The sequence below is a fragment of the Hyperoodon ampullatus genome (assembly GCF_949752795.1).
Source record: "Hyperoodon ampullatus genome assembly, chromosome: 9".
In the NCBI taxonomy this organism is placed as follows: Eukaryota; Metazoa; Chordata; class Mammalia; order Artiodactyla; family Ziphiidae; genus Hyperoodon; species Hyperoodon ampullatus.
This window is the reverse complement of record NC_136922.1, coordinates 86,835,556-86,907,644: the sequence shown is the minus strand read 5'-3', so window position 1 is coordinate 86,907,644 and position 72,089 is coordinate 86,835,556. Positions and strand designations below refer to the sequence as shown.

The following is a 72,089-nucleotide window of genomic DNA, read 5'->3' as shown; positions in this document are numbered from 1 at the left end:
CAGGAGGTGGACTTTGAGAGCAAGATGTATTATTTTTTCCCCTTTTCCTCTTTTTGTGAGTGTGTATGTGTATGCTTCTGTGTGAGATTTTGTCTGTATAACTTTGCTTTCACCATTTGTCCTAGGGTTCTGTCCATCCGGTTTTTTTTTGCTTGTTTTTTACTTAAAAATTTTTTTTTCTTAATAATTATTTTTTATTTAATAACTATATTTTATTTTATCTTACTTTATTTTATTTTATCCTCTTTCTTTCTTTCTACTTTTTCTCCCTTTTATTCTGAGCCATGTGGATGAAAGGCTCTTGGTGCTGCAGCCAGGAGTCAGTGCTGTGCCTCTGAGATGGGAGAGCCAACTTAAGGACACTGGTCCACAATAGACCTCACAGCTCCATGTAATATCAAACGGTGAAAATCTCCCAGAGATCTCCATCTCAACACCAACACCCAGCTTTACTCAACGACCAGCAAGCTACAGTGCTGGACACCCTATGCCAAACAACTAGCAAGACAGGAACACAACCACACCCATTAGCAGAGAGGCTGCCTAAAAACATAATAAGGCCACAGACACCCCAAAACACAACACCAGACGTGGACCTGCCCACCAGAAAGACAAGATCCAGCCGCATGCACCAGAACACAGGCACTAGTCCACTCCACCAGTAAGCCTACACAACCCACTGAACCAAATTTAGCCACTGGGGACAGACACCAAAAACAACGGGAACTACAAACCTGCAGCCTGCAAAAAGGAGACCCCAGACACAGTAAGATAAGCAAAATGAGAAGACAGAAAAGCACACAGAAGGAGAAGGAGCAAGATAAAAACCTACCAGACCTAACCAATGAACAGGAAATAGGCAGTCTACCTGAAAAAGAATTCAGAATAATGATAGTAAACATGACCCAAAATCTTGGAAATAGAATACAGAAAATGCAAGAAACATTTAACAAGGAACTAGATGAACGAAAGAGGAAACAAGCAACGATGAACAACACAATAAGTGAAATTAAAAATACTCTAGAAGGGATCAATAGCAGAATAACTGAGGCAGAAGAACGGATAAGTGACCTGGAGATAAAATAGTGGAAATAACTACTGCAGAGCAGAAGAAAGAAAACAGAATGAAAAGAACTGAGGACAGTCTCAGAGACCTCTAGGACAACATTAAGTGCACCAACATTCAAATTATAGGGGTCCCATAAGAAGAAGAGAAAAAGAAAGGGACTGAGAAAATATTTGAAGAGATTATAGTTGAAAACTTCCCTAATATGGGAAAGGAAATAGTTAATAAAGTCCAGGAAGCACAGAGAGTCCCATACAGGAGAAATCCAAGGAGAAACATGCCAAGACACATATTAAACAAACTGTCAAAAGTTAAATACAAAGAAAACATATTAAAAGCAGCAAAGGAAAAACAACAAATAACACACAAGGGAATCCCCATAAGGTTAACAGCTGATCTTTCAGCAGAAACTCTGCAAGCCAGAAGGGACTGGCAGGACATATTTAAAGTGATAAAGGAGAAAAAACTACAAGCAAGATTACTCTACTCAGCAAGGATCTCATTCAGATTTGATGGAGAAGTTAAAACATTTACAGACAAGCAAAAGCTGAGAGAGTTCAGCACCACCAAACCAGCTTTACAACAAATGCTAAAGGAACTTCTTTACGCAAGAAACACAAGAGAAGGAAAAGACCTACAATAACAAACCCAAAACAGTTAAGAAAATGGGAATAGGAACATACATATCGATAATTACCTTAAATGTAACTGGATTAAATGCTCCCACCAAAAGACACAGACTGTCTGAATGGATACAAAAACAAGACCCATATATATGCTGTCTACAAGAGACCCACTTCAGACCTAGGGGCACATACAGACTGAAAGTGAGGGGATGGAAAAAGATATTCCATGCAAATGGAAACCAAAAGAAAGCTGGAGTAGCAATTCCCATATCAGACAAAACAGACTTTAAAATAAAGACTATTACAAGAGACAAAGAAGGACATTACATAATGATCAAGGGATCGATCCAAGAAGAAGAAATAACAATTGTAAATATTTATGCACCCACCATAGGAGCACCTCAATACATAAGGCAAATACTAACAGCCATAAAAGGGGAAATCGACAGTAACACATACATAGTTGGGGACTTTAACACCTCACTTTCACCAATGGACAGATCATCCAAAATGAAAATAAATAAGGAAACACAAGCTTTAAATGATACACTAAACAATATGGACTTAATTGATATTTATAGGACATTCCATCCAAAAACAACAGAATACACATTTTTCTCAAGTGCTCATGGAACATTCTCCAGGATAGATCATATCTTGGGTCACAAATCAAGCCATGGTGAATTTAAGAAAATTGAAATTTTATCAAGTATCTTTTCCGACCACAACGCTATGAGACTAGATATCAATTACAGGAAAAGATCTGTAAAAAATACAAACACATGGAGGCTAAACAATACACTACTTAATAACGAAGTGATCACTGAAGAAATCAAAGAGGAAATCAAAAAATACCTAGAAACAAATGACAATGGAGACACAACGACCCCAAACCTATGGGATGCAGCAAAAGCAGTTCTAAGAGGGAAGTTTATAGCAATACAATCCCACCTTAAGAAACAGGAAACATCTCAAATAAACAACCTAACCTTGCACCTAAAGCAATTAGAGAAAGAAGAACAAAAAAATAAACCCCAAAGTTAGAAGAAGGAAAGAAATCATAAAAATCAGATCAGAAATAAATGAAAAAGAAATGAAGGAAACAATAGCAAAGATCAATAAAACTAAAAGTCGGTTCTTTGACATGATAAACAAAATTGATGAACCATTAGCCAGACTCATCAAGAAAAAAAGGGAGAAGACTCAAATCAATAGAATTAGAAATGAAAAAGGAAAAGTAACAACTGACACTGCAGAAATACAAAAGATCATGAGAGATTACTACAAGAAACTCTATGCCAATAAAATGGACAACCTGGAAGAAATGGACAAATTCTTAGAAATGCACAACCTGCCAAGACTGAATCAGGAAGAAATAGAAAATATGAACAGACCAATCACAAGCACTGAAATTGAAACCGTGATTAAAAATCTTCCAACAAACAAAAGCCCAGGACCAGATGGCTTCACAGGCGAATTCTATCAAACATTTAGAGAAGAGCTAACACCTATCCTTCTCAAACTCTTCAAAAATACAGCAGAGGGAGGAACACTCCCAAATTCATTCTATGAGGCCACCATCACCCTGATACCAAAACCAGACAAAGATGTCACAAAGAAAGAAAACTACAGGCCAATATCATTGATGAACATAGAGGCAAAAATCCTCAACAAAATACTAGCAAATAGAATCCAACAGCACATTGAAAGGATCATACAACATGATCAAGTGGGGTTTATTCCAGGAATGCAAGGATTCCTCAATATACACAAATCAATCAACGTGATACACCATATTAACAAATCGAAGAATAAAAACCATATAATCATCTCAATAGATGCAGAGACAGCTTTCGACAAAATTCAACACCCATTTATGATAAAAACCCTGGAGAGTGTAGGCATAGAGGGAACTTTCCTCAACATAATAAAGGCCATATATGACAAACCCACAGCTAACATCGTCCTCAATGGTGAAAAATTGAAACCATTTCCATTAAGATCAAGAACAAGAAAACGTGGCCCACCCTCACCACTATTATTCAACATAGTTTTCGAAGTTTTAGCCATGGCAGTCAGAGAAGAAAAGGAAATAAAAGGAATCCACATCGGGAAAGAAGAAGTAAACCTGTCACTGTTTGCAGATGACATGATACTATACATAGAGAATCCTAAAGATGCTACCAGAAAACTGCTAGAGCTAATCAATGAATTTGGTAAAGTACCAGGATACAAAATTAATGCACAGAAATCTCTGGCATTCCTGTACACTAATGATGAAAAATCTGAAAGTGAAATCAAGAAAACACTCCCATTTACCATTGCAACAAAAAGAATAAAATATCTAGGAATAAACCTACCTAAGGAGACAAAAGACCTGTATGCAGAAAATTATAACACACTGATGAAAGAAATTAAAGATGATACAAATAGATGGAGAGATATACCATGTTCTTGGATTGGAAGAAACAACATTGTGAAAATGACTCTACTACCCAAAGCAACCTACAGATTCAATGCAATCCCTATCAAACTACCACTGGCATTTTTCACAGAACTAGAACAAAAAGTTTCACCATTTGTATGGAAACACAAAAACCCCGAATAGCCAAACAATCTTGAGAACAAAAAACAGAGCTGGAGGAATCAGGCTCCCTGACTTCAGACTATATGACAAAGCTACAGTAAGCAAGATCAGTATGGTACTGGCAGAAAAACAGAAATATAGATCAATGGAACACGATAGAAAGCCCAGAGATAAACCCATGCACATATGGTCCCCTTATCTGTGATAAGGGAGGCAGGAATGTACAGTGGAGAAAGGACGGCCTCTTCAATAAGTGGTGCTGAGAAAACTGGACAGGTATATGTAAAAGTATGAGATTACAACACTCCCTAACACCATACACAAAAATAAGCTTAAAATGGATTAAAGACCTAAATGTAAGGCCAGAAGCTATCAAACTCTTAGAGGAAAACATAGGCAGAACACTCTATGACATAAGTCACAGCAAGATCCTTTTGGACCCACCTCCTAGAGAAATGGAAATTAAAACAAAAATAAACAAATGGGACCTAATGAAACTTCAAAGCTTTTGCACAGCAAAGGAAACCATAAACAAGACCAAAACAAACCCTCAGAGTGGGAGAAAATATTTGCAAATGAAGCAACTGACAAAGGATTAATGTCCAAAATTTACAAGCAGCTCATGAAGCTCAATAACAAAAAACAAACAACCCAATCCAAAAATGGGCAGAAGACCTAAATAGACATTTCTCCAAAGAAGATATACAGATTGCCAACAAACACATGAAAGAATGCTCAACATCATTAATCATTAGAGAAATGCAAATCAAAACTACAATGAGGGGGCTTCCCTGGTGGCGCAGTGGTTGAGAATCTGCCTGCCAATGCAGGGGACACGGGTTCGAGCCCTGGTCTGGGAACATCCCACATGCCATGGAGCAACTAGGCCCGTGAGCCACAATTACTGAGCCTGCACGTCTGGAGCCTGTGCTCCGCAACAAGAGAGGCCGCGATAGTGAGAGGCCCGCGCACCGCGATGAAGAGTGACCCCTGCTTGCCACAACTAGAGAAAGCCCTCGCACAGAAACGAAGACCCAACACAGCCAAAAACAAATAAATAAATAAATTAATTAATTTAAAAAAAAAAAAAAAACTACAATGAGATATCATCTCACACCAGTCAGAATGGCCATCATCAAAAAATCTAGAAACAATAAATGCTGGAGAGGGTGTGGAGAAAAGGGAACACTCTTGCACTGCTGGTGGGAATGTGAATTGGTACAGCCACTATGGAGAACAGTATGGAGGTTCCTTAAAAAACTACAAATAGAACTACCATATGACCCAGCAATCCCACTAGTAGGCATATACCCTGAGAAAACCATAATTCAAAAAGAGACATGTGGAACAACTCCTAGAGAACACGTACTGAACGCTGGCAGAAGACCTCAGACCTCCCAAAAGGCAAGAAACTCCCCATGTATCTGGGTAGGGCAAAGCGGAGAGATTCCCGCACAGAGAATCGGTGCCGACCGGCGCTCACCAGCCCGAGAGGCTTCTCTGCTCGCCCGCCGGGGCGGGCGGTGCCGGGAGCTGAGGCTCGGGCTTCAGTCGGAGCGCGGGGAGAGGACTGGGGCTAGCGGCGTGAACACAGCCTGAAGGGGCTAATGCGCCACAGCTAGCCGGGAGGGAATCCGGGGAAAAGTCTGGCCCTGTTGAAGAGGCAAGAGACTTTTTCTTCCCTCTTTGTTTCCTGGTGCGCGAGGAGAGGGGATTAACAGCGCTGCTTAAAGGAGCTCCAGAGACGGGCGCGAGCCGCGGCTGAAAGCGCGGACCCCAGAGACGGGCGTGGGACGCTAGGGCTGCTGCCGCGGCCAGGAGGCCTGTGTGCGAGCGCAGGTCACTGTCCACGCCCCCCTTCTGGGGAGCCAGTGCAGCCTGTCACTGCCGGGGTCCCGGGATCCAGGGACGGCTTCCCTGGGAGAACGCACGGCGCGCCTCGGGCTGGTGCAACGTCAAGCCAGCCTCTGCCGCTGCAGGCTTGCCCCGCACTCTGTGCCCCCCCTACCCCACGGCCTGAGTGAGCCAGAGTCCCCGAAGCGGCTGCTCCTTTAACCCTGTCCTGTCTGAGCGAAGAACAGACGCCCTCCAGCGACCTACATGGAGAGGCGGGGCCAAATCCAAAGCTGAGACCCGGGAGCTGTGAGAACAGAGAAGAGAAAGGGAAATCTCTCCCAGCAGCCTCAGAAGCAGCGGATTAAAGCTCCACAATCAACTTGATGTACCTTGCATCTGTGGAATACATGAATAGACAACGAATCATCCCAAATTGAGGAGCCAGGAGTCAGTGCTGTGCCTCTGAGGTGGGAGAGCCAACTTCAGGACACTGGTCCACAAGAGACCTCCCAGCTCCACATTAATATCAAACGGCGAAAATTTTCCAGAAATCTCCATCTCAACACCAGCACCCAGCTTCACTCAACGACCAGCAAGCTACAGTGCTGGACACCCTATGCCAAACAACTAGCAAGACAGGAACACAATGCCACCCATTAGCAGAGAGGCTGCCTAAAATCATAAAAAGTCCACAGACACCCCAAAACACAACACCAAACGTGGACCTGCCCACCAGAAAGACAAGATCCAGCTTCATCCACCAGAACACAGGCACTAGTCCCCTCCACCAGGAAGCCTACACAACACACTGAACCAACCTTAGCCACTGGGGACAGATGCCAAAAACAACGGGAACTACGAACCTGCAGCCTACAAAAAGGAGACCCCAAACACAGTAAGATAAGCAAAATGAGAAGACAGAAAAACACACAGCAGGAGCAGGAGCAAGATAAAAACCCACCAGACCTAACCAATGAAGAGGAAATAGGCAGTATACCTGAAAAAGAATTCAGAATAATGATAGTAAAGATGAGCCAAAATCTTGGAAATAGAAGAGACAAAATGCAAGAAACAGTTAACAAGGACCTAGAAGAAATAAAGATGAATCAAGCAACGATTAAAAACACAATAAATGAAATGAAAAACACTCTAGATGGAATCAATAGCAGAATAACTGAGGCAGAAGGACGGATAAGTGACGTGGAAGATAAAATAGTGGAAATACCTACTGCAGAGCAGAAGAAAGAAAAAAGAATGAAAAGAACTGAGGACAGTCTCAGAGACCTGTGGGACAACATTAAATGCACCAACATTCGAATTATAGGGGTTCCAGAAGAAGAAGAGAAAAAGAAAGGGACTGAGAAAATATTTGAAGAGATTATAGTGGAAAACTTCCCTAATATGGGAAAGGAAATAGTCAGTCAAGTCCAGGAGGCACAGCGAGTCCCATACAGGATAAATCCAAGGAGAAATACGCCAAGACACATATTAATCAAACTGTCAAAAATTAAATACAAAGAAAACATATTAAAAGGAGCAAGGGAAAAACAACAAATAACACACAAGAGAATCCCCATAAGGTTAACATCTGATCTTTCAGCAGAAACTCTGCAAGCCAGAAGGGACTGGCAGGACATATTTAAAGTGATGAAGGAGAAAAACCTGCAACCAAGATTACTCTAACCAGCAGGGATCTCATTCAGATTTGATGGAGAAATTAAAACGTTTACAGACAAGCAAAAGCTGAGAGAGTTCAGCACCACCAAACCAGCTTTACAACAAATACTAAAGGAAGTTCTCTAGGCAAGAAACACAACAGAAGGAAAAGACCTACAATAACGAACCCAAAACAATTAAGAAAATGGGAATAGGAACATACATATCGATAATTACCTTAAATGTAAATGAACTAAATGCTCCCACCAAAAGACACAGATTGGCTGAATGGATACAAAAACAAGACCCATATATATGCTGTCTATAAGAGACCCACTTCAGACCTAGAGACACATACAGACTGAAAGTAAGGGGATGGAAAAAGATATTCCATGCAAATGGAAACCAAAAGAAAGCTGGAGTAGCAATTCTCATATCAGACAAAATAGACTTTAAAATAAAGACTACTAGAAGAGACAAAGAAGGACACTACATAATGATCAAGGGGTCGATCCAAGAAGAAGATATAACAATTGTAAATATGTATGCACCCAACATAGGAGCACCTCAATACATAAGGGAAATACTAACAGCCATAAAAGGGGAAATCGACAGTAACACATTCATAGTAGGGGACTTTAACACCCCACTTTCAGCAATGGACAGATCATCCAAAATGAAAATAAATAAGGAAACACAAGCTTTAAATGATACATTAAACAAGATGGACTTAATTGATATTTATAGGACATTCCATCCAAAAACAACAGAATACACATTTTTCTCAAGTGCTCGTGGGACATTCTCCAGGATAGATCATATCTTGGGTCACAAATCAAGCCTTGGTAAATTTAAGAAAATTGAAATTGTATCAAGTATCTTTTCCGACCACAACACTATGAGACTAGATATCAATTACAGGAAAAGATCTGTAAAAAATACAAACACATGGAGGCTAAACAATACACTACTTAATAACGAAGTGATCACTGAAGAAATCAAAGAGGAAATCAAAAAATACCTAGAAACAAATGACAGTGGAGACACAACGACCCCAAACCTATGGGATGCAGCAAAAGCAGTTCTAAGAAAGAAGTTTATAGCAATACAATCCCACCTTAAGAAACAGGAAACATCTCGAATAAACAACCTAACCTTGCACCTAAAGCAATTAGAGAAAGAAGAACAAAGACACCCCAAAGTTAGCAGAAGGAAAGAAATCATAAAAATCAGATGAGAAATAAATGAAAATGAAATGAAGGAAATGATAGCAAAGATCAATAAAACTAAAAGCTGGTTCTTTGAGAAGATAAACAAAATTGATGAACCATTAGCCAGACTCATCAAGAAAAAAAGGGAGAAGACTCAAATCAATAGAATTAGAAATGAAAAGGAGAAGTAACAACTGACACTGCAGAAATACAAAAGATCATGAGAGATTACTACAAGCAACTCTATGCCAATAAAATGGACAACCTGGAAGAAATGGACAAATTCTTAGAAATGCACAACCTGCCAAGACTGAATCAGGAAGAAATAGAAAATATGAACAGACCAATCACAAGCACTGAAATTGAAACTGTGATAAAAAATCTTCCAACAAACAAAAGCCCAGGACCAGATGGCTTCACAGGTGAATTCTATCAAACATTTAGAGAAGAGCTAACACCTATCCTTCTCAAACTCTTCCAAAATATAGCAGAGGGAGGAACACTCCCAAACTCATTCTACGAGGCCACCATCACCTTGATACCAAAACCAGACAAGGATGTCACAAAGAAAGAAAACTACAGGCCAATATCACTGATGAACATAGATGCAAAAATCCTCAACAAAATACTAGCAAACAGAATCCAACAGCACATTAAAAGGATCATACACCATGATCAAGTGGGGTTTATTCCAGGAATGCAAGGATTCTTCAATATATGCAAATCAATCAACGTGATACACCATATTAACAAATTGAAGGAGAAAAACCATATGATCATCTCAATAGATGCAGAGAAAGCTTTTAACAAAATTCAACACCCATTTATGATAAAAACCCTGCAGAAAGTAGGCATAGAGGGAACTTTCCTCAACATAATAAAGGCCATATATGACAAACCCACAGCTAACATCATCCTCAATGGTGAAAAACTGAAACCATTTCCACTAAGATCAGGAACAAGACAAGGCTGCCCACTCTCACCACTCTTATTCAACATAGTTTTGGAAGTTTTAGCCACGGCAATCAGAGAAGAAAAGGAAATAAAAGGAATCCAAATCGGAAAAGAAAAAGTAAAGCTGTCACTGTTTGCAGATGACATGATACTATACATAGAGAATCCTAAAGATGCTACCAGAAAACTACTAGAGCTAATCAATGAACTTGGTAAAGTACCAGGATACAAAATTAATGCACAGAAATCTCTGGCATTCCTGTACACTAATGATGAAAAATCTGAAAGTGAAATCAAGGAAACACTCCCATTTACCATTGCAACAAAAAGAATAAAATATCTAGGAATAAACCTACCTAAGGAGACAAAAGACCTGTATGCAGAAAATTATAAGACACTGATGAAAGAAATTAAAGATGATACAAATAGATGGAGAGATATACCATGTTCTTGGATTGGAAGAATCAACATTGTGAAAATGACTCTACTACCCAAAGCAATCTACAGATTCAATGCAATCCCTATCAAACTACCACTGGCATTTTTCAGAGAACTAGAACAAAAAATTTCTCAATTTGTATGGAAGCACAAAAGACCCCGTATAGTCAAAGCAATCTTGAGAACGAAAAATGGAGCTGGAGGAATCAGGCTCCCTGACTTCAGAGTATACGACAAAGCTACAGTAATCAAGACAGTATGGTACTGGCACAAAAACAGAAAGATAGATCAATGGAACAGGATAGAAAGCCCAGAGATAAACCCACGCACATATGGTCACCTTATCTTTGATAAAGGAGGCAGGAATGTATAGTGGAGAAAGGACAGTCTCTTCAATAAATGGTGCTGGGAAAACTGGACAGGGACATGTAAAAGTATGAGATTAGATCACTCCCTAACACCATATACAAAAATAAGCTCAAAATGGATTAAAGACCTAAATGTAAGGCCAGACACTATCAAACTCTTGGAGGAAAATATAGGCAGACCACTCTATGACATAAATCACAGCAAGATCCTTTTTGACCCACCTCCTAGAGAAATGGAAATAAAGACAAAAATAAACACATGGGACCGAATGAAACTTCAAAGCTTTTGCACAGCAAAGGAAACCATAAACAAAACCAAAAGACAACCCTCAGAATGGGAGAAAATATTTGCAAATGAAGCAACTGACAAAGGATTACTCTCCAAAATCTATAAGCAGCTCATGCAGCTCAATAACAAAAAACAAACAACCCAATCCAAAAATGGGCAGAAGACCTAAATAGACATTTCTCCACAGAAGATATACAGACTGCCAACAAACACATGAAAGGATGCTCAACATCTTTAATCATTAGAGAAATGCAAATCAAAACTACAATGAGATATCATCTCACACCAGTCAGAATGGCCATCATCAAAAAATCTAGAAACAATAAATGCTGGAGAGGGTGTGGAGAAAATGGAACACTCTTGCACTGCTGGTGGGAATGTGAATTGGTACAGCCACTATGGAGAACAGTATGGAGGTTCCTTAAAAACCTACAAATAGAACTACCATATGATCCAGCAATCCCACTACTGGGCATATACCCTGAGAAAACCATAATTCAAAAAGAGTCATGTACCAAAATATTCATAGCAGCCCTCTTCACAGTAGCTCGGAGCTGGAAACAACCTAAGTGTCCATCATCGGATGAATGGATAAAGAAGATGTGGCATGTATATATAATGGAATATTACTCAGCCATAAAAAGAAATGAAATTGAGCTATTTGTAATGAGGAGGATAGACCTAGAGTCTGTCATACAGAGTGAAGTAAGTCAGAAAGAGAAAGACAAATACTGTATGCTGACACATATATATGGAATTTAAGGAAAAAAAATGTCATGAAGAACCTAGGGGTAAGACAGGAATAAAGACACAGACCTACTAGAGAATGGACTTGAGGATATGGGGAGGGGGAAGGGTAAGATGTGACAAAGCGAAAGAGAGGCATGGACATATATACACTACCAAACATAAGGTAGATAGTTAGTGGGAAGCAGCCGCATAGCACAGGGAGATCAGCTTGGTGCTTTGTGACCGCCTGGAGGGGTGGGATATGGAGGATGGGAGGGAGACGCAAGCGGGAGGAGATATGGAAACATATGTATATGTATAACTGATTCATTATGTTATAAAGCAGAGACTAACATGCCATTGTTAAGCAATTATACTCCAATAAAGGTGTAAAAAAAAAAAAAAAAGAGGCATGTACCAAAATGTTCATTGCAGCTCTATTCACAGTAGCCCGGAGATGGAAACAACCTAAGTGTCCATCATTGGATGAATGGATAAAGAAGATGTGGCACATATATACAATGGAATATTACTCAGCCATAAAAAGAAATGAAATTGAGCTATTTGTAATGAGGTGGATAGACCTAGAGTCTGTCATACAGAGTGAAGTAAGTCAGAAAGAGAAAGACAAATACCGTATGCTAACGCATGTATATGGAATTTAAGAAAAAGAAAGTCATGAAGATCCTAGGGGTAAAACGGGAATAAAGACACAGACCTACTTGAGAATGGACTTGAGGATATGGGGAGGGGGAAGGGTAAGCTGTGACAAAGTGAGAGAGAGGCATGGACATATATACACTACCAAACGTAAGGTAGATAGATAGTGGGAAGCAGCCACATAGCACAGGGAGATCAGCTCAGTTCTTTGTGACTGCCTGGAGGGGTGGGGTAGGGAGGGTAGGAGGGAGGGAGATGCAAGAGGGAAGGGATATGGGAACAGATGTATATGTATAACTGATTCACTTTGTTATAAAGCAGAAACTAAAAAAAAAAAAAAAAAAAAGAACAACACAAGGCTGCCCACCCTCACCACTATTATTCAACATAGTTTTCGAAGTTTTAGCCACGGCAATCAGAGAAGAAAAGGAAATAAAAGGAATCCAAATCGGAAAAGAAAAAGTAAAGCTGTCACTGTTTGCAGATGACATACTATAAACAGAGAATCCTAAAGATGCTACCAGAAAACTACTAGAGCTAATCAGTGAATCTGGTAAAGTACCAGGATACAAAATTAATGCACAGAAATCTCTGGCATTCCTATACATTAATGATGAAAAATCTGAATGTGAAATCAAGAAAACACTCCCATTTACCACTGCAGCAAAAAGAATAAAATATCTAGGAATAAACCTACCTAAGGAGACAAAAGACCTGTATGCAGAAAATTATAACACACTGATGAAAGAAATTAAAGATGATACAAAGAGATGGAGAGATATACCATGTTCTTGGACTGGAAGAATCAACATTGTGAAAATGACTCTACTACCCAAAGCAACCTACAGATTCAATGCAATCCCTATCAAACTACCACTGGCATTTTTCACAGAACTAGAACAAAATGTTTCACCATTTGTATGGAAACACAAAAACCCCGAATAGCCAAACAATCTTGAGAACAAAAAACAGAGCTGGAGGAATCAGGCTCCCTGACTTCAGACTATATGACAAAGCTACAGTAAGCAAGACAGTATGGTACTGGCACAAAAACAGAAAGATAGATCAATGGAACAGGATAGAAACCCACGCACATATGGTCCCCTTATCTGTGATAAAGGACGCAGGAATGTACAGTGGAGAAAGGACAGCCTCTTCAATAAGTGGTGCTGGGAAAACTGGACAGGTACATGTAAAAGTATGAGATTACAACACTCCCTAACACCATACACAAAAATAAGCTTAAAATGGATTAAAGACCTAAATGTAAGGCCAGAAGCTATCAAACTCTTAGAGGAAAACATAGGCAGAACACTCTATGACATAAGTCACAGCAAGATCCTTTTGGACCCACCTCCTAGAGAAATGGAAATTAAAACAAAAATAAACAAATGGGACCTAATGAAACTTCAAAGCTTTTGCACAGCAAAGGAAGCCATAAACAAGACCAAAACAAACCCTCAGAGTGGGAGAAAATATTTGCAAATGAAGCAACTGACAAAGGATTAATGTCCAAAATTTACAAGCAGCTCATGAAGCTCAATAACAAAAAAACAAACAACCCAATCCAAAAATGGGCAGAAGACCTAAATAGACATTTCTCCAAAGAAGATATACAGATTGCCAACAAACACATGAAAGAATGCTCAACATCATTAATCATTAGAGAAATGCAAATCAAAACTACAATGAGATATCATCTCACACCAGTCAGAATGGCCATCATCAAAAAATCTAGAAACAATAAATGCTGGAGAGGGTGTGGAGAAAAGGGAACACTCTTGCACTGTTGGTGGGAATGTGAATTGGTACAGCCACTATGGAGAACAGTATGGAGGTTCCTTAAAAAACTACAAATAGAACTACCATATGACCCAGCAATCCCACTACTAGGCATATACCCTGAGAAAACCATAATTCAAAAAGAGACATGTACCAAAATGTTCATTGCAGCTCTATTTACAATAGCCAAGAGATGGAAGCAACCTAAGTTTCCATCATTGGATGAATGGATAAAGAAGATGTGGCACATATATACAATGGAATATTACTCAGCCATAAAAGGAAACGAAATTGAGTTATTTGTAGTTAGGTGGATGGACCTAGAGTCTGTCATACAGAGTGAAGTAAGTCAGAAAGAGAAAGACAAATACCGTATGCTAATACATATATATGGAATCTAAGAAAAAAAAAGTCATGAAGAACCTAGGGGTAAGATGGGAATAAAGCTACAGACCTACTAGAGAATGGACTTGAGGATATGGGGAGGTGGAAGGGTAAGCTGTGACAAAGTGAGAGAGTGGCATGGACATATATACACTACCAAATGTAAGGTAGATAGCTAGTGGGAAGCAGCCGCATAGCACAGGGAGATCAGCTCGGTGCTTTGTGACTGCCTGGAGGGGTGGGATAGGGAGGGTGGGAGGGAGGGAGACACAAGAGGGAAGAGATATGGGAACATATGTATATGTATAACTGATTCACTTTGTTATAAAGCAGAAACTAACACACCATTGTAAAGCAATTATACTCCAATAAAGATGTTTAAAAAAAAGTTATGCTTACACTATACTGTAGTCTATTAAGTGTGCAATAGCATCATGTCTTATAAACAATATATGTACCTTAATTTAAAAACACTGTATTGCTAAAAAATGTTAACCATCATCTGAGCCTTTCACGAGTTGTAGTAGTAACATCAAAGATCACTGATCACAGATCACTATAACAAATATAATTTGTTTGAAACAAGTTTGAAACATTGTGATAAGTACCAAAATGTGACACAGAAACATGAAGTGAGCAAATGCTATTGGAAAAATTGCACTGGTGGACTTGCTTAATGTAGGGCTGCCACAAAATTTTAATTTATAAAAACTGCAGTATCTGCAAAGCACATACAAAATGACATATGACTGTATAGGTAGATTTTATTTTGATTTTGTTTTGGTTTGGCTGTTTTTATGCTGCTTGAGATTCTCTGTGCCTCTTGGATCTGCAGTTTGTTGTATTTCATTACTTTTGGAAAATTCTTGGCCATTATATCTTTAAATATTTCTACTGCCCTATTCTCTATCTTCTCCTTGATATTGTCCTACCATTTCAGTATTTTGGGCTTTTTTTTTTTTTTTTTTTTTTTGGCCGTGCCACACAGCTTGAAGGATCTTAATTCCCTGACCAGAGATTGGACCCAGGCCCAGCAGTGAAAGCACTGAATCCTAACCACTGGACAGCCAGGGAATTCCCTGTCCCACAGTTTTATAATTTTCCTTTTTGTACCCTTCTCCCCAACTTTTTCCTCCTTGTGTTTCATTTTGGATAATTTCTAATGTACTATCTTCAAGTTATCTAGTCTGTTTATGATTCTATTACAAGAATTCTTTATCTTTGATATTGTATATTTTTATCTCTCACATTTACTTTTTATAGTTTCCATCTATCTGCATAACTTCCCAAATGTGCATACATGTTTTCTGCCTTTTTCCACTAGATCTTTTAACACATTTTTGACCAGAGTCGTATTATGGCCACAGGCGTTAGTTTCTGCAAACTCCCCCAGTCAATATGTGTTAATATATTAGTCATAGTTATTTAGAAGTTTCTGTCTGATAGACACTGCTGAGATCTGGTTCTGTTGATTGCTTTATCTCTTGATGATAAGCCTTCCCCTCTTTCTCTCTCTCACCATTTCCTTTTTGTATTGTCATAATTTTTTATTGAATGCTGGACATTATGTGTAGAAGCCAATAGAGTCTTAGGTAAACAGTATTTATGCCTGGAAAGAATCATGCTTCTTCTGTTAAGCAACTATTGTGCAGATTAAGTTGATCTAGTCAGTAGTTGGGCTGGTTTGAGTTTAGTTGTTGCTATCATTACCCTTGTTGCACCAGCAAGTGCCATTACCTTGTGCTTAGTGTGGGATATGGATTGCTGCAGGATTTTCTCTCACAGTTTTGTCTCGCCCTCAGCAACAGGCTGCTGTTGCTTGCTGCTTATTGCTAGACTGTGGTGGAGGCAGGTGGTGGTTATTGATTCTCCTGGTACAATCTCAGTCTCAGATAAGGCCTGTGCATCTGGGCCTGGGGAGTGGGACCTTCTTAATGTTCCTACCCTCCTTCCCTTACTTCCCCCATGGTAGCCAAACTCTGCCTTGTATGTTTGGTGGGGCTCGGCAGGAGAGAGGTACCTGTTTCTCTCCCAGTGGTAGTCTACCTCTGCTTTATATTGGTGTAGGTTCTTGGACCCAAGAGGTTCCCATGATTTCTCCCCCCTTCCCCCGCTCTGCCCCAGGAGCAAACATCTTTTATTTCTACCCTTCCTCCTGAAGCAACAGATGTCCGCTGGGCTCCAGGGAGTGAGAAATGGTTTCCTGCCCTCCCCATATGCAGACAGATTTTGCTTCCACCCCTCCCCTGGTGACTCTGGGGGCAGGAGGGTCTACAGCCCCTCCCCTGGTGGCTTAAAGCTTTTTTGCTTTAATAAATTAGGGCCAGGTGATATGGTGGTGGTTTGTGCCTAACCCAAGCAGCAGCCAGTCACCTCTACAAACCTACACCACCAAGGGAGGCTCTCTCTGGTCTCCTGTCCTGCCCCCAGTCTTTCTCTGGAGCACCCATTAGACACCCACAGAAAAGACCTTGCAAGTGAACATAAACTCCCCTTGTGTCTGGGACTCTGTGCTAGTCAGGATTCTCCAGAGAAACAGAACCAGTATAAATACTTATAGATACAAATGTATATCTATATCTATCTGTCTATACATCTAAGAGAGAGAAAGATTTATTTTAAGGAATTGGCTGTCACAATTATGGAGGCTGGCAAGTCCAAAATCTGCAGGGTAAGCTGGCAGGCTAGAGCCCCAGAGAAGAGCTGATGTTATAACTCTGGTCTAAAGGCTGTCTGCTGGCAGAACTCCCTCTTCCTCGGGGGACCTCAGTCTTTTTCTCTTAAGATCTTCAACTGATTGTATAAGGCCCACCCACATGATGGAGGGCAATCTGCTTTATTCAAAGCCTACTGATTTAAATGTTACTCTCATTAAAAAACAAAACAAAACAGGGACTTCCCTGGCAGTCCAGTGGTTAAGACTCTATACTGCCACTGCAGGGGGTGCAGGTTCGATCCCTGGTCTGGGAACTAAGATCCCATAAGCCGCACAATGCAGCCAGAAAAACAAAACAAAACAAAACCTTTTCAGAGACATCCAGAATAGTGTTTGACCAAATATCTGGATACCGTGCCTAGTGAAGTTGACACATAAAATTAACCAACACAGGTTCCCAGTTATTCTAAACTGATCTGCTAGCCGAAACTCAGTATTTAGGAATTAGTGAAAATTGTAGCTGATTACTTCTTACCCACTTCTATGGCAGTCACTTTTTCTTCAGTAATCTGCTAAACATGAAACAGTTTGCATGTCTCTTCTCTCTGCAGTAGAGCTTGTCATTTCTTGGAATTTGGTTATTTGGTTGCCTTGTGATCTCAGCTCTCTGAAGGATTCAAGAAAACATGATTCTGTAGACTATTCATTTTTTCTTATTGTTAGGATGTGAGTGATGTCCTTTGCTGCCTTCTACATCCTAAATGGAAGCAGAACTTCCACTAATGTTTGTTTGTTTTTACCATGGGTATGATCTTGATTATTTAAAAACTGTGAAAGACAGGAATTATATTTGCAGAGTGTAGTACAGGGGTTGCAAACTAGTGGCCTGTAGATTTCACATGAAAACCCAGGTTTCTAGATTATTTTGAGAAATGTGACCATATGACACACTTGAACCACTTTTACTGGCCTTTTTATGGGGCACAAGCTCTCCAACTGACCATTGTGCCCAGAGTGACACAGGTACCTCCCAACACTGATTCCTCCTCTTTCCCCTTGGGGTGGACCATCCCGGGACCTACGCTGGCTCCTCAGAGTTCCTCGGAGCTAGTTCTGTGGCAAAGCATTGTTCTATGCAAATCCCAAGCCAGAAGCAGAACACAGCATATAACAACCAAATGCCCTAGGCTCACAAGTGGTAAAGAAGCTTTTAGATCTCCCTGGGAGGAGACATTATACATCCTTTCTACCACAGGTAAGAGTCTTACGTGGCTCTCAGTAGTGGCCACAGAACTGTACATGTGGGAATGCCAATCCCATCAGGTATGCAACCAGCATGCCAATTTCTTTGTTTCACCAGCAAGCAGTGTAGCCTGTAATGGTCCCAAAGATATCCTGGGAGGTAGGTATTACTCCCCTGGGAGGGGCTGCAAGTATGGTTGATGTCTTTGGGCCCAGGTCAAGTACTTCAACTCTGTCCTAAGCTGGAGGAGGGCAAGGGTCAGCTCTCCACTCAGAGGCTAACATGCTCCTTCCCTGGCACATTCCACCGCCAGGTAGAACAACATCAAATTGTTATCAGAACTGCAGAGAATTATCACTGCATGGGGCCTGTGGATCTGTGGGTTCACTGCCTCAGGAGCAGTTCCATTTCTGGGGGCTCAGGGAAGAGACCCAGGACTGGACTGGATTGGGCAGAATTATTTCCTTAAACATCTAGAAGTGCATGTCATTTAGGGAATGAAGGTAAATGAAGCTGAGGAAGAGAGCCAAGGCCCAAATCCCAGAAGCAATGTCATGAGACAGGTCTGAGGGGAGGGTGCTGGGCTCTGAGCAGGAAACCAGGCTGAGAGCTGAGGGTCAGGGGATGAAGAGCTAATTGGTGTGAGACTGAAGGAGAGGAAGGATTCAGCATGAAGGTGGGGAGACAGGGTCCAGAGGCTTTTAGCTCAGAGAGGGCCAGTCTGCTTAATACCCAGATACCCAACTAATTGCTGGGGAAGGGAGGCTGGGGGGAGGGGACTGACCAAGCACAGGGGCATCTAAGACACTAACTAGCCCTAAGCCAGCCACACTTAGCTATCTGGGATTCCCACTGACTCTGTAGGGACTAAAAGATTTTTAGAACACATACAGGGTTAAAAAGAAGACATCCAACAAATGGAAGTTCACAAGAGCACTCCTAACTTCATGAAAAATAAGATTAATCAGTGAAAGTAGGAACTTTTAAAGAAAAGAATTAGAACTTCTTCTCTTACAAACAAAGCTTGAACCTCTTAGCAATCAGAACTCTGATTGCAAGGATCTTACTCAAGTGCCTGGAGAGTCTTTTACTGCCAAGAATGGGAGAGCTATAGCACTTCAGAGGGCAGAATTACACAGAATTCAGCTCGGCTCTAAATCAGCCCAGACAAAGACCAGAGATAATTTTCAGGCTGAAGTCAGAATCAGGTTTTTTGTTTCTTAGGGGGAGAATTTTTTTTATTAAGATATAAAATTAATTCATAGTCCCTGAAGCAAATTTGAAAAATGTACAAAGTGTAAAGAATAAAACAAATGTCTCCATTCCATAATCCTAAGATGGTTTACATTTTAAATATTTTTTTGTCAATTTTTTTTGTGTGTGTGGATACCTATGTTTTTCCCCACACAAATCAGGATTCTATTAAATAAAAAATTCTTTCCAGCTCTTCCCTTTACTCCATCAGGAACAGTTAGTTCTCCATTACCTTAATTATTCCTTGAAACATATTTTTTAATGGTTCCATAAAATTACTCATTATGGATATGTCATCATTTATTTTAATCATTTTTAAACTAATGTTCAATTAGACTGTTTCAATTTTTCATCATTTTAAATAAGATTCCAATAAATACCTGTGTGTGTAATCTTTGTGCATCTCCCTGATTATTTCCTCAGGAAGAATCCTCAGCATATTAAAATTTGAGGGCCCACTCTTGCATTACTTTTCACTTCTTTTCACACTAACAATGTATAAGCATGCTTGTTTCATGAATCATTAGCCAACACTTAGCATTATCATTAAAAAAAGAGAGAAAACAAAAAACCTTTTTCTATTCATTAGTTGAAAAATGGGATCTAGTTGTTTCATTTTGTGTTTCTTTCCTTATTAGTCAGACATTTCTTCATAAGTTTATCACATGCTTTTCTTCTATGAATTATCATTTTGCGCCATTTACGTACTTTTCATATTGGCGATAAGAACTTTGCTTTAATTTTGATGCAGTTTTGCTATAGCAGGACCTAAAAGGAATCCTGAAGAGAAACTCATGATGTTGAAAGCCTTTTGACTTATAGCTTTAAGCTTTCCAAGGATTCCACTGAGGCAAAATATGAAGGAAATGGGAGGCTCTTCTTGTCTCTCAAGGTGTGGCCCTTGGATCCTATGCATCAGAATCACGGGTGGCAGCTGGGGAAGTTGCATTTAAATTACAGATTCCTAAATTCCCACCCCAGACACAAAGAGTCAGCATCTTTGACAATTGGACCCAAGAAGCCACATTTCTATAATATCTCTGATTGCTTTATATGCAGCCCAAATTTGACAATCACAATGGCTACTGAGGCAAAGAAACCTGATATTCCCATAGGCTCTGGAACAAAAGGGAGTCAACCATAGAGAGAAGTGAGTCCAAACATTGATAAATGGAAGTTGAACTTCCAGCTCATTGGGCTGTTGGGTCTTGTACTTTCTGTTCTTTTGATTTCTTGACCTCCATTGTACTTTAACTTGATTAATGCATTATCACTCATCTATTCAGTCCCCGAGTTAGAAAAATTATAACCATCCTTGGCGTCTTCCTATTCCTTGCATTCCTTACCTCTTCTCATATATATAACAAATGTTCTTTTTACCTCCAAATGTCTTTAAATCTCTTTACCTGTTTCTCACCACCCCTTAGTTTCGTCCCTATTGTCTCCCTCTCTGCTTTCCTTTCTCCTGTTTATTCTACCTATAATCTGTATCATCACCCCACTCCGACTCTGCACCAGGTAAGCATACATTCTAAGTTGTAATGTGTCTAGAAGCCCTGGTTGCTATGCAAAGCCTTCTAAATATCCCCCCCCACACCCCACCCCTTCTAATTTTCTGCAGTCTCTAAACTCTTCCTTATTCTAGTGGAGGGGAGTGGAACTGGGAATTGCAGAGAGTTGAAGGATTGAAGAACACAGGGAAGTTAAAACAAAAATCAGGAGGCGTGAACTTGCCAAGAGACAGCTGTGATCCTTGAGGGCAAGTGGCTCTGAGTGACAACACGATTCAAGATTTGACCTGAAGGGTGAGTTTCTGAGGAGTCTGAGAGGACAAGGGCATGTCAGGCCATGTTGTTGAATGGGTCATCTGCACAGACCCTGAAGCAGCTCAGATGTATGCTATTATTCACAAGCAGAGAGCCAGCCACTATGAACAGCTCAGGGTAACCTTTCTCCATTCCTGGAAAAACAACTTAGAGCAAAGGGCAAAGGGTTACTGTATTGTTCCTCCCATGTAAAAGGAAATAATAATTTTGATGGATTTGGCGGGACATTTTGGAGCCAAGTCAAACTGTGTGTGCGATTGTTTTGTAAAGGTGCTAGGACTTAATTTTCAGATCTGGAATAAGAACAGGTGGTGGGTGATGGCAGGAGTCACAATGGTTTCCATGACAACGGGACTGGGTCTTAGTCATCCTCCCATCCTCCACAAAACCTACTGCAGCTTTTCTCATAAGGTGCTTATTAAATATTTGTTAAATGAATGATGAATCACAGAATGATGTCTGTGCTTTGCAATTAAGGCTGCCGTTCTGTTGCTAGCTAAAAGCTTTTAAAGCAACAATAATTACTGTATTTCCACATGATATTTTGCATAATTTGCATACTAACTTAACCTGAAAATAATAAACTACAGATTCTCATCCCTGCTGAACAACCATATCCCATATCTATCCCCTGTTGTGTAAGAAGTATCCAGATGTTTGGCTAAAACGGCCTTAAAGGGGGATGGCCCTGCGCGGTATTTGTGCTTCCACATTAGCTAGAAACACTTGTTTTTTTCCACACTTTCGAGCCCCTCCCCCCTCGAGCTCTCCGCAGCCGCCCACGCGCAGTCGGCAGCCTGCCCCTCCCCCCCACCCCCGCGCCCCTCTTCCCGCGCTGAAGCTGGCGTCTTCAGGCCCAGCGGAGAGCCCAAAGGGCCGGCGTCCCGCGTTGCCCTTGGCAACCATTGAGTGGCGTCTCACTCTCCCTTAACTCCTCAATAAGAGAGTAAACAGGGCACCCATTGGCTGGCAGGGGAAGGCAGGCCAATCGGAGAAGAGGTTGTAGGGAGGCGCCTGAGCTGGGTTGTGGGAGTAGGAAGCTAGGGTTAGAGGTTACCGGTGAGGCTAGAACCCCGAGCGTGGTCGGTTGGAGCAAATATGTCTGTCCGGAGGCACATTGGGAATCCTGAGGTGAGGGCCAGGTCCGGATCGGAGAATCGGAGGGGGCGGTCGTACCGGAAAAGGCTCCACGTGGGCAGGGAACAGTAACCTGCGACTTCCGCCCTCCGGAAGGCGGGAAGCGGCGGCGTGAGGAGGGGTCTGGAGGGGGGAGGGAGGCGGGGCGGGCCTGGGGGACTCGGAGCCTGGGTAGCCTGGCCACCATCCCGCGCAGGTTTACTGTATTTGTCGCTCAAAGGAGCGAAGTGCATGAAGACACAAGTCCCTTCCCTCAAAGGGCTTACAGTCTAGGAGTGGCAGTTACAAAATATAAGTAACATCTGGATGAAGCCCAAAACGCTAAAGGAACAGAATCAAAGGAGCCATCATTTCTGATTATTGGGGTACAGAAAGAGGAGGAATAAGCAGACCAAGCCATTTGGAAAGGACGCAAAATATGACATTAGTTTTACCCTCTGCTCGATTAAGACGTTTTACTTTTTTGTCTGTTTCACCTCCAGTGCCCTGCTGCATATGTGGTCATTTCATCTCAACAAACGTTTACTGGATTCCTAAGGTGCAGGGAGTGCTAGAAATACAAAAAGATAAGACAAGGCCTTTTAGTCCTTTAATAAGTTCAGTCTAGTGAGGAAGACTTATAAACAAAATTTGAGTTCAATGTGGTTGGGAAACAGGATGTTAGGGGAGCACAGAAGAAAGCTGGGACTCAACCGAGGGAGTGAGAGAAGGGTCCTGGAGATGGTCTGAAATCCGAAGTTACTAACCAGGTGAAGAAGCATCCCAGGTAGAGAGAACATCTTGAGCCAAGTTTAGGAGCTGAGAACCATGTAAGTGGATAGTTCCTTGTAGAGAGGCAGGAGTCAAGTCTGGAAAGGCCTTCTGTGCCTTGCCAGCGTTCTTGGCCTTTATAGTGAACAGGAGTTGCAACGTGTCTCATCTCAGGATGGATGCCTGTGAGCTTTGCTGAGAAAGTTGTGGGGCTGAGTTTAGGCTCTGTAGGGGAGTGCATGATGGATTATAATGTCTACCGTGGATGTCGGGGAGGCATGTGTGGAGAGTAGTGGTTTGACCACTGTGTATTTATTTTGCCTGCTGGTCAGAATTTGAGAAGCTTTGGAGTTTTAAGTAGCCGAGTTGCATGGTCAGATGTGCATTTTAGGCAGTGGTTGTAGCCACATTGTGGAGAATGGATTTGAGGAGTCCAGAACTGGGGATAGGGAGATTGGTTAGGTGGTTATTATGATATGGACCTAAAGTAAGGCCATGGAACTAGGGACAGAGAGAAATACTTAGGGGATAAAATCATCATGACTTAATAATGAGCTTTGAGAAATGAGAGTGTGATGGATGACTTAGGTTTCCAGCTTGGGTTACTCATTGGTGCTGATGCCATTAATGAGATCAGAAATATGGGAGAAAAAGGAGGAATAGTCTTAGGAGTGTAGGGGTAGAAGAGCCAGGTTGCCCTGTGCGGTTGTCCATTTGTGCTCTGGATAAAGATGTTCAGCTCACTCTCTTGTTTTCATGGGGCACAATTACCGGTAGTTTCTTGAGAAAGAGTGCATAAGAAATAAATATTTTAAATTTATGTCTATGACATTAGGCATGTCTAAAAATGTTATTATTCTACCTTCATATTTATTTGCCTGAGAGTTTGGTTAAGTATAGAATTCTTGGTTGGAAATCATCAGCATATTGAAAACATTGCATTGTGGTCTTCTACTATTCAGTTTTTGTTGTGGAGAAGTTCAAAGCCATTGTGTTCCATTGTATGCGACTTGATTGTTCCTTTCTGGAAGCTTGTAGAATTTTCTGTGTCACCAGTGTTATGATGTTTCACAAAAAATTCCTTGTTATGTGTCTATTTTCACTTATCATTGTGGGTGCCAGAAACTCATGTCCTTTCTATTCCGCAAAATTTTTAAAAATTGTTTGTTGTTGACTTTCTTCCTCAATTTTCTCCATCCTCTCTTTCTTGAATTCATTATTCTGATGTTGCTTCTATATGACTGGTTCCCTAATTTTCTTAAATTTTATCTCCTGTTTTCCAGATCTTTGTCTTTTTGTTCTCTTTGAGAGATTTAAGTTTATATTCCAATCCCTCTATTGGTTTTTAATTTCTGCCATCATGTTTTTAATTCTTAAGAACTGTGTTTTGGACTCTGACATCCTTTTAAAAAACCTTTATTTTGAAATATATATAAATTCACAGGAAGTTGCAAAAATAGTACAAAGTGGCCCCATGTACCCTTCACCCAGTGACTATATTTTATGTAAATAGAGTACAATATAAAAACCAGGAATCTGACATTTGTACAGTGTGTGTATAGTTTGAGGCTATTTTATCACATGTGTAGATTTGATATAATCAAGATTTGCAAGTGTGTCAATTTACAATTAAGATAGAGAACTATTCCTTCACCGCAAATATCTCCCTCGGGCTACCCCTTACTAGTCCCATCCACTTTCCTCCCCCTCACCATCCTAACCCGTGGTAACCATTAATGTGTCCTCTTATTTCTGTAATTTTGTCATTTTGAAAATGTTACATAAATGGAATCATACAGTATGTGACCTTCTGAGACTGGCTTCTTTCACTCCGATAATGTCCTTAAGATGCATCCAAGTTGTTGCCTGTAGCAATAGTTCATTCCTTTTTATTGCTGATTAGTATTCTGTGGTATGGATGTATAACAGTTTGTTTAACCATTCAACTATTGTAGGATATTTTGGGTGTTTTCTGTTTGGGGCATTACAAATAGAGATTTGAACTTTGGGGTACAGTTCTTTGTATGGACATTAATTTTCATTTCTCTGGGATAGATGCCCAGGAGTGCAGTTGCTGTGTTGTATGGTAAGCTTATATTTAGTTTTTTAAGAAACTGTCAAACCATCTTTCAGAGTGGCTATACCATTTGACATTCCCAGCACCAGTGTATGAGAGATCCAGTGTTTGCACATTCTTGGCAACATTTAGTACTGTAAATAATTTTTATTTTAGTCGTTTTAATAGATGTGTAGTGACATCTCATCATGGTCTTAATTTGCATTTTCCTAGTTGATACTGAGGTTGAACATCTTACATCTTCTTATGTGCTTATTTACCCTCCGTATATCCTCTTTGGTAAAATATCTCATTATGTCTTCTGCCTAATTTCTAATTGGATTTTTTTTTTCACAGTTGAGTTTTTCCTATGACTGTAAATATTGATTACTGCCAGAGCAGTGATCAGTAGGGTTACATTTTCTTTCTTATTGTTTGTTGTTTTTCCTGGAGTTTATATCATTATTTTTATTCTCTACTATTTATAAAATTTTATAAATAATGTCTATATCATTATTTATCATTTTTTGCATAGTTATCTTTTCCAAAACTTTATCTATGCATTTGCATATGTGTGTATATATATATAGAGAGAGAGTTCTATTTGGGGCTTTTGTTTTACACAAATGTTATAACATTGTTTATATGGTTCTTTAACTTGCTTTTTTCACTTAATATGTCTCGGACATCTTTCTGTGTCAGAAAAATATACCTCAACTTAATTATTTTCTTTTAACTCTTACCTAAGTAAGGTATAATTGTAGAGCAAAATTTTTTATATCTTTTTACTTGTTTTATATATGTATTTATTTATTTTTGATAATGGCATGACAGAAATAATTCACACAGCATAAATCCACCTGTTTAAAGTGTGCAATTCAGTGGTTTTAGTATATTCACAGAGTTGTGCAGTCATCACTAAAATCAATTTTAGAACATTTTCATCAGCCCCAAAAGAAATCTTGTAACCTCTAGCCATCACTCCCCAGTCCTCTCATGTCTCTTCCATTCCCCCACCCCTCAGTCTTGGCAACCATTAATCTACTTTTTGTCTCTGTGGATTTGCCTGTTCTCTACATTTCATGTAAATTGAATTATGCAAAATCTGGTCTTATGTGACTGGCATCTTTCATAATGGTTTAAAGGTTCATGCATGTTGTATTATGCTTCAGTATTTCACTCCTTTTATTACTGAATAATATTCCTTTGCATGGATATACCACATTTTACTCGTGCATTCTTTTATTGATGGACATGTAGGTTATTTCCACTTTGGGGCTATTATGAAAGATGCTACTGTGAGTATTCATACAGGCATACCTAGTTTTATTGCATTTCGCAGGTACTACGTTTCGCAGATACCGCATTTTTCACAAATTGAAGGTTTGTGCAACTCTGTATCAAGCAAGTCTGTTGGCACCATTTTCCCAACAGCATTTGCTCACTTTATGTCTCTGTGTCACATTTTGGTAATTACCACGATATTTCAAACTGTTCAATTATTATTATATTTGTTATGATGATCAGTGATCTTTGATGTTACTACTATGACTTGCTGAAAGCTCAGATGATGTTTAGCATATTTTAGTAAGAAAGTATTTTTTAATTAAGATACATACATGTATTTTTTAGACATAATGCTATTGCACACAATAGACTACGGTTTAGTATAAACATAACTTTTATATGCACTGGGAAACCAAAAGATTTCTGTGACTCAGTTTATCACAAAAATCACTTTATTGGGGTGGTCTGGAACAGAACCCACGATATCTCTGAGATATGCCTGTATAAGTTTTTGTGTGGATATGTTCTTTAATGATAATTTTTTAAAATGTTTTCTCCATACATAGTCTCAGTTTCTTCCATATTGCTATTTTTCTTTTTGTTTTGTTGGTGATGTTTTTGTTAGTCAGCTTGGACTGCCATTACAAAATGCCACAGAATGGGTGACTTAAACTACAGAAATTTATTTCTCATAGTTTTGGAAGCTGGGAAGTCCAAGATCAAGGTGCTGGCTGATTTGGTTTCTGGTGAAAACTCTCTCCTGGCTTGTGGATGGCCACTTTCATGCTATGTGTTTGGATGACCTCTTCTTTCAGTGTGCACTTGAGGGAAGAGAATGAGCTCTTTGGTGTCTATTTTTATAGGGACACTAATCCTACGGGATTTGGGCCACACCCTTATGACATCATTTAACCTTAATTACCTCCCAAAGAGGTACAGTCCTATCTCAATACAGTCACATTGAGAGTTAGAGCTTCAACATACAAATTTGGAGGGGACGTAATTCAGTCCATACATAGAAATGTTCTCAAACTTCTTTTAATCTTAAATTGTTAATCTGTGTTTTTGAGTAGGAGACTTAAAAAGATGATTGAGATCTCTGTATATTTGGGAGGAGTTTGCTGATGTGAGCTTAATTACGAGAAGATCTCAGTGGGCCATGATTTGGGGACTCCCTTTCCCAAATCTGTATCTTCAGCTCTTTCCTCTCAGGCTGGTCATTTTCTCCAGAGAACTCCTCCCCTCTCCTGAGAGTAAAGACCTAGTTGAATTCTTGGAAGAATTAAGGTTAGGGGCTAAATTTCAACATTAGTATGCATCATTCACCTAATACCCCTATTTTCAGTAATGATATCCTTTCCCTGTGTCTGGAGACACCCCCCAGTCCAGAAACCCTTTCCAGGGAGTAAATCTGTAGATACCTGCTATGGTGGGGAAAGGGCAATCACCTAGGGGCACAGAGGGAGAAGGTTTTGGAGATCCTGTAGCTTCTCATTCAGCCTTCAACCAATCTGCTTATTTCAGTCACTCCTTTTACTCCCACTTCTGGAGGTGCCTGGGGCTGCCAATTCCTGGGCCTTTTAATAATTTTTCTTGGCTTTCCCTTTGATTTTCTTGAGTCCATCAAGTCATTTTCACTTGTTGATGTGCTTTCTAGACTTCAGAAATCACTTGTTATCACTTCTCCCACTCTTACTCTCTCTTTTTTTGGACTTTGTGTCTGTAAAATAGTATCCTTTCAATGAGGTTTTACTGAGGTTTTGGAAGGAAGTGAAATTAGATGCATTTGTTCAATATGCTGTCTTCACCCAGTAGGCCATGACCTGTAATTATTTTATTTGCTTGTTTATTTTTGGCATACTTACAGGAAGATAAGATAGGACCTTGTCTGTACTGTGCCACTGCCTAGCACACAATAATTGTTCCTTAAATATTTGTTAAATGAGTAAATGAATATATCTGCGCTGGGAGAAGTCAAGGCTAGAGTTCACTATTTGGAAATTAGAAGCATGTAAATGGAATTAAACCTAATGGCTGACAGAGAACCTATAGATTAAGAAGATGGAATCCTGGGGAACACAGTGTTTAAGTGACTGACAGAAGAATCATCCGTGTGTGATTGGAGCATTAGGAGAGAGAGCTGTTACTGAAGCCAAGTGAAAGCTGAAGGTGGGACTATATAACAGTGTACAGAAAGGTCAGGTAAGTTAGAGACTGAAAAGCAGCCATTATATTTAGCAATTAGGGGATCTCTGACATTGGCTAGCTCCTACAGGAGCCACAGTAGAATGATGGGAACAGTAGCCACATTGCAGTGGATGGAGGAGTAAGTTGCAGTTACTCAGTGTAGTTTTTGGTTTTTTGTTTTCTCCCAAGGAGCTTAGCTAGAGGGACCTCCCTGGCAGTCCAGTGGTTAAGACTCCACGCTCCCACTGCAGGGGGCACAGGTTCGATCCCTGGTGGGGGAACTAAGATCCCATGTGTCGTGCGGCATGGCCACACAAAAAAAACAAAAACAACGAGCTTAGCTAGGAAGTAAAAAGGGTGGGTTGGCGTTCCAATTATATATTGGTTTCTTATGAGTCTCCCCCATATTTAGTGGCTTTAAACAACAATAGTCATTTATTTATTATCGCTTACAGTTCTGGAGGTTGACTAGGCTCAGCTAGGCAATTACTTGGGCTCTCTCATGTGGTTTTACGGACAGAAACTGGGTCTAGAGTTATCTTGAAAGTTTCTTCATTCACATTAGGCTGCTGATATAGTCTGTTGGCTGGGAACTCAGCTGGTGCTGTCAGCTGTATCACCTACAAATGGCCTTTTCCATGTGACTTGGCCTTCCTTGTAGCTTGAGCTGGGTTCCAAGAACAAGTGTCCTGAAAGAACCAGGTGGAAGCCGTATTGTCTTTTATGATCTAGACTCGAAGTCGTATGGCATCACTTCCATCATTCACAGGCCCGTCCAGATTCAAGGGGAGGGAACATAGGCCCCCACCCCTCATTGGGAGGAGTGTCAGCATCACAGTGTGAGTGGTTGGGAAGTTCTTTTGTGGCCATCTTGAAAACTACAGTCAGCCCCAGATGGTAGCTGCTGGCAGAGTAGGGGCTGCTGCACACGCAAACATGGGTCAGCGTTGGTGTTTGAGATTGGTAGGATTGGTTCAGATTAAAACTCCCATAAACAAAAATCCCTTTTAAAGTTGATACCTAGTCCCTTTATATTTTATTGACGTCCTCTTTATACAAATGAGAGAAGTAGAGATATTTTGAACAAAATATATAATGGAATTTTTTTTAGTCCTTAAATGTAAATCTTACTACATAGGTTGCAATTTCAATGTGAACAACCTTGTGAGTTCCATTTTAAAAGCAGTGGGAAGTCAGAAAAGCTCATTCATTTTTGAATGACTTGTGATTCAGACAATCTCCCTCATTTTTTTAGTGATTTTCCTTCAGAAAAATCCCACTGTTGACTTCTCATTCTTCTCCCTTTTCTACAACATCCATGTATTCACAAAGCCTGTCTCACTTTGCATATATTAGTAATCTACCAAAATACTCCTTTGATTGTGTGGCTCATATCTCAGTGTTTCTGATATCTTCCATTGTCTTCAGGGCCTAGTCCAGACCCTCAGCCTAAATTCAGGGATCTCCACCTGGTGCCTACGTATCCATGTCCAACCTTACAGCACAGGATTCCATATACCCACCGTTCTTAAACGTTTTGGGGTTATAGACCCCTTCGAAAATTTGGTGAAAGTCAAGGACCCTTTCCCTAGAAAAATGTACATATACTCAAAGTTTTACATACAGTTTCATGGGACTCATGGACCTCCTAAAGCCCATCAGTGGACCCCATATTCAGAACCCCTGCCTGAATGAGGCTGCACAGTAAAGTGTTTAAGAGTTCAAGCTCTAGAGCCAGACTGCCCAGCTTAATTCCAGGTTCTACCACTCTTACCAGCTAACCTCAGGAAGTCACTCCACCTCTCTATGCCTGCTTCCTAATATATAGAATGAGGATAATACTAGTATATACCTTATTGGTGGTTGTGAGGATTAAATGAGATAATGGAGAGAAATGCTTAGCTGAGTGCCTGACAACATAGTTAAGTGCTCAATAAATGTTAGCACCAATTTCCTTTATTGTTGTTGTTGGATCTTCTCCAGCAAATAGAACAATTTGCCATTCTTTAAACATGCTTTTAAAGTGGCCTTGCTATTATAATTTCCTCCACTTAGAATACTTTTTCCATCCCTTTTCCCCATCTTTTTATCCACAGAAGCTCAACCCTTAAAACACAGCTCCAGTGCCATTTCTTCCATGCAGTCTCCCTTATCACCCGCAGCGTGAGAGCTATCTTTTTGTTTCAGGTTCCTCGAGCCCTTGATGTCTGTGCTGCCCACGGGGCACTAGCACGCACACTGCATGTTGCTCAGCTCTCAGAACCATTTCCATCCATTTGGTGTACTTATTGTTCTCACACTGGAGCAAGGCCTTGTAGCAGGTACAGAGGTAGAGCCTCTGTCCCAAGTGCAGGCAGTGAGGAGTGTTAATGGTACAAAGTGCTGTGACAGTCCAGGCAGGGAAGAGATTTCTAACTGACTGGGCCCCCCAGAGGAGGAATCTTCCTGGAAGATGTGTTTGTGCTGGGTCTTAAAAGCCAACCAGAGGTTAAAGAGCAGGGATGGGGTGGGTAGACAGGGAGGGCATTATCTTTTGACCCTCCCTAGAGCTGTAAGCCCCCAAAGGGCTTCTGTCATTTTTGGTTGCTTTAAAGAGCCTGTACGAGTACCACAAACATGAACTTTCTCAACTTTCTCCCTTCTCCTGTTGAACTTCTTCATGACCACCTATCTTATTTCATTATCTTAAATATACGTCCAAAGCTGCACCTTCCACCTGGGCTCTGGGCCTCATCCTTTCCCGCTCCCTTGTTTTCATACCTGCCTGCTTCATTTGCAACCTCTTATCCAGCCCATTAGCTTATAAACATCCTCAAGTCTCTCCTTTCTTCAAACAACAAAAACTATTCCTTAGCAACTCTGAAGGGGAAAAAAAAAGACCATCTGGCTACTATCCTCCCTTCTCATAACACTCAACCTGCTGTTTTTGCTTCTGCTCCTGTCAATTTACTGTAACTGCATCCAGCAGGGTCATCAGCAGTGTCCTGGTGTGTTCAATCCAAATTCACTTTTCTGTTTTCTCTTCCCTGACCTGCATTCTTGTTCGCTTGTTCATATTTGACCTCTTGTTCTCTGACTTGACAGCATTGATCACTGCTGACCATTTTCTTCTTCCTGAAACTCTTCTTTAATTCTCATGACCCACTTTCTTCTGGCCTCTTGCAAGTTTCACCCACAGTGCTTTTCTCCACCTGACCGTAAATGTTGTTTTTTTTTTTTCTCAGCCTATACACTCTCCAATGGTGATTGTGTCCATTCCCATGGCTTCCCCCAAGTCTTGTTTTTTCTAGTCCAGAAATCTCTCCTGATCTCCAGACCCCCCAGATAGCCAGCTTACCACTTCAGTTTTGGATAACCCACAGATATCTTTTTTTTTTTTTTTTTTTTTTTTTTTTGCGGTTAGGCGGGCCTCTCACTGTTGTGGCCTCTCCCCTTGCGGAGCACAGGCTCCGGAGCACAGGCTCAGTGGCCATGGCTCACGGGCCCAGCCGCTCCGCGGCATGTGGGATCTTCCCAGACCGGGGCACGAACCCGTGTCCCCTGCATCGGCAGGCGGACTCTCAACCACTGCGCCACCAGGGAAGCCCACCCACAGATATCTTATATTCAAAATGCCCCAAACAGAACACATCATGTTTTTCAATATATGCTTCCTCCATAAGTGCCTTTTTTGGGGAATGGTATCACTGTCCTTCCCCTGTTACACTAGTCAGTTTTAAAGATTTTATATCTTAAAGACTTCTTAAAACTGTCTCCCTCTCCTCATCTCTACTGCTGCTTTCTTAGGACCACAGATCCTCCGAGCACAACCTCTTACCTGATCTTTGTGCCTCCATTCTTGACTATGATCCTGTTGGTTCTCCAGAGTGCTGCCAGAGTGGTCTTTCTAAAATGGAAATAGAATCCCATCCCTTCTCCCTAACCTTCTTCAGTGACTCCCATCATCTACACCAGGGTTCCTCAACTTCAGCACTATTGACATTTGGGGCCAGCTAATTCTTTTTTGGGAGTTGGGGGTCTTCCTGACATTGTAGAATGTTTAGCAACATCCCTGGCCTCTACTTACTTGATGTTGGTAGCACACCCACCACCCAGTTCTGACAACCTAAAATGTCTCCAGACATTGACAGGTGTCCCCATGAGTTGGGGGAGCAAAATTGCCCCTGTTTGATCCACAGGATAAAATCTAGGTTTCTTAGCATGGATACAAGGCCCTCTGTGTTCTGCCCCCGCCTGTCTCTTCAGCCTCATTTGACCCCATATTGCCCACTGTCCTCCAGGTCTATCAGTTACCAGGAACCGTGTAGGTCCCAGCCAGCACTCCTTTAACTTGACTAACTTTCTCAGCCCTCGGATTTCAGCTCAGAAGTCACCCCTCAGGAAACAGTTCCTGACTCTTTTAGTCTGGATTAGGTGCCAATCTTACATGCTCCTGTTGCACCCCCTGCTTCCCTCTGCTTGTTCATCATGCAGTGTGACGTCTGTTCACTTGTCTCTCTTCCCAGCATCAGCGAGAGCTGGATGGGAAGGACTGTGTTTTGTTACCTCTGTGTCCTTAGCACGGTGGCTTACTCCTAGTCGGCATCCAGTAAATGTCGACTGAATGAATTGTTGGTGCTCAATAAGGCTTTGTTGAGTGAATGAATAGTCCTCCTTGAAACAGCTGCTTTTCTCAGCTCTTTCACTTTCCACCATTCCATCCTGTTTATGTAATTGAAAAAAAGCTAGTTGGTCAGTAGGTCAAGAAACAGTCACCCCCAAAGCAAGGATTTTAAGGAAAAAAGTCTGGCAGTTCCATAAACTCTGTGGTGCACTGCGTAGAGTGGAACACAAATAGTTTTACGTTATGGTTGGTACCAGAAAGTCAGGAACAAGAATTTGGACCAAAATGGGAAAATGGGAAAGAAACACTACATTTTTGTACTGTAGCATATGGATTTCTCATTAGTCTATGTAAGGGAAAACCGGGGGTGGGAAGGGCTCAGCGACTGCAGCTGTCCACACTCTCTCCCCCCATCATTCTGCTGCCACCACACCTGGTCCCCAGAGACACCCTCACTTCTTAGCTATGTTGGCTGAGGTATGGACAAATCCCCTTGGTTCAGCAGAGACTAGCCTGGAATCTTTCAAAGGAGCTTTGCTAGGAAACTAGTGGGAAAAACAAAACAAAAGTAAAAACAGGAAACAGCATATAGAAACTACAAAAATACAGAGGAGAATTATAAAAATACAAAGGAAGGAAGGAAAATGAAAGAGAAAAAAGAAAATCCCTTAGCTTAAGATAACTAAATTCTAGTTTTAGCTTTCCTAAATTTACCAGGCACACGTTTTCCCCTGTGTTTTTTGTTTTTGTTTTGTTTTGCCACAATATTGCCTCCCTCTGAAGAACTCATCCTACAGTCCCCCTTTTCAGTCTTTGAGTATTTTCCTTTTCTCACTTAAGAATCTTCTCTTTCTTCATCTAAGAGGGAGTTGGAATTGGCATTGGTCACTTTCTCTTACCGATGGCGGATTACTGATCAGAAGGAGAAAGGAGCTTTCCAGCCTTTCTCTGAGGATAAAGAAGCTCAGGGGTTCTACTTCTGAGGACCAATGCTAAGCGTCCATGACAAAGGTTTTACTTGCCTGGGGTGAAATGAAAAACACAGACAATATCAATGAGTTTTTTAGTAGCACTAAATGACTGACCTTTTTATTCTGGGTTTTTTTTTCTTTATTACTTTGTAAGTATTAAAATAGCAGATGGTAGTTGTGAGGTTTTGCTTTGTTTTTGATGTCCTTGTCAAAATTAAATGTTGATAATTCTCTGTAGGTACCCCAGTTTTAAAAAATTCTTCCTGGTCTCTGAAATCCAGAACTCTGACCAATAGATATTCTGTAAGACATTGAAGTGTACCCTATTTTTTTTTTATGCTTTGTGGGTCATTTGAAAAGGTATTTTAATATGTAAATTTATTTTTCAGTCCTCCAACAGGACGTGCTGTAGTTAACTATGTTTTCAAGGGCAAGTGATACAGGTTTTAAAGTTTGATGTTCTGTTCTAAGGAACTATGTAGTTGCTGTAATATAATCCTCATTCTGGATATTCATTTATTGGTTGAATATCAATAAATGTGCCCACCATGTGCTAGGTACTGGGTGAAAACAAATTTGAGTAAGTTATTGTCCCTGACTTCAAGGAAATTCTAGACTATGGAAGAAGGTCGAGGTGTGAACAATAGTACAAGATGTCAGTACTCTAGGAACCAGAGAGAAAGTACCTAATTCCACCTTGGACAGCTTTATAGAGGAAGCGAAGTGTTACCCATGAACAAGTTGAGGAAAGGCATTCTAGGCAGACATTTGCTATGACTGGAACCTGAGTGAGTGTGGCATATTTAGGGAACATTTGGGCAGCTTCAACTTGGGAACATGTGGGAGAGTGGCAGAAGATGAAGCTGGAAGGCTTTGCCCAGTTTTAATTTCCTTTTCCACAGCTACCTGTTACTGAACATATACTTTTCATACTTGTAGTCCAGAAAAAAGCCTGAGCAAGAAAACTGTATTTTGTAATGTTTTTATTCATTAGCCTTCCCTCACTTAATGCCTTTTGAAAATACCACTGAAATTTAATATGGGTAAATGCCTCATACTTGGATTCAGAGTTTACTCCCAGAGCGTAGGACAGGGGAGACCTGACATAGCATTTTGCTGACCATAAACTTTCCTTGAGCCCATGATACGCCCCAGCTGCCCCGAGAGCAGATGCCGTCGTGGTGACTTCTGTGGAGCATCAGACTCAAGGCAAGCAGCGGGTCCTGGCTGGCAACATCTGGGCACTGTGCTCAGGTCTGCGTGCCACTTTTTAGGGCACGTGTGGATAAAATCTAGAGGGTATCCGAGAAGATGGCCTACAAACCATCATGTAAAGAGTAAAATTAAAAAGAACAAGAGAGCTGCCTTTAGTTATTTTAATGGATTGCTTAAGGCAGGATGGAATGGCTTATTCTGGGTTGTACCAGTGGACTGGATGGAAAGTAGATCAATTTTGACTCAGTGTTGGAAATAATTTTTAAGAGCTTTTTTTCCTAATTACATAGCGCTATGAGATTATTTTGACAAAACATGGAAATGTTTTGACAGAAACATGATAACCATCTTCACCTGTAAAGATACTGTAGTGTGAAGTGTCCTATTTGAAGGAATGGTTGGACCTCTAGAGCTCCTTCCATCTTTAAATTCAATGAAATTTTAGCATTTGTTCTAATTTTTAAAGTATCTTATCTCTTTCCCAACTTTGCCACCCTTACCCTTACATTAACCCAATTATTTGTGAATTTTCTTATTTTTTAGTATCTGACCAAAAGGATACCACAAAACCCAAGATACCAGCATATCAAGTCAAGACTAGACACTGGTAAGTAAAGACAAGAAAATAAAAACTTTAAAAAAATCTAATAGCCGATTATTGACAAAAAACAGCATGTCATGCCTGGTATAAATCATAGCTAAAAGTTTCTTACTGTCTTGGCTGATGTTTTTCTGAGCTCAGGACTTATCTTTGAAAGCTATTTTTCAGATTATCATTAAAAATCTCCATTCACATAATTGAGCTTACTATAAATTGAGAAACTGATAAAAACAGTGTTTAATAAGTTCCAGGACTGAGGCTAATAAATATCAGGACGTCAGCCTCTATTTTGGAACACCTTAAGTATCTTCCTTAAAACTGGGATCAGTAGATTATACTTGCGCATGTTTGTTCAATTCCATATTTGCACAGTGCAACTACATGCAAAGTTATGGGCTACAGGACATGTAACGATGAGTGTGAATTGTGATTTTTGTAATCAACGAGCTTAGATTCAAGTGGAGTCAGACAGACTTGAATGAGTAACTAAAATACCAGGCAAAATTAAATTAGTGCTGCAATTCAGGTAAAATGAAATTTAAGAGTGCATTACTGCTTATTTCCATGCTGTTGACATTTTTCAGTGTCATGATGAAAACCACTCCCCAGATCCCTGGTGGATTTTCAGTCTTGTGAGATTTTGGTTGGTTGTTTAGTTTTTTTCAACATCTTAAAGTCTGCTGTGGAAAATCCATCCTATTAAGATGGTTTTGCTAGTGGATGGGGTACCACATGCCTTTAGCAATACTGAATTTTCTACCAGTAACCTCAAGACAACTGAGAAAATAAACTGGGATGCTGACTTTGTTTAAATCTCATTCATTTTGTCTTTCTCTTCCTCCAGCCTCCTTCAAAATTACAATCTTCTGTTATGCATGTTTCCCCAAATAAAATAGACTTAAATGTTTTAAATGAACCACATTTGCAGATACTATTTCTTGGGACCTTTCTTTCAAACATTTTTGTGCTGTACAGATATTTATCCTTGCAAATATCCTGTTTGATGGGAGGTAAAAAATGTTATCTCTGTCTTTGAGGAGGAGGAAATTTTAGTCCAGAGATTATGTGATTTACCTGAAGTTCAGTAAAGGAGATAGAACTAGGATTTGTGTGCAGGATGAGGAAGTCGATGTTGGAGACCTGGTGTGAAGTCCTGGGTACTGTCACTTCGGCCACGCTGTCCCAGTGCTTCCTCCAGCCTCATTTCTTCTATCACAAATGCCTTCAGCTCCTGCCTCTCTCCCTTTATTTGCAACTGTGACCCACCTTTCTGGAATAAGTTATTCTGAGAGGGAAGTACTTTAATTAAAAATACCGTATTTTCTCTGAGCAGTACAGACAACGTTTTAAAGACTGCTTAATGCATTTCTTTTGGAACCTTCTTAAAATTAAAATTTGTAAGAGCTGAAGTCTTTTTCAGATATATAGATTTGTCTATAGCTTCATTTTTTTTTCTCCTGGAAGTTGAATTGAGTTTTGTGAGTGAAAACTGATTTCTTTCCCTTCAATTCCTCAGTTCATAACCAAAGTTTGACTCAATAATGGTACCTGAAATTAATTTCAATTTTTTGGAAATTGAGATATTTCTATTTGCTTTTTATAATACAAAGTAATTGCCTATCTCCTTTTATATTTTGAGGTTTTTAATCTAGTATTTTTGCTAATTAAACTTTTTATTTTGAGGTAATTGTAGATTCACATGGAATTGTAAGAAATAAAACAGAGATTCCTTGTACCCTTTACCCAGTTTCCTATAGTAACATCTTGCAAAACTGTGCTGCGCTATCCCAACCATGATATTGACATTGATAAATACAGTCTGGCTACAGAACATTTCCATGACCACAAGGATCCTTCATATCCACTTTCCACCCTCACCTGTGCCTTAACCTGTGGCTACCACCAATCTGTTCTCCATTTCTATAGTTTTGTCTTTCACAAATGCTATATAAATGGAATCATACAATATATAAGTTTATGGGTTGGATTTTTCCATCAGCAAATTCTCTGGAGATTCTTCCAGGTTGTTGCACGTATTAGTAGTTCATTCCTTTTTATTCCTGAGTAGTATTCCATGGTGCATTCCATACATGCACCACAGTTTAACCATTTTCCTGTTGAAGGACATTTGAATTGTTTCCCCTTTTTGATTATCACAAGTAAAGGTGCTATAAACATTTATGTACAGATTTTTGTGTGAAAATAAGTCTTCATTTCTCTGGGATTAGTGCCCAGAAGTGCAATTTCTAGATTGTATGGCAGTTGCATTTGTAGTTTTTTAAGAAACTGCCAAACTGTTTTCCAGAGTGGCTGGACCATTTTACATTCTCACCAGCAGTGTATGAGTGATCCAGTTTCTCTACATCCTCACCAGCATTTGGTGCTGTTGCCATTTTTAATTTTAGCCATTCCGATAGGTGTGTAGTAGCATATTATTGCCCTTGTGATTTGCATTTCCCTAATGACTTACGATGTTGAATATCTCTTCCTGTGCTTGTTTGCCATTTGTGTATCTGTATACCTTCTTCAGTGAAATGTCTGTTCATGTTTTTTGCCCGTGTTCCAATTGGATTGTTTGCTTTTTAATTGTTGAATTTTGAGTGTTCTTTATATATCCTAGCTACTAGTCCTTTGTTGGATACATGGTTTGCAAATAGTTTCTGCCAGTCTGTAGCCTGTCTTTTCATCCTCCTAACAGGGTCTTTCAAAGAGCAAAAGTTTTCAATTTGGGTGAAGTCCAGTATATCAGTGTTTCCTTTTATGGATCAAGCTTTTGTTATCAAGTCTAAGAACTCTTTGCCTAGCCTAGGTATCAAAGATTTTCTATATGCTTTTTTCTAAAAGTTTTATATTTTAGGTTTTACATTTAAGTCCATGATACATTTTGGTTTAGGTTTTACATTTAAGTCCATGATACATTTTGGTTTAGGTTTTACATTTAAGTCCATGATACATTTCTGTATAAGATGTGCAACTTAGATTGAGATTAATTTTTTGATTGTGGATGTCCAATTGCTCTAGCACCATTTGTTAAAAAGGTTACCTTTCCTCCATTGAATTGGTGTGTTCACCTTTGTCAGAAACAAGTTGGGCATACTTACGTGCATCTATTTCTGGGTTCTGTATTCTGTTCCATTGATTTATGTGTCTATCCCTCTGCCAATACCACAGTCTTGATTACTGTAGCTATATAATAAATTGGATACTTAAAATTGGTTAGACTGATTAGTCCCACTTTATTTTTCTTTACAAAATTATTTTAGCTACTCTAATTCCTTTGCCTTTCCATGTAAATTTTAGAATAAACTTGTTTACATTTACAAAGAAATATTGCTGTACTTTTTTTGTATTTATTTTATTTATCATTTATTTTTGGCTGCATTGGGTCTTTGTTGCTGCACATGGGCTTTCTCTAGTTGTTTCTTTCATCAGCATTGTATAATTTTCAGCATATAAATCCTATACATGTTTTGTTAGATTTACACATAAGTATTTACTTTTTTTGAGCAATTGTAAATGGTATTGTATTTTTAATTTTGGTGTCCATGTGTTCATTGATAGCATATAGAAATATAGCTTATTTTTTATATTTATCTTGTATCCTGAGACCTTGCTAACTCATTTATTAGGTAAAGGAGAAATTTTTTTGGTAGATTCCTTGGGCTTTTCTATGTAGACAATCATGTCATATAAAAAAAGGCAGTTTTATTTCTTCCTTTCCACTCTGTATGTGTTTATTTCCTTTTTGTTTGTTTGTTTGTTTTTTGTGGTACGTGGGCCTCTCGCTGTTGTGGCCTCTCCCATTGCAGAACACAGGCTCCGGATGCGCAGGCTCAGTGGCCATGGCTCACAAGCCCAGCCGCTCCGCGGCATGTGGGATCTTCCCGGACAGGGGCATGAACCCATGTCCCCTGCATCGGCAGGCAGACTCTCAACCACTGCGCCCCCAGGGAAGCCCGTTTCCATTTTATTGATCCTTTCAAAGAACCAGCTTTTGGTTTCATCAATTTTCTCTTTGTTTTTCTGTTTTAAATTTTATTGTTTTGCTCTTATCTTTATTTTCTTCCTTCTGCTTATTTTGCTCTTGTTTCTAGATTCTTGAGGTAGGAGTTTAGATTATTGATTTAAGAGCTTTTCCCTTTTTTAATGCATGTAGTTAGTGCTGTAAATTTCTCTCAGCACTGATTTAGCTGTGTCTCACAAATTTTGATATGTTGAATTTTCATTTTCATTTAGTTCAGTGTATCTTTTTATCTCCCTTAAGACTTCCTCTTTGATTCATGGATTATTTAGACATGTGTTGTTTTTGTTGTTTTATAAATTTATTTATTTATTTATTTTTGGCTGCGTTGGGTCTTCGTTGCTGCGCACTGGCTTTTCTCTAGTTGCGGTGAGCAGGGGCTACTCTTTTTTGTGGTGTGCAGGCTTCTCATTGTGGTGGCTTCTCTTGTTGTGGAGCACGGGCTCTAGGCACGTGGGCTTCAGTAGTTGCGGCACATGGGCTCAGTAGTTGTGGCTCACGGGCTCTAGAGCGCAGGCTCAGTAGTTGTGGTGCATGGGCTTAGTTGCTCTGTGGCATGTGGGATCTTCCCGGACCAGGACTGAACCTGTGTCCCCTGCATTGGTAGGTGGATTCTTAACCATTGCGCCACCAGGGAAGTCCCGTGTGTTGTTTAGTTACAAGTGTTTGGAGATTTTCCTGTCATCTTTCTGTTATTGACTTCCAGTTTGATTCCATTGTGGTTGGAGAATGTACTCTGTATATTTTAACTTTTTAAAATGTATTGATGTTCATTTTATTGCCCAGGATATGGTCTATCTTGGTATATGTCCCATGGGCACTTGAAAAGAAGCATAGGTTTGCTTAGTGTGTTCTTTGTTTTGTCCTGATAGTCCGAGACTCCTTTTATCTTTTCCTTTCTAATTAGAGAACTTCCTTTAGCCATTCTTTAGGATAGGTCTGCTGGTGACAAATTCTCTTAGTTTTCATTCATCTGAGAACGTTTTGATTTCCTTTCATTCCTGAAGAGTATCTTCTCTAGGTATAGGATTCCAGGTTGGCAGTTCTTTTCTTTCAGCACTTGAAAAATATTGTGCCACTTTCTTCTGGCCACCTGATTTCTGATGAGAAATCTCCTGTTATTCAAACTGTTTTTCCCATATGGGTAAGGTGTCATTTATCTCTTGCTGCTTTCAAGATTTTTTTTTCTTTAGTTTTCAGAAGTTTAACCATGATATATCTTGGTGTGGATTTCTTTGGGTCTGTCCTGTTTGGCGTTTACTCAGCTTCTATATAAATCTGAAGTTCACGTCACTTGCCAAATTTGAAAAGTTTTCAGCAATTATATTTTGAGTACATTTTCAGCTCCAGCCTCTTTCTGGTACTTTGATGACATCTCATTACAGTCCAGCAAGGATGGAAATCAAGGCTCCCCATCTGGCCTTTGCTGGCAGTTAAGGGTAGGACATAGCTTTTCTGTGGAATGTGGCTGGAAAAAGGCAGTTATTATCTAATAGTTTTCTGTCTTGCTGTCCTTTGGCTGGAGACAGCAGGCTTTTGTTAGGGATATTTTTGGTCTATTCGTTGGTATTTCTGGGTTTCTGGCTTCTTCAGCTCCAAGTCTAGTGTATATGAGGCAAAAAACAAACAAACAGACAACACCCAGGTAACTCAGCCATTTCGTCATTCCTCGGGTCCTGAGGTCCCTAACTGGTCTGCCTTCCTCTCTCTACCTATTAGAGTCTTCTTATGTTTGTTTTATGTATAATGTACAGGATTTTTTTAAATTGAAGTATTGTTGATTTATAATGTTGTGTTAGTTTCTGGTATACAGCAAAGTGACTCTGTTTTATATATATATATACTATATATTCTTTTTCAGATTCTTTTCCATTATAGGTTATTACAAGATATTGAATATAGTTCCCTGTGCAATACAGTAGGACCTTGTTGTTTATCTATTTTATATATAGTGGTGTGTATCTGATAATACCAAACACTTAATTTATCCCATCTAGGATTTTTTTTTATTCAATCTTTTTTTCTAATTGGTGTGTTTTCTTAAATTGAGATATAATTTACATATCATAAAATTCAACCTCTAAAAATGTACAATTCAGACATTTTTAGTACATTCACAAGGTTGTGAAACCATCACCATTATCTAATTGCAGAATTTTTTTGTCATCCCATAAAGAAATCCCATACCCAAAGTAATCATTTCCCATTCCTTACTTTTACCAGTTCGTGGTAATCACTAATCTATTTTTTGTATCTATGAGTTTGCTTCTTCTGAACATTTCATATAAATGGAATCATACAATATGTGACCTTTGTGTCTGGCTTCTTTCACTTAGCATAATGTTTTCAAGGCTCATCATTGTTGTAGCATGTATCAATACTTTATTCCATTTTATTGCCAAACAATATTCTTTTATACAGCTATTTCACATTTTGTTTATCTACTTATCATTTGGTAGATGTTTGGTTTGTTTACGCTTTTTGGCCATAATGCTGTTAAAACATTAGTGTACAAGTTTCTGTGTGAACATATGTTTTCAGTTCTCTTGGTTGATGTACCTAGGAGTTGAACTGTTGGTCAGACATTAACTCTGTGTTTAATTTTTTGAGGAACTGCCAAACTGTGTTCCAAAGTAGCTGCACTTTACGTTCCCACCAGCAGTGTAGGAGGGCTCTTTTTTTCTCCACATCCTCAACAATGCTTGTTATTGTCCATCATTTTGATTATAGTCATCTTCGTGGGTGTGAAGTGGTATCTCATTGTGGTTTTCATTTGCATTTTCCTAATGAGTAATGATGTTGAGCACCTTTTAATGTGCTTATTGGCATTTATATATCTCCTGTGGAGAAAGGGCTATTCATATCATTGGTTTTTTACTTGGGTTATTTGTCTTTTTATTATTGAGCTATAAGAGTTCTTTTATATACTCTGGATAGTAGACACTTATCAGGAGTATAATTTGCAAATATTTTCTCCCATTTTGCGGGTTGTCCAGGGATTTTGTTGTACTTAGCTGGAGGAGTAGAGAAAAGTACATCTACCTCATATTCCTGGAAGCAGAAGTCTCCCAAACTAGTTTTATAATACCTTTGGAAGGGCCAGAGTAGGCTTCATTGCTTAAAACTCAACATATTTTAAAGTCAGTATGTGAGAAATCTAATTCTAGTTTCGATTTTTTGTTTGTTTCAGATTTAGAAATTATTTTAAAGTCAGTTTAAGGGAAAGATTTTAATTTTTTTTCTATTTATTTTTGTGACTTACCTCCCTGTGTATTCAGTACAGTGGCCTATGGGTTATGAGCCAGGATACAGATCCCTTTAACCCTCTGGAGAGCCATCAGGGCTTGAGACAGCTGAAACCTCAGCATTTTGTCCAAATATTATCACTTATATATGTCTGCCATGAGGTGAAAAGTGTGAGGAGTCCTGGTTATGAAAACACCAGAGTGACTTTAAAGGTCAAGTAAAAGTAAGAAACTCCTGTCTGTGGTATGATTTTAAGCTCTGCAGTCAGAGCAGTGGAAATAGGCACGGTAATGAGTGAGCATTTCTCATTTCTAGGCTAAATAGATGGGTCTTTAATCTTTTCTTACCAAACAGTGAGCAATTCAGAGTTAATCACAAGAAATCAAGAATTTCGTGGCATCTCCTGTCTTCACCCAAATCACCTTCTACTGAGCTCTTCAAAGACTGATATCTTCTTCCTGGGTAAAGATAATTTTTTATTTCTATCCTTCTGATGCTACTTCTCTTATAAACTCAAACACCAGTGTATAGCCATGGCTAGAAATATCAGAATTATTTTGAACTTCAAATATTTCTTTTGTTCCATAGGTGCCTGATTGTATCTTACCAGCTCCCCAGCATTGCCAGACTGTGCCATGAATGGATTATGCTTCCGATGAAATCCCTGACGGCGTTTTGTTCAGTCTCCACTTCAGGGTTCTTGTGTATTCTCAAGCACCCTCTCTGGGTTTCTGCTCTGTAGCACTGCAGGCTGATTAAGGGACACTTTCCAAACCACAGGGCTCTCCCTTTGTTAGTCTCCTACACTCTTTCATTGCTGGCATTATTCTCTCATTTCAATCTATGTTCAGTCTAATTTCAGATTTCTTTAGCTTTCTAAAATTCTGTAGACTATCTCCATTCAGTCTTTTCTAGCCTTTTTTTATTTTTTAGAAATTCACCTTAGTTTTCTTATCTCCATACAAACTAGTCATTTCCTTTTTTCTTCTTAGTCTTTACTTTTCCTGAATATCTGCTAATAGCCTTGATCTTAAGCACTCAAACTCATTATAGACTAGGTACTCTTCATTTTTATTTGGTATTTAATTCTGTTTCTTATGTCAAAGGAAGAAATGTATGTGAAAGCCTTTTACAAACCAGAAAGCACTAAGCACTCGTATAACTTATTGAGATTAACAAAGGACCACTGTGCCTCTTTTCAAGCTTTCTGCTCCTTCTGAGCCAAAAGAACTTCTCCGTAGAGGAGGGAAATATTGAAGAAAAATAAAGCAATGGAATTGTCTCTTAGCAACTGAGTTCGTGCCTTATAAATCTTACCCACTTTAGATTACTGCTGCTCAAAATCACTTGCTTTTCTTACTGGCTCAGTTCAAATAATGTTATTAAATTACAGGAAAACAAAGGAAAAAATCTAATGAATGAGTCACTCAGTTCGTCGATTGTGCTCTATCTATGCTTAGCACTATTGATATAGTTGAGTTGTCTCTTTCTCTTGATTTCAGTTGTAAAACTTTTTTATATATCTTTTGTTGCAACTTAAATTATAAACTAAGTAGAAGCTAAATACCATCTTATACATTTCTAGGTTACCTGAGTCCTGAAATATAGGTCATTTAAGTAGTATGTAACATATATGTACTATATATAAATCAGGTTGGGCATAGCTTAGAGAAAATCAGGTACCCAAAAACTCAAACCAAATTGGGGTGTGATTATTTACATTATAATATAATTCATTATAAGGATTCTTCAGCTAGTAGATCTTCATAGTATTTTTCATTTAGCAAACATTTTTGAGTGCCTCCTACGCTAGACAATGGAAAGGATAAAGATATTGTGTGTGTGTGTGTGTGTGTGTGTGTTTGTGTAAATAGTTGTTTTGGGCTGTCAGTATAATAAGATAGATAAGACTTGCGCACAAATAAGGCAGTACAATGATAAATGCCTTGTGAGTGGTAAGCCGAGTGCTGTAGAAGTTCAGAGGAGGGAAAGGTCACTTCCAGCTGGGTGAGCTATTATGATTACATGGGCAAGGTGACATGTTAGAGAACCAAAGACTAACAGAGAGTTTGTCAAGTTTAGTAATTAAGGCAAGATTGAAGAGGTAGGTAAGATGTTGGTGCCTTCACGAGAAGAGCAAGGAGTTTAAACTTCAGTCAGTAAGTGATGGGGAGCCGCTGACTTTTTTTAATCAAAGTATTGTCTAGGAAAATTTATCTGGCAGTAATGTGTAATTTTAATTTTAAAAAATTAGTCTGTTGATAGTCCTTTAGGTGTCTTACTTTTGTGTAAAACAAAAATGTGTTTATAAATAAGTCAATTATAGAATTGATTCATTTGTATTCTTTTTAAAAGGTAGTCAAAAAACTATACTCAGATGAAATTAGATCCAGTAAGATGAGCTGCTTAGTTAAGATATAAGCAGTATATGAAGTGGGATAAAATACTACTTTTCATACTTTCTAAACTCATTTTTAGAGATTTTTTTGTGTCAATTAGTCATTTCTCCATTTGAAGCAATGCAGAAATCCTCCATATTCTTTTCCCCCCCCTCTACTTGGATAGAATGAATGGCTGTAATGAAAAGAGCTTCTTATCAATAGCCCTCTTAGATTTATTCTTAATTTAGCCAAGTATTTGTACACTTCTGCAAAAGATTTTGTTTCTCTGCCTTCTCCTTTAGTGGGAAAAATAATCAGTAGGAATGACAACCTACCTCACAGGGTCGTTGTGAGGCTCCGCTGGTATGAAGATGAAGTGTTGTGTAAATACTCCGAAAATGTTGATAACTGACTGAGAAATGGATTTTAGACATGTTGTTAGTGGAAACTGCTATAGATTGGAAATGCAGTGTTTTAATAATAAAGACTATACAATAAGGTTGGCTGTTGTTTTCCGTGCACAGTATGCCTCAGGGAATTTAGAGCATAAAATGGTTCCCACCCAATACTCTAAAGGAAGTAACACTTCCTACATATTTACCTCACAGTGAAATCATGTTTTTAAAACAGCACAGCCAGAGAATGATATGTTTTTGTGAGCCATATGAGAAACCAGGAGGTTGGGAGTACTAATCTTGACTTAGTTACTAACTTGCTGTGTCACTGGACAAGTCAGTGATCCTTTTTGTACCTCAGTTTTTGGACGATTCTGGAAGGAGGCGTAAAGCTTCTCCAGCCAAAAGAAACTGACTGCCACATCAACAGCCTGGCACTGTAAGGGACTCAGGAACATATAACCAGAAGCTCCTATGTAAAATAGTTTAAGAATAAGACTGTAGGACGCTGAACAGCACACCGTTTGCCCTATCTTCTAACCCCAGTACTGACGAGTCGAGTTCCCGCCCAAGTGCAGAGATGCAGGGAAGAGGATGTGAGTCTGGGAAGGATTCATGGTTTCCACTGTGGAGATCTGGTCACATCTCAGGTCCATTATAGCCTGAAGAACCTAGAAAAGATCATATTTTGTTCTAATCTTGGTCTTTAGTGCTATTTGGACTTCTTCTGAGATGTTCTCAGTGTCTGTCTTGAGGAGCCTCAGCTTCTGAGCAGCCCTGACTAGTGTCATGTCTCTCTGAGCTTTTGGAAGGATACGGTCTGGGTCCAGGACTACACTGAGTCCTGCTTTTTGGTTCTGATCTGGGGACTGTGTGTCTTCAGACGAAAAAAAAATTTTAACTCAGTAGAATTTTATTCTATAATGAATTCATGACAAGGACTTAATAATAACAAATGATATAAGTTGTTTTTTGAAAATGTACTTTGGGTTTCAGAGCAAGGATTTTCTTTCTCTGCTTCTGACCTAAACATGAAGAAAAGTTCAGAATAGTGCTTGAAAACATCAGTTCATGCGATTAATTGGAAGCATTTCTTTTACCTGAAGTTGTGACTGAAACTGACTAGCTCCTCTCAAGGCTTAAAAGTTAGGAGCACAATTTTAGAAATGAGATATTATTCTGAATGTTTTCCTCTTTTGCTGTACCTTTCAGGTGCCAGATAGAGCTTGCTGTGCTGAATTGAATCAAACTGAAGCATGCCTAGTAAAAAATAATAGCCCCTGGCTTGAGAACCAGACTTTAGTTCATTCGGAAACCAGAAGGATCCTGGCCCAGTTTTAATGCATGAAAACTCTCCAAACCACCTTGGCTAGAGCCTAGTGTTGTAGAACCAGGCCATAAAACATGAGGGTTGAGGACTCTCCACAGTGGTGGGAATCTGCTGTTATTTCTCAGCAAATCAAATCCACAGTGAATACTGGTGTACAGACTGTGTGGTCTAGTTCAGGCTGCAACATCAGCATGAATAGTGGAAGACCAAGTTCAGGAAAGAGAAGGAAACCACAAAGATTAAGTGAAGAGGAAAGGGTTGCTTGGGTAGGCACAATGGCACATTTTAGACATTCAGAGGTCATTGCTCCTTTCTCTTCCTCTGCATATCTTCCCCACAAAAAGCTTATGGGGGGATAAATGGAAGAGGAAAGGCTTAACTCAAAAGAAAAAAATTACATGAAGTGATCATTCGTACTGCCTGGGGGGACTTAATGTTTATTGGGTGTGCACCTCAGCTTAACACATTTGACCAGAACATTTCCCTGGATTCCTTACCTTTTAATAATGCTGTATAATCCAAAAGACTATTTACTATGTCTGATCCATTTGTCTACTGTAATTCTGTAAAAGCAGAATGGGAAGGCTTAGGGAATACTTGTACTCCATTCTCAGTGTTACTCATTTTCTTCCATGAAAAGCATAGCTAAAATCCTCCTTCTCTTTTTAGGTAACAGTATGACTAAATACATTGAGAAGCTAGAAGAGATCAAAAAAAGTGAGTAACACTACTGATGGTTTGGGATAATGGAACCCTGTAGTTGCTCTACAAGTTGGTTATTAACAAGCCTAACCACATTCTACAGCTGACACACACACAGAGCAATGGGAGTCAGGTGAGTGTGGCAGGTGCCTAGAAGGATGTGGGAAACACTGTGTGCCATTCTGGTCAGCTGCTAAGATTGTGGTCTTTGAGTCTGAGTTCTACCTGACTTAGATCCCATAGGAGATATTAATGTTGGAATGTGAAATAACCTCTAGTGAAGCACTGAGAACCCAAATTTCTAGTTTCATTGTACTGCAGTCTTTATGACCTTTATTCAAGGTACTTAATCTTTCCTATTTTATTATTTTCTCTATACCTGGGATAGGAGTAATAATAACTTATAACATTCTTTTGAGTATAAATTCGACAGTATTCATGAAAGACTTAGCGGTGTAAGAAAGAGAGAGCTTATTCTTAAAGTGGTGTTATACATTATAAATTCATTGCAGTTGGCTTTCTTTTAATTAAAAATCATATTTCATGCACATCCTTTTAAAAAACTAATCTTCAGCAAAGATATGCTTCTAGTCATTGAGTGCACTGCCCTCGGACAATATCATAATTTTTCAATCTGTGTCCAAAACAGATGTAAAATGTACACATCAAGTCTAGAATTAGAGAAGTAGGAACATCTGTTTTCTAAGATGGATTTGTTCATAGCTTCAGTAGGAGAACCCAGTGCTAGGGCAATATTGAGCTAATGGCAGCGAAGAGGTACTCTGATTGATAGCAGTTCAAGACTTGGCTCTGGTAATATATATCTTCTGGGAAGAGAATATTACAAATCCAAAATTCACCAGAACTTTTGTTTTTACACAGCAGGCCTTTTAATTTAAATGATAATGTTCCTGTTCCTTTTGAATTGCTGCAGTATTGAGAAACCCCAGACAATAGATCTGGACTCAGGAGCAGCTTCTTGCTGACTCTGTTAATTGCCACATTCAACTACGAGGACTGATGCTATAGACATTTGTTTTTTAATGTGTGATGGCGCAGTATCCTTTTCTTCTTACATATTTTATATTTTAAACATTTTATGCTATATATTTTAAATGTTATATATCTGTAAAATACTCTACTTTAAGTATATATATTTTAAGTGTATATTAAAATTTTAAACTATGGAAAAAAATCTTGTTTACTCACCTAAAGTTCATTGTTGTCGTCCTTAATTCATCCACGGCAAGCAAAATTCAACTGGCCTGCTTCTGTCTTGGTTTGTAGCCTCTTTCACTTCCTAAGCATTTGTAGCTGAGTGTAAGCTCACCTTTTCACACCAAAATTTGTCCCATAAAAATTGTCCCATTCCACCCAGATTGCTGAAACCCTGTTTAAAACAGTTCTTAAAAGCACAATGTGGTTTCTTTAATATCTAAACTTTAAATGGAGCTTATCTCCCCAAAGAAATACCTGTGGATTAGAGTCCTTGAAAATGCTTACTTCATCTTCCTTCTTTAGAAGGTGTGGGCTTCCTTTTAGTAAGACAGCAGGTTCCTCTCACCTTTTACACGCTTTGTGCTGATTCCCTGACTAGAATTACTTCAGATTCTGGTTTGGGATCTATATTTTGGAAGGTATTTTCTTCTCTTTTCCCATCTTCTGTTGTAGGTGTTCTTTTGGGTCAGAAGGGAGGAGAATATTGCCTTGTTTCATGACACCCTAAACCCGTCAATTTTCTCGGATTACCTTAGATGCCATGTCTTTCTGTGAAATCACAAACCTTGTGCTGTTACTTCCTTTGATTTGTCTTCCACTGTGAGCCCAACTTCCCTTTGCTAATAATGTGTTTTAACAGAACCCTGAAAACGCAGAATTCCTTTGTAATCTGAATATTCTTTCAACTCTGCCTGGGGAAAATAGACACACTGTGTCTATTGACCATTCACAAAGCCCATTCTTGGCTTCTAGTGGTTAGATGACACTAGTTGGGCCCAGTGTGAAACATCCTAGATAGTTAGGTCTCTGTCCTTCCAGTAACTCGAGAGAGACACACTTAGATTCCAGACTTACCAGAGAAGCAAAACTTGATAACATATCTGAAACTAGGATTTTTTGTCTCCATCACAGAGTTTGGGAGAAGCTATAGTAGCAGAAGCTCCATTCTTAAAGCTCTGTTCGCCCTTGCAAGGACAGACTGTCAGAGCTTTCCAAGTTATCCTTTTTATAAAATTTAAAACTTACTGTAAAACGTCTAGCTTGATCTTTTATCTCTGAGTAATAATGTCAGAAAGTCCTAATGATGGCTGTCCTTCTAAACCAGAACCAGGTATGTAGAGTTCAGGCTCAAATGTGCATTGGGATTTCTAGTGCTTATGAGAGGATGCTAGAAACTATGATCATTAGAAAATAGCAGCACTTGTTTTCTCATTTAAGGTGATTTCTATTTAAAGGGGATTTTAATGTGTACCTTTTATACTTAGAATGTGAAGAATTGGAGAAGTATTTCAAACTATGTTACTATACCAAAAGAATATCAGTGGATAAATGCCACAGTGCAAACTACTTTGAAAGCTGTTGACTGTTTTCATTGGCTGATTTATTGCCATTTTGCTTTACGTAAATGACTTTTGGTGGGCAAGTTGGTGGCAATTGAGAGAAATACTATAGTTGTTCACTTGCACTTTTTAAAGCTTCTGCTCAGCTTATTCGGGTCTGCATCCTGGTGGGTTTTAGAAGCTCCTTTGCATCTTGTATCTAGAAGAAGCTGTTTTAAGAATTTTCTGGAAGAAAGGTCAATTTTTAGCCAAATTGCTATCTTTAGGACATTTTGGAACAGAGAAGCTTTAATTCCCATAAGAAAGAGTCTTGTTATATTTACAGAAGGCCTGTTTTTAAGGTAATATCATTTCCCGACTCTGAGTCGCAAGCTATTTGGTAAACCAAGCTGACATTATCCTCCAAAGTAACTATTTGGTCTGTGCTGTTTTTTTGGAAAATTCATGGAAATGATTAGTATCACCAGGTAAATAATCTTAAGTACCTTTAATCCTTTCCTTTGTTGCTAGGAGTCTTGGTTTATGAGACAGTGAAGGCCATAGTAATTATCCAGCTAACCTTTAGTAATTCTGAATAATGAGGCAGTATTTAAGGAGTCAAGGACGCCAATACATAAACCTAGAAGAGGAGTGAAGGGAAAAGGTAGGCAGGAGTTCAACGCTGAAAACTCTTCAGAACTGGCAAGTCATCTTCAGAAAAGTTTAGGGAAGCCAACTTTTAATATGCCTCGATGGGACAAATAATAAAGTGAGATTGGCTAAATTTTTAAAAACTGTTTAATATGATATAAAGAATTATTAACACAAACAAATGCAAAAGTACCCCCATTGAGTTATGTCTCAGAATTGTAAAGATAGCACTGAGTAAATATTGATGTTTTCAGTTGATTTTTCTTTTTTTTAATTGTGGTTAAAAAAACCCCACATAACAAAATTTACCATCATAACCTTTTTCAGTGTACAGTTCAGTAGTGTTAAGTATATTTACTTTGTTGTACAATAGATCTCCAGAATTTTTTCATATTCAAAACTAAATAGGTTGATTTTTATTGAAGTGGAGTTGAGGGAAAATTGATATAAGAGATTATCAGGACCAATTACAAGTTTGTGCCCAGCATTGTACTCCAGGAAAAAAAAAAAAAGGGTTGGCCTGTGTCTCTAGCATATTTTGTAACCTCAGGAATAGAACTGTACTCTTTTCAGGGCAGAGATAGAATAGTAAATGTCTTACCAGCTCTTGACCTAGGGCAACTCAGCTTCTCTGGGTCTCTGTCCTCATTTGTAAAATGCAGATGCTTATTCCCTGCTTATTCTGAAAAGGATTTAAAGGGCTTACAAAAATGCATGCAATACAATATGGTCAAAGTAAGACAGCATAGTAAGGAAAATGGTACACAAATAAAGGGGAGGGGTAAAATCATTAGACCCAAAAAGGTGGCTTATAAATTCAGCTTGAGGCTTCTTACTGGCCAAAGCAAAGGAATAAATTAAAAGGTGATATAATACCTGCCATGCTTAATTCTGAGGATATCATGAGGATCAAATGAGATAAAAGAGTGTAAATAACTTGAAATATATACCATATAACTTGATCACTAGAAAGAATTAATACCTCTAAGAAAGCAAAATAAGCCTGGAAAAAATATTTGTCCTGTTCTGCTTTTCAGATTATAGATACAAAAAAGATGAGCTTTTTAAGAGACTAAAAGTTACAACTTTTGCCCAGCTGGTAAGTTTAATGATCTTCCATTGGAATAAAGACTTTCTAATTTGTGCTGCTTTATGTGAGTATTTCTAAATTCAACTCTAGGTAATGTTTGCAGAGGGTTTTCTTCTGATTCTTTATATTTCACCTATGAGAGGACTAATTGGTATGAAATTTTCTTTTTTCTTCGATAAGAATTTTATAAAGTAAAATGTACATTCTCCTTTTTGATCATCAAATTTGTAGTTTAGGTTTTATTTTTCCTTGCCCATTTATCTTAATATTGATAATCTAGAATTCTGGATTCTTTATTGCTTGGACATTTTTCTCTGTGGAAAGCAGGTGATCTCCCATCTATGACTGGGTTCTTTTTCCAAGTCTTTCTGCCATGGTCTATTTTGTTACTTTAGGAAAGTCGCTTTCTTCTTTCATTTGAAAATTATGGACAAAGTGTCTCTCTGACCCCCAAATAAGGGTTCCAGTGATGTAACTTAAGGTGGATGTTGGGTCTTATGAGCTAAGTCGTGAGAAGTGATTTATTATTTTTTTAATTTGAATTCTACCAAACATTAAAAAAAATTTTTTATTGGAGTATAGTTGATTTACAATGTTGTGTTACTTTCAGGTGTACAGCACAGTGAATCAGTTTTATATATATATATCCATTCTTTTTCAGATTCTTTTCCCATTATAGGTTATTACAGAGTATTGGTTAGAGTTCTCTGTGCTATACAGTAGGTCCTTGTTAGTTATGTATTTTATATATAGTGGTATGTATATGTTACTCCCAATCTCCTAATTTATCACTTCCCCCCAGGCAAAAGTGCTTTAAAAACTGTATGTTGGGTATATAACATTGTAATCAATATATTCATAATTACATTTATTTCTTCATTGCATGAAGAATTTCTGATACAATGCTGTTATTTTAAGTATTGCATTTTCAAGAAATAGCATGTTATGTTGGGACTAGAATATGTATAAATGCAGTTTTAAACTCTTACTTATGTTTCGTGTCCAAAATTATCCTTTTGGTCTTTTAAGTTTATTGTGTAATGTTTTAAAGAAATCTTTTCTTCCGGAATGATCATCTGCAATGTAATTACCACCCCCAAAGTAAGAAGACCTGAGATTTAGTCTCCAGTTGGGGACACTGACAGTTTCTTAAAACAGGAGATCTTTGATGTTTGATATTTCCTCATCTTTTGTTAAAAACAGAATTGCCTCTGTTTAAAGACAAACAAACATACACACTTCTACACATTTCATTCTTTTTTCTATCAGGTCATCCAAGTTGCTTCCCTATCTGATCAAACACTGGAAGTGACAGCTGAGGAGATTAAAAGGCTAGAAGGTAATGAGAAGTGAGGATATGGGGCAAATAACAAATTGACCATTTGACTGTGCTATTGTGTTCACAGGGACTTTGATGTATCTATTTGTAATTAGATTGTTACTCTCTGAGAATTGCTATCTGGTGCTTTGCTAATTCTTATCTCTTTAAAAAAGCCATCTGGTTTTCTGGCTGTAACATTTGTAGTCTTAAATGTTTTAAACGTGTTTAATATACTAATTACTTTTTTTCAGCAAATATTTTTAGTGCCTTCTATATAAGTACAGGTCACAGAATTAGGTGCTATGAGACTACAAAGATGAATAAAACACAGCTCTGCTTACATGGAGTTTGTAGCTACGAGTGTGCACTGCACATATGTATGTGTATTGGGTGAGGAAAATGATAACAGAAACACAGAATTACTAATATGACAGAAATTCACAGAGGACTAGAAGGAAACCATCGTTTGATGAATATATATTGCTAGGTACCTCACATGAGTTTTCTTATTTAATCTTCTCAAAAACTCTAGAAGGAAGGTACACTGTACAGATGAGAAGCCCAAGCCTCAGAGGTTAAACTTCTTGCTCAAAGTGAACAGCCAATAAGGAATGGACATAGGATACAAATCTGCATGTCTCTGGTAGCAGCCAGTGTCTTCTCACTGCCTTTATTGCATCCTTATGGGGTCTTGGAATGTGCCTTTCGAGAGATGCAGGGTGCTGTGAGAGCTCTGTATTTTCCAGCTAGGAAACTGAGGTAGGCTTCTTCCAGGCTTTTGAACTGGGTCTCTGCCCCCTTTAGGGGTAGAATCTCAACAGGTGCAAGTTAAGGGTGAGGCTGTCTCAGGCTGAGGAGCAGCCTGAATAAAGGCACAGAGAAGAAGTCCAAGCGTGTTTGGGGAATCTCATAATCCAGTCTGGCTGTGGTCTGAGGGAGGGGGTAGGTGTGGGGTAGGAGATAAGGCTAGAAAGATAGATAGGCGCCAGATTTACTTTCTTAAATACCAAGTTGAAAAGAAAACCTCTTAGGTGTTCTGTCATGAAAAGAATTCACAGAGTGAAGGTCTTTATTTTATCCTGAAGTCCTCAGCTGTCAATGTGTGGCTGTTTATTGAAGGGGAATGTGTTTTGTTAAGGTTGATGTAGGCCAGGAATTTGACTTCTGATTTCAAGACAAGTTTCTCAGGAAGTCTGAACACTGGGTTTGTACAACTCGACTGTCATTTCCCTGGGCTTGTTTTTGTTAGGGAGGATAAAAAGAATCTGTAAAAGACAGGAATTTATCTATGACAGATGCCTCTAACACAGCAGAGAAATAAGGGCTCTTTGTAATAGAGATAATTGAGTCTCCTCATACGAGTACTCCCAATTTTAACCTGGTTATATAAGTACCTGGATTTTGTCCTTTAATTCATTGTTGAGATTACAGCACCAGAACATATGGGCACATGCAATTTTCTCTTCTGAGATAAATTTGCAGGCTTTTGTAAAGTAGGACACCATAATGTGTGAGTAATATTAGTGTTTTCTAGTGCTCTATACAGAATAATAACTCGGGAATGCCTGTAGAACAGATTGTATCTGTATGCGTATTGGCCAACTTTGAAGGAATAAAAAAGCTCCTTTTATAATGTTTATTGTTTTTTCCTGACTTAAAAGTATATTTCTAGAAAATTAGAAAACTGTAAAAAACATATAAAGAAGAAATTAAAATAATAAACCCTATTAACATTTTGGTCTGTTTTCCCCACCCACATCCATACTCTTTGTATATAGTTTTGTATTATGCTGTTTTCAATTAACATTTTATCATGCACACTTTCCTATGTCATTAAATAGACTTCAAAAGCTTAATTGTAAAGGTTGTGTTGTCATATAATGTCTATCCTTTGTATATGCCACATATTTAATTATTCTCCTATTGTTGGCCATTAACATTTTTCTAATTTTTCATTTTTATAAGATAATGCTGCAGTGTAAATCCATAAATGTTTGTATGGTTCTGATTTATTTCCTGAAGATAAATTGCTGCAGATTGTCAAAGGGTGGAACCATTTTAAGATGCTCGGTGCTGATTCCACATTATCTCCAGAAATGTTCTACTTGTTTGCATTCCCACCGAGCAAATGAGAAGACCCATTTCTCCCCATCCTAGCCAATGATGAATAATTCTCATTTTTGTAAATGTTTGCCAATTTGATGGATGAAAAATGGTACCTAATATTTTTATTTTGAATTTCTTTGATAGTGTGATTGAGCTTTGCGTATGTCTGTGTTTGTTGGTCATACGTATTTCTTCTTTTGAGGACATTATATGTCCTTTCCCATTTTTTTTCTAATGGAATGTTCATCTTTTACTTACTGATTTGTAAAATCTTTATATAATTATGATATCTTTATTCATTGGAAACCAATATAGCCTTGAAAATAAATGAGAAAAATCTTTATTTGATGATTTGGAGCAATACCCAAGCTGTATTATTAAGTAAAAAATAAATAAATAAATAACAAAATAAACAACAAATCAAAGTGTAGAGCAGTATGAATAGCATCCTCCTAGATATGTAAAAAGGAGAGGAAATAAAATATATACAAAATATGTAGTTGTTTCATCTCTGGAAGGAGACAAATATTTGAAGGTAGTTCCCTTGGGGGTGGAGGACTGAGGGCCTGCAGGTCTGGAGTGAAAAGAAGACTTCCTTTCCATATTAGCAATTTTATCTTGTTTGCATTTTTACCTTGTGCACATGATCTTTTTTCTATTAACGAACTAGTTTTAAAACTCCTAATAAAGTGTATTAACCTTTTCTCACTTATATATGTCACGAATACTTTTCCTAATTTGTTATTGACCTTTTAATTTTCTTTGTGTTGTTTTTTGACATATATGAGATTTGCGTTTTTACATGATTAAATCTATTAGCCTTTCATATTGTGTTTTTGTTTAGTGCTTTAGATTCATAAAATCCAAAATAAGATATTCACCTATATTTTCATCTGTTAACTTGCTTGGTTGCTTTGGGTTTTTTCCTACATCAATCCATTTGTTATATATTTTGGTATATGATATGAAGGGATTATCTAAATTTGATTTTTTTGGATAGTTGACAGATTATCCCAGCACCATTTATTTAATAGTTCTCCTTTTACCCACTGATTTTTGGTGTTACCTTTAACATACATTAGATTTTTGTATATATTCTAGGATTTGTTTCTGAGTTCTTTGTTATTTTCCATTGTTCTGGTGCATTATTTTCATCATTTACCTTTTCAGTATATGTTACTATTTGAAAAGGCAGGTTCTCCAAATTACTTTTCTCTCTCTCTCTCTCTCTCTCTCTCTCTCTCTCTCTCTATATATATATATATATATATATATATATATATATACACACATACATACATCCTTTTTCTTCTCTTCTCCTCTTTAAAATTCTTTTAAGCTTTTTTTAAGCCCATTGGGATTTGTATTAAGGCTAAAAATTTGGAAATTTGGAAGGGATTAACATCATTTCACTTTTAGTCACCAAGTCAGGAATATGCAAGGTATGTCACTCTCTCTTCATTCAGGTCTTCTTTAATGTCCCTAAGTAAAATTTTTATAAGACCTATAAAGGACTTATAAGTTTTTATACGGCCTTTACATTTCTTAATAGGTTTATTTTCTAAGAGAGTATATTTTGTATCTGCAGTTGTTACTGTAAATGAGAGGTTCTTCATGTTATTTTCTAATTGGTATATAGGAAAAATATTTTGATTGTCCGTATCTTCTTTAATCCAATTTATTTATTTTATAAATAGGTTATTTTTATAATTAACCTTAAAACCTAGATTATTTTTATAATCTAACATATTTATTTCCCTTATTCTCATAGGATTCTCTTCAAGTTTCTAGGTGTATTATATCATATGCAAATTAAAACTTAATATGCTCTTTAACAACTAGGCCTCTTATTTCTATGTCTTCTCTCATTATATTGGTTAGAACAGCAAATTCTCAAACCTTTTGGTATCAGTCTCCCTCCACACTTAATTTTTGAGGACCTCAAAGAGTTTTGGTTTTTGTGAATTATATCTATTAATATTTAGGGTATTAAATTTTTTTTTTTCTTTTTGCGGTACGTGGGCCTCTCACCGTTGTGGCCTCTCCCATTGCGGAGCACAGGCTCTGGACGCGCAGGCCCAGCAGCCATGGCTCACGGTCCCAGCCGCTCTGCGGCATGTGGGATCCTCCCAGACCAGGGCACAAACCCGTATCCTCTGCATAGGCAGGCGGATTCTCAACCACTGCGCCACCAGGGAAGCCCGGGTATTAAAATTTTAAACCAAGAATTAAAAAAATACTTGCTATTTACCTTAAGAAACAATACTAAACCCATTACAAACATAAATAACATATTTTTATGCAAAATATCTATGTTACCAAAACAAAAATATATATGGAGAATGACATTGTTTTACACTTTTTTGTAAGTCTTGTTAATGTCTGATTTAATAGAAGACAGATGATTCTCATACCTTCTGCATTCAGTCTGTTGCAGTTTGCTCTTTGGGCTAAAGTACCTGAAGAAAATCTGGCCTCACACAGATCTGTAATTGAAAAAAGGAAGAATATTTTAATAGCCCTTTCAGATAATTGTGGATATTTTTCTTTGACACTACATCAGAACTTGATAGCTGGTACCTTTTTAAAGGTTAGTTGTAGTGTGGAATCTGAAACCATATCAATGAACTTTTCATACCCTGTTACATTAAACCCATTGGTCTCTTTTGCACTCTGAATGTATCTTTTACTCATACATGATTTTATAACATCATTCATTGGTCATTTGGAAAATACTGGTTCACTGAGTTATGAAGATCTTCCAAATGTTGACAAATTTCATTACACAATATCAAAAAAGTCACATTTATTAACCACAACACGTGTCTTATCAGAAAAGTCATTAAGATGGTAAAGAAGTCAAGCTCTTGATGGCAAATAGTTTCCAAAATTCTGATTTTTGTTCAAAATTTAATCACTGCAACAAATACCATCAGTTGTTTTCCTTGAAATGAGAAATTCACTTAGGTCATTTTTGAGAAAATAGCTGCCAAATGCACAAGTCTAAATAACCATAGTTTTCCTGTCAGTTTTTCTTCCAAGTAAAAGTGGTGTTCAAGGCAAAAGCAGCACAAATCACACACATACTTTTCCTTGAGACAACAATGGGACGTTGGTATGTAGCAAACTTGCTGTATGTGGATTCCCCCATTTCATCACACAGAATATTTAAAAAGTGTGTACTTAAGGGTGAGATTTAATAAAATTATTATTACTGCTTCATCAGGGACTTTTAAAAATGTGACTGCCATACTTATTAACTGTGAGTGTGTGCATGTTGATGAAAAATACAATGACTACTAATAAAGCTCTATACCTCTGCCCTGATTCTTGCTAAGGGGCCAGGAGTTTTATCCACCACTTCTTTTGCACCATCAGTGCAAATATCAACATGGTAAAAAAGACAAATAACATCTTAGTATTATGAAAATAGTTTTCGCCTTTCAGATCCCCTGAAAGGGTCTTGGGGGCTCCTGGGGTCCACAGACTACAGTTTGAGAGCCTATATGTTAGAACTCTTAGAACAATTTAATAATGGTAATATGAGTTCCTTTTCTTGACCTAATTTCAGTGGAACTGCCTAACAAGTAAATACAAATTCTGAGGTTAAATTTATTTATTTATTCACTTGCAAATTTTAGACAATGATTCTGCAACCTCAGACCCTGATGCTGAAATCACTGCCAAGACCAACGGGAAAGGGAGCCCTGGGGAGCAGTCGCCAAGCCCTGTCCAGTTCATAAACAGTGAGGGAGCCGGGGACTCCAGCCGCTCGACCCTTCAGAGGTGCTCTCATCAGATTCATGTTTTCACTGCATTTTTCCTTCATTAATCTAGATACCAATGTCAGCGATTTAATGACCTTAGAAACAGGTTGGCGTAGTGAAGTCCCACATTTTCATCTCAGCCGTTCTATTTTCTCTTTATATCAATGCCACCTCCTGGATCTTGTCACAGCATTCTTAGTTAATGTAAGAATATATTGATAGGAGAGCATTAATTTTCACTTCTCAACCCCATTCTTCTCAGTCTTCCTATATGCAAGTTTGCTATTAGGACTTAGCTTTACAACCACTATCTTTTGACTCAGGGAGTATGATTTCCCCCCTCTCCTTTTCTGTCTGCTGCAGCTTATAATTACCCTGTCTAGAATCAGAAGAAAAATAGAGTGCCACACATAGTGCTCTGATATTAAATAGGCGCAAAGGAGAGTGAAAGCAGCCTTGGTGTCAACTCTCAAATGCACATGGCAGTTTCATGATGCAGCACTTCCTCACAGATATTCACTGTTGATTATAAGACGGTGCTGATTTTCTGCACATATCCATCCCTTCTACTGGTAAAATAGTTCTACTAGAGAAGCTAGTTCTACTAGAGAAAGAATTGCTATTGTCGATTGCACTATTATTATTTTTATAACTACTTCTGTGCAAGGACTCTAAAATTGCATTCAAAACAAGATAGACCAACAAGGCTTCCAATGAGCACGTAATTTCACATAAAATAGAGTTTCTTCTCCTTTGGTTCAACAAAATATGCACTATAGGGCATATAGTTGTAGTGATCATTGGATTTAAAGGCAGAATTTGACTTGCTGTGATGGGAGAGGAACTATTGCTAGACTAATCTGTGGTTTGGCATGTGTGTCTTCATATTTGCCTGGAAGAGTGATCATCTTCTTATCCCAATACAGATATTTCACTACTCGCCACTTTGATCATAACACCTATCCTTTTTTCTCTGATTCATGTTTTTGCCACATTTTGCCTATATTAACCTGGCGACCAATTTCAGTGATTTTATGACCTCAGAAACAGGTCAGAAACAGACCTCCCTCATTTTAATCCTAGCTTTTCCACTGTCTCATTACATGAATGCTGCCAAATCTAAAAGCCTCTTCAGCCTCAACACTGTAACCTATAAAATGGAAGTGACTACAGATAACTATTGAAAACATTAAGGTTCAAAATCCATACTGGATGAGTCACTGTATAAGTATATGAAATATATGAAAACACTGTTGTTACTTTATGTTACATATGATATACATAGAAATGCCTTCAGTTTTCCTGCCCTGTCAACCATATTCTTTCCTCTTTTGCTCTGCTTTCTCACACTCATCAAAATTCCGTTGGAGTAACTTTGCCTCTTTCTTTCTCTGAATGCTGCCCTTGCTTCTGGAGGCAGCTTGTGCTTACAGTTTCTGCCCCTCTGCGTGCTAATGACCTAACGTGCATTCTCTGAAGGTTAGTATGGACAGTGGATCCCCTCCTTCGGGTCCAGGGTGAGAGAACAGGAATCCATCCGTAGGATCTTGCATTCAGAGGCAGAACTGAGACACCACATCCATTTTCCTTTTTCTTTGGAGTGTCTTTTGAAGAGACATTGAGCACCCTCTCGCCATTCTGAAGAAACGCATTGGACCTTTAAGCCACCAATCCCTGACTAGTGTCTACTGACCTACTTTTTCACTTGCAGCGTCATCAGTGGCGTTGGGGAACTGGATCTAGACAAAGGGCTTGTGAAGAAAGTAGAGCCCAGTACCAAAGACAAACCTTATCCCGACTGCCCCTTCCTGCTGCTAGATGTGAGAGATAGAGATTCTTACCAGCAGTGCCACATTGTTGGAGGTAAGAGAGAGAAGGCCTTACAGTGTCTCACTCCTGAGAACACAGCCCGGTACTGAGCCCAGGCAGGCTCAAACCACAGCTTGTGGTCAGCAGTTGGGGGAACCCTATGTTAGCCAGATGTGTTCTGGGAACCTGTAAGTTGGCTCTACCACATGCTCTGAGAGAGGCTGGTGACTCTCTCAGGGGGCTCAGGGGTCCAGTGCTAAATGTCAGAAACAGTGAAGTGACACTTCTTATTTGTTCATAGTGTCCTGTTTCTTTTCTTTCACAAAAGTATTTAGGTTTATAGCTAGTTGATTTTGAAAATATGTTGCTTTTAACTCTTAGACTTTAAACCAGCTGAGAATTGGGGCCAAGTTGTACCGAGAGCTACAAACTTCCTAAGCTTTTTCTTCTCTTTGCAGCTTACAGTTACCCAATTGCAACTCTGTCTAGAACAATGAACCCTTATTCAAATGATATTCTTGAATATGTATCCTTTGTTGCATTTTAAGGAGTTGGATGGTATAAAGACTGAAGACTCAAACTTATCATGAATCATGCTCCTAGTAAGAAAACCCTATGAAGGACTTTTGATATTAATTAGTTTACTTAGCATATTTTAGAATTTCGATCCTTAGCTGTTGCTGAGAATGCTTCCAAGCCATCCTGCAGTAGGACAAAAAACATTAGGTTAAAGGTTATGATCCGTTGAGAGTCAGTCCTAGGACTGTTTTCCCCAGAAAGTTTTCCCAAGTAAAATGTAAGGAGTGAATTTTTTTCCTTCTATTTTAATTTTTTTTGCTTCTTGAAATTTTAATTTTTTGCTCATAAAAATCATACAAATAGAAAATAATTTAAATACTGAAAAGTATAAAAAAGAAAATTGAAATCTCCAATAACCACACAATTGAACAACAAACTCTTACTACATTTTTTGTGTATTTTATTACAGACTGTCTTCTTTGTCTTTTTAACAAAGTAAAAATTATACTGTATATATAATTTAGTATGTTGCTTTTCCCCACTTCATTTTACAGTGTACTTCCCCACACTAACACAAGCTCTTTATAAACTCTATTTTTGATGCAGTATAAGATCTCATCTTTAGATTTACTGTAATTTACTAAATCATTCCTCTTTGAAGGAATGGACTTTTAGGTGGTTCCCATTTTTTTACTATTATAAATAAGACTGCAGTGGACACGTTGGGCATAAAAGTTTTTCTGTTTCCTCATCTGTAAAATGGAGGTTGTAATACTTACTCTCCAGGATTGTACAGATGAAAGAGCCAAAGAGTGTACAGTGTGTAACTAGTGCCGTCTTGGACATGGTGATACTAGTTCATAGAAGAAAAGGATACCAGCTTGTGTGGTTTCCACGACAGGAAAAAGTCCTGTACCCCCTGAAGAGGGGTCATCCGATGCTCCTTGAACTCAGAGAGGTAAACCTTGACAGCTCTTCTTCCTCAGGGGTTTCTGTATAGTCTAGGAGCATTAGCTCAGTGTGGTCGAACCTTAACTCATCTGCTTCTTAGAAAAATGCCCATGGCAAGATCATCATTCTGTATGACGACGATGAGAGGCTGGCCAGCCAGGCAGCTACCACCATGTGCGAGCGGGGATTTGAGAACCTCTTCATGCTTTCCGGAGGTGAGGGGCTGTGTTCTGCTTAGGACTTAAAAGGCGAATACTTGGGCTCACACTCCTTCAGCTCCACCCCTATCGCCTTTTCCCTCCCAGAGCTCAGAACTTAGTATTCTGGAAACAGAGACAACCATGCTGGCAGAAAGGAGTCAGGATACGTGAAACTTCCGTTAGCTCCATCAGCACATGTTTTTAATTCCTGAAATAATGATGTTACTTTATGGCTCTGTAAGAAAGCCTTAATGCTGAAGACTTGAGCTAAACGATTTCTGGTGGAATTCTCAGAATCCCACATAACAACTGACATTTTCTGGTGTAATTTACTTAATGGTGAAGCAGTTAAGAAAGATTTCCTGTCTTTGTGTTGAGGAGACATGTGGGCTCCTTTCCAGGTTGCCTTGGCCTCACCGTGCTAACACGGCTTTTTCTGATGATCTTCCACACCTAGGTCTAAAAGTCTTAGCTCAGAAATTCCCAGAAGGACTGATTACGGGTTCCCTGCCAGCATCTTGCCAGCAGACCCTTCCGCCTGCTTCTGCCCGAAAACGATCCGGCCCGAAAGTGCCGCCCCCAGCAGCTGAGAATAAATGGAGATTTACCCCAGAAGACCTAAAGAAGATAGAATATTACCTGGAAGAGGACCAGGGTCCTGCAGACAGTACTAGTAAGAAATTTGACCTTTAGAAATAATGTTTTCTGTAGAACTTGAGATTTGCAGCTTTGAACATCAACCTCATCGTATGAGAAGCTTGATCTGTTATATTCAGATTCTTCAAATATTTGCAAGAGAAGGGAGGTGAGTGGAGGTGATCTCAGATTATGGTAAGAATTAGGCATTGCACACAGACATAGAAAGAGAAGAGAGGGTATCAGTCAAAGTGTGCATCTCAGGCAGAGTTGAGAGGCTAAGCTAAGGCTTTCAGATTCCTTCTCGGAAAGCTTTGCTTCCTTCTGCTGCTTCTGGGTACCTTTAAACTACTTCTGGCCTTTCCTTTGGCACACTGCTTTCTCTTTTTCCTCTAACCATTCCTGTACCCTTCTCTACTGAGAAGGAATGAAGGACAGATGAGGTTGACTGGGATAATGGAGAGGAAGGAAAGAAAAGCTATCTGGGTTTCCCTTCATCCCTGCCCCCTTCCCCACCTTCTAATTGATCTCAAGGATGAAGAGTAGGTTTTAGCCTAAAGTAGATGCTGAATAGGACTTCACTAGCTTAAAAGTGGTTTGTAGCATAAGACTTCATTAGTTTAAAAGTGTACTTGGCAGGTTGTCCCTGGAATCATTTTTGCAGCTCTGCTCCCTGCTTTCTTGCTCCCTTCAGGCCGGCTGAGCCAAGGTAATGATGCTGGAAGAGACTCCAAGGTTCCAGGCTCCCGCAGCGGTCAGAACCTGCCTGCTGGGGGTCCTGCCGGCCACCAGAACCCCCGCTCACTGGGCAGTGGCCACCTGCAAGGCAAACCCTGGAAGTAAAGACTTTGTCTGTCTTAGTCAAATAAATGTTTTCTCTCCTTTCGGAACCCCTGAGCAGTTCCCAAGTTGGTCGTTTTAAGAAGCTGCTGCAGAGGAAAGACCTCAGCGTGTGTCAGGCCCTCTTCCCTCTTCCTGTCTCCAGCTCCTCTCCCACATCCAACCCGGGAAGGATTTTTACAAAAACCAGAGGCATGACAGGCTCTAGTGTCCTCCCTGTTGTTTACAGAATATTTAAGTCTCTGAAACTGAGTAGGAAAAAAGTCTAATATTTTTAGGCTTTCATTTTTTTTTTTTTTAACAAGGTCCAGTTTGTTTTGGTCTATATCCTGCGTTGTTTTGTAAATACTTCAGGCGCATCTGGTGCGTCCTTCCCAGCCAGTTCTTTTTCACTCACTCTTCTTGGTTTCATGAAGGCTCTCTATGTAGGCTTTGCAGCCTGAGAAGCTGTCCCTGGGGGTGCAGACGATTCGTAGCTTTCAGCCCCCACCAGCTGTGGACCCGCTGGCTGAGGAGCTCTTCACCCAGCACCCGACGCAGGCTCCGTCTTCAGTTTGGAAGCCGGTACCTGTGAGCATCACTCAGTTAAGATTTAGTAGTAGCTCTCACATGTGCTCAGTGCTCCTCCTCACTAGATGCTTTCCTGGAACCAGCACAGGTGATGATGTGTGCTCAGCTGCCTGCACGGGCAAGTCCTGCCCACTGTTCAGGGCCGGGTTGAGAGCCACTGAAGTCCCCTGGAGCCGTCCCTCATTTGCGGTTGTTTTATTAGTTGTAAACTCCCATTACCCAGCTCAGGCCCATCCATCTTAGATGGGTAGAAATTATGGCCACTTGAAAACATTGGCTTTGGTTGGGCCACTGCCGGCACACAAGGTGAGGACAACTCCACAGTCCTTTGTTAGAGCTGACAACCCTTTAAACCCTTGCTTAAAAATACAGTATTAGTCTAATTGAGTAATTAGTGCAATTATCTGCTTACTTCTCATTCTCATGACTGAGCTGTGATTAGGAGGTTTTGATTATAGATTCTTGTTTGGGCCAGAATTTTGAATCAGCGTTAATTGAATTGCTAGATGACTGACATTCATTCCATTTAATTGGGGGAACAAAAGACCTCAGGTAAGGATGAGGAACTCTGAAATCATCAGGAAAAGGAAAAAGAGCCTTGTTAATTTTTATGGTCTGTGATCTGTAGCTGTGATAAGGGACTAAGGAATAAATTGTGCTCTTTGTCATGGCAACCAGCTTCTGAAAAGCCATCTGAAAATTGCCTATCCTTAGGTGGTTATTGCTGCTGGGTAAGATTTGTCTTAACAGGACTATTTTTCTCACCACCAAAAAAAAAAAAAAAAGTATCACAGTATTTCCAGCATGGGGGGCTGTGTTTGTAGGAGAAATAAAGGTAATAAATATCTTATAGAGACATATGGAAAAATAACTTTCACATTCAGCCCAGTTCTGTTTTAGTGTGTTTATTCTTCTCTACTTGATTTCCAAAGTGCAACATTTTCCGATGCTTTAGAAATCAAACAAACCAGGGACATTGTTCAGATGTCAAGCTGTGCCCAATTTTCCACAAGATTCAAGAATCTTGTATAAAATTCAGCCAACGTACACATAGCTTTAAAGAGGAGCCTGTCATGTTTCCCCATAAATTTATTGCCTGAGAACTAAGTTCAGCCTTTTGCTAATGCCAAAATGCTCTGGCTTTTTATTTTCTTTACAGCATAGATTTTTTAAAATGCAAATTTTTCCACACTCAACTTTCCCCTAGCATGGACAAGATTTTCAGCCATTTTGGATACATATGCATTTTTAAGAAAAAAAATTTTTTTCTCTGTGACAAAGTTCTGGTTATGCCATTTTCAAGTCGACTAGTCAGGAGTTTAGATTTCCCCACTCGATTCTATTTTGAAAGTAAATGGTAGTCCCCCTTTGTTCCTATTCTGCATTCCCATCACCACACAACACTAGAGTGTTAGAAACTACTATGTGTATGTGCAAAGTCAGTATAGCTGAACCTATTAGAATTGCAGTGCATTTAGTTGAGAGATCTGGCAGGTTGACTATATTCATGTGTGTTTCTCCATAGTGCTTTGCCTGTTGGTAAGGATTTTAAATAACTACTCCTCAAAGACCTGTTCTGGTTCTGCACTTTGTGTGTTAAATGTCACTTGCAGTTTTTACATGCTCAAGGTATTGCTTTGAATGTTCTACTTTACTAGTTTCTTCGTTAGATTAACTGACATGTATTATCTAAGCGATCTGTGATACTCTGTGCAATTATGAATGTTGAAGATTAAAGTACATAGTTCTTAATTTGTTGTTTGCTGTTAATATGCTGAGATCTGCCAACTTCTCTCTTCCTCTCTGTTGAGATGATTTGTGGGGAGTCACATGAGACTGGGGTGATCTGAAAGAGTACTTCTTTTTGCTCTGTCTCCCAGTAATGCATATTTTCTTTGTATAAATGAATCAGGAAATCATTCCAATTAGGGCAGGGGACCTTAGCTCTCTAGTCAGAAGGGTTTCTCCTCATGCCCAGCAGGGACTGATTGCCACCTTAAACTCATTACAGCGGGACTTTCTTTTCAGTGTTGGGGGTTGATGAGCTTCCCTTGCCTGGGAACTTATGATCCCCTAGATGGAAAATGCTTTATCAATGTACAGCTGCTGCTCCATCTGAGCAATGGTGATGGCCAAAGTCTAAATAATAAGTTCAGTACTTTATCTACTGTATTTAAGAAAGAAAAGAGGGAAGGAAGGAGAGAAGCAAGGAAACAAGAAGTGTGGAGGGAGGAAGGGGAAGGCAACATTACTCATTTGAGTACAAAAAGAACATCTCAGGCTGTTACAATGTCAGGTTTAATCTATTGAAAGGCATAGAATGGGGACCTCCCTGGCAGTCCAGTGGTTAAGACTTTGTCTTCCAATGCAGAGGGTGTGGGTTCGATCTCTGGTTGGGGAGCTAAGAATCCCACATGCCTCATAGCCAAACAAACAAACAAACAAAAACCCCCCATAAAACAGAAGCAGTATTGTAACAAATTCAATAAAGACTTTAAAAAGGGTCCACATCAAAAAAAAAACTTTATAAAAAAAATAAAAAGAAAGGCATAGAATGAATCAAATGAACTAAAAGTCATTTTATTTTTTACCTTTAGCAGAAAACCAGAACTAGCACAATCATATTGGACTTGGGGTGTAAATCAGAATTAAAAGAGAACAAATAGTGTTCATTAGTTGCTGAGGGATTTTTCCTGTGATGCTATTGAGATTATACAAAAATTCATAAGACTTTAGGCTACTCACCAAGAACACAGAACAAAACAAAACCTTCTTTTCTCTAATTCCCTTGTGGAATATAAGTGAAATCAGAGTCCTAGGCTAGGAAGAAATATGTAGGCAATTTTTCTTGTGTTGGTTTTGGTTTCTGTCATGTTATAAATTGGTTGTAGATTCTGTCTTTTATGTTATCCGACATTTTTAGGGGGGATAATTAATTTCTGTCCACCTGGATTTAAATCCATGACTCCCTTCCTGCTCTACTCTGAAGATAATCATTAAGAACCTTTCTTTCCCCAGTTCCAAAATATTCCCAGTGTCTCTAATGTGCGTTTATTTTTTCACATTTCTTTCAAAGTTTTAACTCCCATACTACTTTCCTTTTTCTTTTTTCAAGAAACATCAGAAATGTGGATATTATTTCAGTTTATGTGAGCATGATGACATGCTTATCTACTGTTCAATTAATTTTTTGATTAAAATATATTTTTCTATAAAAAACAATAAATAGGACACATTGTGCTTCCAAAGTGTTCAGAAGACATTTGGGTAGTAATACTTTCCTAAAGTTGCGGTAATTATTGAAATTGCTATTGCCACGTCCTTTATTGGCACACAGGTCAGTTATAGCATAAAATAGGTAATGGTGGCAATTTGTCAGCATTGAATTCTGACAGGACAGGATTCAGTGCATGATTTTACGTGTTTACAAAACTATATTGCCCCCCTCCTCCCCCATCTCCTTACGGTCTCACTCTCTGATGCTTATCCTCTTTGTTCCAAATGCAGACGCAGATTCTCTTCACCTGCATAACATCCTGAGGCACCTGGTGAAATGTGTGGCAAACAGAGGTCACTTATTAAATACTATTGACTGATGGACTACATTTTAAAAAAATTATTTAAAATTATTTTTGACTATAACCTCCCAGAGGGTGAAAATCACCAACTACATGACAGTGGCCCTTAATAAGGGTGTGTGAATAAATGAACTGAACCTGTCAAGACTGAAGTCTGGGATGTAAAGCCCATTGTGGTGGCCACTCAGCGCTGGTCTGCCATTCTGGAGACCTGGAAAGTTTGTTATCCCTTGTCCTCTTGTACATCCTACTTTTGTATGTGAGACATTCTTCACTCTGAGATTTTTAGATTACCCTCTGCAGGAGGTACCCAGGAAGCTGTTAGGGCCGTTATTATTAGCCTGGCTGTCTGCAGTCTGCCTGTTTCCATGGTCCCCTCAAGCTCAAAGTAGCCTTCAGAATTCAACTGCACCATCCCCATCTGAGAGTGGGTTTTATTTTCTCTTTTGTTTCAAATCTTGAAGATTTCCAGGTAATAATGTTAGCAAACATTTATGGAGAGCTTCCTATGTGTTAGGCAGTATTCCTAGATTCTTCATTTTAAGTTTTGACTCATTTGACTATCAGAACATCCCTACGAGGTAGGCACCCCCATTTTCAGGTGAGGAGACTGAGGGTCAAATGGAAATTGAGCAACTTGCCCTGTGTCACTGAGCTGGAAGGTTGAGAAACCATTCTGCTCTGTGCTTGTCCACTCTAGGTGGGTACAGCCACTCTCTCCCTGGCTATGCCTCCAATTCACTAACAAAAATGTAACTTTCCCTTGGCTGTTGGCTTCCCTTCCTTCCTCATCACCTGAGATTCCACTGAAAGCTTTCCTCCTCTGCCTGCACAAAAGGCGAGGAATTCAGGGACTGAAACATCTGCTCCTGGGGCCATTCCACTGTCTGTGTCTGGTGACCTATCTCGAAGACAGGTGCTCCAGGGTTTCTGAGATTTGTTTCTTAATGAGGTATCACTTAAGGAATGGGAGTTACAAAGTTTTCATTAGATTGTAGGGAAAAAGTAGGCTGTTTTCCTGATGGTTGAACTATCCAGTAAAACCATATTGATATGATTTGTGTCTGAATTTCTCTTTCCTTTGTGGTGATGTTTCTGATTTAGGCTGAAACATAAATTGTGTGAATTGGCTCATGGCCGCAAGCCTGGGCTTCATGGGAGGAAGCAGCAGCAAACCTCTGTGCCTCAGTCCATGTTAGCAGAGCTCTCATTCCACTGCACTCTTCTAAAAAAAATGTAGCCGAACACACCACTGTAGTTAAGCAGAAGACTTCTAATTTTCTTCTTTTAGTATGGCAGTAAACATTTGGCAGTCTTCACCTCTGGGGTCGATAGATGATGCTCACAGTTTGAGTTGCCAAATTAACGTGGATCCTGAAAGCTTTGGGGAGAATTCATTACCCTTTGACAGTTTTTCAGATTTGACGGGTGCTCTGTGCTTCTTTCTCAGAGCTCTTCCTTCATCTGGCCAATTTGAATGTTTTGGTTGGTCATATCAGTTTCCTGTAAGGAGCATCTGGGTCGTAGTGTGTTCACAGAATGATGTTTCTGTCCTTAGAGCCCTTAGAGCAAGAATCCGTCTGCATCTTCAAATCCACCTAGTCCCACTTGCCCTTGCAAAACAATTGCTGAGATGATGAATAGCCCTGTACTGGATGAGGGACCAGTGAGGTCATATCTGGATTGTAGTCAATGACATTTCAATTTTAACTTCAGGCCAAAGCCAGAAAGCTAGACATGCATATCTTAGTGTTAATTCAAAAGACCACCAAAGGATTCTTATGGACCACGAATGGCCCACGGGCCACACTGAGAACCATAGATAATGCTCTCGGAACAAAGTAAAATGAGTTCATTTAAAAATAAAGATTTTTGAAAAGTCCTAGAGAATAGGCATTAGCATAATCAATTCCCCAGATTGCTGTGGGAACTGAAAGCAGCAAGGGCTCTTGGGAGTTGTCATCTGAGCTACCACAGAGTGCTTAGGGAATGGCCCCCAACCAGGAGACATTAGTACCCTGCCCTTGGTAGACACACTTGCTTCCAGCTCTATCTGGAGTATAAACTTTTCCAAAAATAAGACCTTGTTCTGGGCAACAGCAGAAGAAATGAGTTTAGACAAATTATGAAAAAGAATCTGGGCACAAATTGAGATGGTCATTTAGATGTTTGATTTTGATAATAAGTTGATCTTAGAAAACTTTACCCACAGGTAATCTGGTGTGTTTGAAATAGCTTTTTTTTACCCCCCTGATTATACAAACTCATTGCAAGAAATTCAGAAAAGTATAAAGAGGAAAACCACCACCACTGCCTGGGGTAACCACAATTATTATTATTGGGGAATATTTACTTCCAGGCATAGTGGGTGTGCGTTTTTCAAACAAAAATGAGATTCATACTCAATATACTATGTTGTAGCCTGCTTTTTTTAAAATAACTGTATGGAAATATAAATTACATGCCAAAAAATTCACCCATTTTAAGGATACAATTCAGTGATTTTTAGTAAATTTACCGAGTTGAGAAAGATCACCACAATCCTGTTTTAGAATATTTCCATCTTGTGACCAGCTTCTTTTGCCCAGTATATTGTGACCATTTTTCCATATCAACACAGACTACAATGGCTTCCCAATATTCCATTGTGTAAATGGGTAATACCCATATCAATACTGGTATCTATCTAGGTTCTTTTCCTTTTAATTTAACTTTTTATTATTACAACCTTGTACATATGTTTATTTGAACTTCTCAAAATATTTTTGTAAAATAAATTCCTCCAAGTGGACTTACTGGGTCAAAGTGTCAATACGTTGAAAGTTTTTATTTATATTGCCAAACTCCCCTCCAGGAAGGTGGTGTAAATTTATCCTCCCACCAGCAGTATATGGCAGGTCTTATTTCTTCATACTCTTGATAATACTGAGTTGTCAGTCTTTTTATTCTTTGTCAATCTGATGGGAGAAAAATAATATATTTTTCTTTAATGTACAAAAAAAAATCACTCAGAGAATCAGTATCTTTCATTTATTGGCTTTTTGTTTTTCTTCTTTTGGGAATTGCC

At 39.0% G+C, this 72,089-nt stretch overlaps 1 protein-coding gene across 3 annotated transcripts; it reads left to right on the top strand.

Annotated features, from left to right (window-relative positions):
• Window positions 1-22,663: 22,663 nt before the first annotated feature.
• Window positions 22,664-64,877, top strand: CEP41 (centrosomal protein 41; the record flags this gene model as incomplete). 3 transcript variants are annotated; one of them, XM_079711299.1, is made up of 11 exons in its annotated part: window positions 22,664-22,696; window positions 36,315-36,378; window positions 48,415-48,462; window positions 52,673-52,734; window positions 53,995-54,064; window positions 59,794-59,938; window positions 61,631-61,782; window positions 62,187-62,254; window positions 63,299-63,413; window positions 63,856-64,071; window positions 64,729-64,877. In XM_079711299.1, the coding sequence occupies 11 exons, from the start codon at window positions 22,664-22,666 to the stop codon at window positions 64,875-64,877; spliced, it is 1,122 nt and encodes a 373-aa protein (XP_079567425.1). The 3 variants fall into 3 exon arrangements, with proteins under 3 accessions (XP_079567425.1, XP_079567426.1, XP_079567427.1); XM_079711300.1 differs by lacking the exon at window positions 63,856-64,071; XM_079711301.1 differs by lacking the exons at window positions 48,415-48,462; window positions 63,856-64,071.
• Between the last annotated feature and the right edge of the window lie 7,212 nt (window positions 64,878-72,089).